We start from the raw sequence: 72,089 nt of genomic DNA, 5'->3' as shown, positions 1-72,089 counted from the left end.
CTTTAGGCCCCCACTTTTTTAGGCCAGACAGAAATTTATCAAGGATGAGAGAACCATGGATGTTCTCCCGGGGCTCCCACGTTCTCTCCTCAGGACCAAACCCCTTCCAATCTACCTGAAAAAAAGGTTTTTCCTCTTACCCTTTTGGTGGCCAGAATTTTCTCTACCTCAAACTCGTTTTCAGCGGAAACCGGAGCAGGAGGCGTACCTGTAGACTTGGAAAAAGAGTTAAGTACCACGGGTTTGAGGAGAGATACATGGAGTTAGGGATCCGCAAGTTGGCAGGGAGTTTCAATTTATAGGCCACCGGGTTGATTTGTTTGATAACTTCTAGTGGGCCGATGAACCGAGGCCCTAACTTGTAGGAAGGAATCTTGAGCCGGACATACTTGGACGAGAGCCAGACTTTATCTCCAGGACGGAATTGTAGAGGATCCAGGCGTTTTTTGTCAGCGTGTTTTTTCATCCGCTCGGACGACTGAAGGAGTGCGGATCGGGTACTCTCCCAAATGGAGGAAAATTTGCTAATGAGAGATTCCGCAGCCGGATTGTCCACCGAGGTGAAGACGGGAAAAGGGATCCGAGGATGCTGACCGAAGACTACAAAAAACGGGGATTGGGAGGAAGATTCGCTCTCGTGATTATTGTAAGAGAATTCGGCCCATGGCAGGAGATCCACCCAGTCTGAATGGTGGGCATTAACGAAGTGCCGGAGGTAACTGGTCAGGATCTGATTGATCCGCTCCACTTGACCATTGGACTGTGGGTGGTATGCGGAGGAGAAGTCCAGGGTGACGTCTAGCAGCTTACATGTGGCTCTCCAGAAGCGTGAGGTGAACTGAACCCCACGATCCGACACGATATGGAGGGGCAGGCCATGGAGACGGAAGATGTGGCGGATAAAGTCTTTAGCCAGCTCGGGTGCAGACGGGAGGCCTGGCAGGGGAATGAAATGAGCCATTTTGGAAAAGCGGTCAGCGAGCACCCAAATGACCGTACAACCGGCAGAGACAGGGAGATCTGTTATGAAGTCCATAGCTATATGCTGCCAGGGGGCAGCAGGTACTGGAAGAGGAAGGAGGCGACCGGCTGGCAGTAGTCTCGGAACCTTGTTGCGGGCGCAGGACACACAGGCAGAAACAAAGTCTATTACGTTCTTGTGCAGGGTAGGCCACCAGTAGTGCCGGGTGATAAGCTGGAGGGTCTTTTTCTGACCGGCATGGCCAGCAAGCTTAGACGAGTGACCCCAGTGTAGGATCTTCTCCCGATCAGGTACCGTTACGAACGTCTTTCCGGGAGGGAGACGATTTAGACTCACGGGGGCCACCTGCATTACTCTGGCGGGATCGATGATGTGTTTAGGTTCCTCCTCAAGATCAGACACCAGGAAGGATCAGACAAGGCGTCAGCTTTGATGTTTTTGTCAGCCGGGCGAAAATGAAGAACAAAATCAAAGCGAGCAAAAAACAAGGACCACCGGGCTTGGCGCGGGTTAAGTCTCTGGGCACTCTCGAGGTAAGCCAAGTTCTTGTGGTCCGTGTAAATTATTACCGGGTGAAGAGCCCCCTTAAGCAGGTAACGCCACTCCTCCAATGCCAGCTTAATGGCCAGTAACTCTCGGTCTCCTATAGAATAGTTGTGCTCGGAAGAGGAGAAGAGTTTGGAGAAGAAGCCGCAAGTTACCATTCTCCCGGAAGATGATTTTTGGGTAAGTACCGCTCCGGCTCCAGAGGAGGAGGTGTCAACTTCCAGGAAGAATTGTTTGTTGCCGTCCGGGCGATGTAGCACCGGGGCGGAAGAGAAAGCCTGTTTTAAGTAAAGAAAGGCTTCCTCAGCTTCGGGCGGCCATTCTCTGGGATTAGTGCCCTAACGGGTGAGCGCCGAGATTGGGGCAGTCCGGGAAGAGAAGTGCGGTATGAAGAGGCGGTAGTAGTTGGCGAAGCCCAGGAACCGCTGAAAAGCCTTCAACCCCTCTGGTCGAGGCCACTTCTCGATGGCAGACAGTTTTTCAGGATCCATTCGTAGGCCGGTCTGAGAAATTATGTAGCCCAAAAACGGAAGCGAGGTCTGCTCAAAGAGGCACTTCTCATATTTAGCGTAGAGGTGGTTCTGCCTGAGCCTGAGCAGAACCTGACGAACATCCCTCCGGTGTGTGGGGAGATCCGGAGGGAAGACCAAGATGTCGTCCAGGTACACCACTACGCAGGAGTAGAGAAGGTCCCGGAAGATGTCATTGACCAACTCTTGAAAGACGGCGGGAGCGTTACAGAGACCGAAGGGCATTACCAGGTATTCATAGTGGCCGTCCGGGTGTTGAATGCCATCTTCCATTCATCCCCCTGACGGATACGGACCAGAATATACGCCCCACGGAGGTCCAGCTTGGTGAAGATTCTAGCCCCCCTCAGACGGTCAAATAATTCCGGAATAAGCGGAAGGGGGTATTTATTCTTCACCATGATCTGGTTAAGGCCTCTATAGTCTATACAAGGACGGAGTGAGCCGTCCTTCTTTTTGACGAAGAAGAAACCTGCTCCCGCCGGGGAAGTAGATTTCCGGATGAATCCCCGGGCCAGATTCTCCTCAATATATTCTGACATGGATCGGGTCTCAGCAGCGGACAAAGGGTAAATGCGCCCACGGGGAGGAGTAGCGCCGGGCATCAGGTCGATTGGGCAGTCGTATGGTCTATGAGGGGGTAATGTCTCTGCCTCCTTTTTATTAAAGACGTCCGCATACGACCAATAAGGAGCCAGAAGACCAGGTAGATTGGCTGGAGTAGGAGAATGACGAACAGGATGGACGGGAACTAAACAAGTCTTATGGCAGGCCTGTCCCCAGCGAAGGACTTCTCCGGTCTGCCAATCAAGCACGGGTGCATGTCTCTGAAGCCAAGGTAGGCCTAGTAAGAGGGCATGAGAGAGTCCAGGCAGAACATGAAAGAAGATGCTCTCAGAATGCAGCATTCCCACCTGCAGGGTTATGGATTCGGTGATGAGTTGAATGGGATGTGGTAAGAGGCCCCCATCCACGGCAGCGACAGATAAGGGTACAGCTAGAGGTTTGGTGGGAATGCGGTATTTCTCTACCAGAGACTGAGAAATGAGATTTCCGGCAGCTCCAGAGTCAAGTTGGGCTAGTTCAAAATAACGGTTCTCCCCGCAGATGATAGAGACCGACAGCAACAGGGATGGAGAGGGTTTACTCTTGTCTAGGACGACCTCTCTGAGCGATCCTAGACACAGGCGTTTCCCGACCTCTCCGGGCAGGAACGGATCCGGTGCTCCTTACTGCCACAGTAGAAGCAGCTCCCCTCAGCACGGCGTAACTCTTGACGAGTTTTGACCATCTTGGTCTGGTCGACCTGCATAGGCTCGGGTGAGTGCGCCTGGGGAGTAGCGGGAGAAGTGACAGGTTTCTGAAAGGTAGAGGCTAGACGTGGAAACCTCCTCTCACGGGTGACCTCTTTGGCGCGTTCGTGGAACCGGATGTCAATCCGGGTGGCAAGAGTTATTAAGTCGTCGAGAGTGGTATGTATGTCCCGACCGGCGAGTTCATCTTTAATACGGCCGGACAGACCCTCCCAAAAGACAGACACCAGGGCGTCATTATCCCAGGCCAGCTCCGAAGCAAGGGTACGGAACCGTACGGCATATTGGCCCACGGTGAGATTTCCTTGATGGAGGCGTTGCAGAGATGATGCGGATGAGGTCTTCCATCCGGGTTCGTCGAAGACTTTCCGGAAAGCCGTGAGAAAGGCTGGCAGGTTGGACACCAGGGGTCTCCTCTCTCCCAAAGAGGATTTAGCCAAGCCAGTGCCTCCCCCGTGAGATGGGACATGATGAAGGCTACTTTGGCCCGGTCGGAGATAAACTGGTGGGACAGGAGTTCAAAGTGCAGGGTGTACTGGTTTATGAAGCCCCGAGCTTGAGCGGGGTCGCCTCCGATGCGTGGAGGTGCAGAAAGCCGGGGTCCAGGGCAGGATGACATGGTATTGGTGGGCAGCGGCGCTGCCGGGCTGCGAGTCATGACACTAGCGGTGGTTGCTGGTGGAGCAGTAAGAGTGTCCAGGCGAGAGTTGACATTCCGCAGATGACTCAGGATGGACTCCTGTTGGGACCTCTGACGGGACAGTTCATGACATAGGTCCGAGAGCTAGGGAGCTTGGGTGCCACCGGGTTCCATGGCCCGAGCAAACTGTAACGGGTCTGGGAGACGAAACCTCTGAGCAACTATACAAGGGGGCGGTCCTTGTAAGGAAGTGGGTGGCTCCCAGGGAAGATGGGCAGGTAGTCACGGCAAGTGACAGGGACAGTCTCTGGGTAGAAGGGCAGGTAGTCACGGCAAGTGACAGGGACAGTGTCTGGGTAGAAGGGCAGGTAGTCACAGCAAGTGACAGGGACAGTCTCTGGGTAGACTAGCAGACAGGTAGCAGGTGGACACTCCCATGTGAGCGAGCAAGAGTCTCTGGACGGGCTGGTGGTCACAGCAAGTGACGGCTGAGCCTCCAGGTAGGCTAGCAGGCAGGTAGCAGGTGAGCGCTCCCAGGTGAGCGGGCAAGAGTCTCAGGACAGGCAGGTGGTCACGGCAAGTGACGGCAGAGCCTCCAGGTAGGCTAGCAGGCAGGTAGCAGGTGAGCGCTCCCAGGTGAGCGGGCAAGAGTCTCTGGACTGGCAGGTGGTCACGGCAAGTGACGGCAGAGCCTCCAGGTAGGCTAGCAGGCAGGTAGCAGGTGAGCGCTCCCAGGTGAGCGGGCAAGAGTCTCTGGATTGGCAGGTGGTCACGGCAAGTGACGGCAGAGCCTCCAGGTAGGCTAGCAGGCAGGTAGCAGGTGAGCGCTCCCAGGTGAGCGGGCAGGCTGGTCCATAGACAGACTGACAGGTGTCGGAAGGCAGACCGTCGGACCGCAGGCTTGCAAGCAGGTAAGCGGATATCAGGCAGGTATCAAGCAGGAATCTGGCAGGTGACTGGCAGGTAACTGGTAACGGGACCTGAGGGTTGAAGCAGAGTGAAGGCTTTGCAACAACATTGCTTGGGCACCTCCATTTTGGAGGAGGTGCCTTATATATGGTGAGGTCCTCCGGCCATTGGCCGGGGACTCCTTAGGACGGCGCGCGCTGCCCCTTTAAGAGAGGGGGAGCGCGCGCGCCCTAAACACAGTGGCCGGGAAGCAGCGCGCGCTGCCAGCAGAGCGGGAGGAGGACGCCGGGCATGGAGCGGAGAGGTGAGGGGAACAGCGTCCCTGCCTAGCAGGAGGCAGGGACGCCGACGCTACAGCAAGATAAAGTAGTACAACGTTAATATGGCATTTACCGGTGAATATATTTTTCACCATTGAAAGCAATGCAAAAGTGCAAAAACACATAAAAAACGCCACCTGTGAACATAGCCCATGGTGTGGTGGAACCATTTTTGTTTTTGGTTATTTATTTTGCCTTAAATACAAGTCATTACCCTGAAAAGGATGTTCCTTGACATATTTCCCAGGAAAATCCATTTTGGTTTCATTTTTGTATGTTTTATTGTGAGTCCGTAAAAGTGGAGTAATACCTCAGACAACATTGTTGACAGCAGTGACCTGGGAGTCAGAGATGCTTCCAGGGGTCCTCCCCATTCTGTTTCCATGTCATTTGAGCAATTTTTAGGCCCTCTGCAGACCGCCAGGGGGGGGGGCCACTGGAAAAATGTTTCCCATAGACTTACATTGGGATCGTTACTCGGACCGAGCACTCGAGCATTCCAATTTGCTCGACTCGAGCAACGAGTACCCGAACATTTTAGTGCTCGCTCATCACTACTAGCTACGCCTTGGATGTACCCAACTTATTTTCCAACAGCACAGCCTGCACTCTGCAGTCTTCTAGTCCCCCAGCAACATGGAAAAAAATATCCCACAAATGAGATACAGATAGGCTTCCCTGCCACCACGATCACCACACAGCTTTCAGGTTCTATTGATCCTCCAACTGCAACAATAACATTATTGCCTGCTCCTCAGCTGACAGCAGGAAAAGCATATTTTGCCCTATACAATGTTTTAGCCACACATCTAAAATGCTGTGTATTTCTGAGGCCAACAACCTCTTCCCAGTTACTTCTTTGTGGGAAATGGCCTGAGTTCCTTGTCACACCCCTTCCATCCCCATGCAGCCTGATTCTCACATCAAGATTTACCCTGGCTCAGAGGGTCACAGGGACTTATGACCACAAGGAAGCCATGAAGCTCATTGCACATTCTCTGGGGCTAGGTAGATCACACATGGCGCAAAAAATTCTAATGCAACAACTGTGCACACTTGATATTGGTGGAGCATGCACAAATCTCAAAATTGACTACTTAAACAGGTGTTGCAAAGCGATCCTTCATAGTTAAATGTGTAGTAAAGATCAGCGAACCAGGCAAAATTCAAACTCACCTGTAAGTGTTGATTTTACCTAGAAATTTGATGTACAGAGAAGGTAATCTCTGCAAATTTAATGTCCCTTATTCAGACACAAGAGGATACATAAACACAAGATGTAAACTATATAAAAAACGCGTATACTCATCTTACTGCTCACCTCTCCGTCCACTCCGGCTTCCTCTCTGCCGTTTGTCCTCTGCACCTCTATCACGTGTCATATCCGGCCATCTGTTCACTTTAGACTGGAACTTTCGGATGTGAGTAGGCTGCAGAGCATGCCCAGTGAACTTCAAGGCCCCATTGTAGCCAGAAGCCCCAGCCGGAAAGGTGAGCAGCAGGGTGAGTAGCTTTTGTTTTTCTCTTTAACCTTTAGCATCGATCTATTGTTCTGCAATATATTGGCCACAGATTGCTCCCATGTTGCTAAACTCATGCAAAGCAAATTACAAAATAATCTGTATTTTCTAGAATGCAGATTTTTTTAAAAAAATTCAAGTAGAATTCAAATCAACATGAATAATTTTGCCCAGCTCTAATTTGTAGATATCATTTTTATTTTTGGTTATAAACCAAATTAGATCGTCCTGTCCAAAAAAGACACAAGTAAAAATACCATCTAAGTACATGCCAAGGAAGAAAAATGAGGCAAGGCAACAGCGATATGCAAAAAGTATTATGTGTATTTTTAAATTTTTTTCCAATTTTTAACCCCTTCACTCCCAGGCTATTTTCGGTTATTTATTTATTTTTTTTTTTTCCCTCACCCTTTTTCCAAAAGACATAACTTTTTTATTTTTACATCAATAAAGTCATATGAGGGCTTGTTTTTTGCTGTACAAGTTGTACTTTTGAATAACATCATTCATTTTATCATGAGATGCACTGAAAAGCGGGAAAAAAATCCTAGTGCATTGAAATTGCAAAAAAGTTTTTTTTTTTTTTTTTTTTTAATTTACCATGCTTACTATACAGTACAACTAAACAGGCAATATGAAAAAATTGGTAATTTGTAAAAAAAAAAGAATGTTTTGATTGTGTCACCATTTCTGAAGCCTGTATCTCGTTTAATTTTTAGGATATGGGGTTGCGTGAGGGCTTATTTTTTGTGCCCTGAGCTGACATTTTTACTGATAACATTTTGGGGTAGATATGATATTTTAATTGCCTCTTATTGCATTTTATTGGCCACAAAAACTATATTTTGGACTTTCAATTTTTTTTGTCATTATGACATTTATTGATTGAACTAGTTCATGTGATATTTTGATAGATCGGGCTTTTACGAGCACAACGATGTCAAATATGTTTATTTATTTTTTTTTTAATTGATTTATTTTTAATGGGGCAAAAGGGGATGGTTCGAACTTTTGTGTTTTTTTCATATTTTTAAATACATTTTTTATTACTTTTTACTGTATTTAATAGTCCCCTTAGGCGATTTGAAGTTACCATCGTCAGATCACTAGTAGTATACATAAAGTGCATCAGCACTGCTATGTATAGCTAAAATCATGGTCTCCTATGAACACCAGCTAAACGCTGGCTTTTACAGGATTGTAATGACAGGCACAAGAGTCTTCAGTGGACCCCAGGCTGTCATATCAATCGACTCCCCATGTTCACATCACGGGTGCTCCGATGGGCACATGGAAAGAAGCTAACCCCTGCCGACGAGTGTCAAGTGCCGCTGTCAGAGATTGACAGCAGGATTTAACAGGTTAACAGCCGCGGACAGAGCTCTGATTCACCTGCAGCTGTTAGAGATATATGATGGCTGATTGAATCAGTCATCATGTGCTGGGAAAAGATGCATGCTCATCATGCGAGCCCGCATCAAAGCCAGGTAACCAGCATATGAGCATATAACGTAAACATCATATGGTGGTAGGGGGTTAAACAATATCCTTTTTTGTCCCTAGCACAATCCTCTTTTATTCCGCTTTTTTGGGGCTTAATCAAAAATGCTATATTGGCAGATAGGTACACACATGGAAAGCAAAATGTGGCAACAGGCTACAGGATTGTCGTGGGGAGGACAGTTACAAAATTAGATTAGTAAAACAGGTATGCAAAAAGTGCATTCAGCATGGCAGATCATTTCTCAGTCATCCATTAATAGCCTAATTGATGGCATGTAAGCACATGTTTCTACATGTGGTGCTCATCCTCTATAGTGTATTATTCAAGATATTTCACATTTTTTTCATCATTTGCATATTATTAACATGTCTATCTATTCTGAAGTTACCATAATTCTACAACTTGTTACAATTTCAATGTTGGGAATGTTTAAGCAATTATATATATATATATATATATATATATATATATATATATATATATATACAGTGCCTACAAGTAGTATTCAACCCCCTGCAGATTTAGCTGGTTTGATAAGATGCAAATAAGTTAGAGCCTTCAAACTGCAAACGAGAGTAGGTTTTATGAACAGAAGCATAAATCTTACAAACCAAAAAGTTATGTTGCTCAGTTGAATTTTATTAAATTTTAAACATAAAAGTGTGGGTCAATTATTATACAACCCCTATGTTTAATATTTTGTGGAATAACCCTTGTTTGCAATTACAGCTAATAATCGTCTTTTATAAGACCTGATCAGGCCGGCACAGGTCTGTGGAGTTATCTTGGCCCACTCCTCCATGCAGATCTTCTCCAAGTTATCTAGGTTCTTTGGGTGTCTCATGTGGACTTTATTCTTGAGCTCCTTCCACAAGTTTTCAATTGGGTTAAGGTTAGGAGACTGACTAGGCCACTCAAACACCTTGACTTTTTCCCTCTTGAACCAGGCCTTGGTTTTCTTGGCTGTGTGCTTTGGGTCGTTGTCTTGTTGGAAGATGAAATTACGACCCATCTTAAGATCCTTAATGGAGGAGCGGAGGTTCTTGGCCAAAATCTCCAGGTAGGCCGTGCTATCCATCTTCCCATGGATGCGGACCAGATGGCCAGGCCCCTTGGCAGAGAAACAGCCCCACAGCATGATGCTGCCACCACCATGCTTGACTGTAGGGATGGTATTCTTGGGGTCGTATGCAGTGCCATCCAGTCTCCAAACGTCACGTGTGTGGTTGACACCAAAGATCTCGATCTTGGTCTCATCAGACCATAGAACCTTGAACCAGTCTGTCTCAGAGTCCTCCAAGTGATCATGAGCAAACTGAAGACGAACCTTGACATGACGCTTTGAAAGTAAAGGTACCTTACGGGCTCGGCTGGAACGGAGACCATTGCTGTGGAGTACGTTACTTATGGTATTGACTGAAACCAATGTACCCACTGCCATGAGATCTTCCCGGAGCTCCTTCCTTGTTGTCCTTGGGTTAGCCTTGACTCTTCGGACAAGCCTGGCCTCAGCACGGGAGGACACTTTCAAAGGCTGTCCTGGCCGTGGAAGGCTAACAGTAGTTCCATAAGCCTTCCACTTACGGATGATGCTCCCAACAGTGGAGACAGGTAGGCCCAACTCCTTGGAAAGGGTTTTGTACCCCTTGCCAGCCTTGTGACCCTCCACGATCTTGTCTTTGATGGCCTTGGAGTGCTCCTTTGTCTTTCCATGTTGACCATGTCTGAGTGCTGTTCACAAGTTTGGGGAGGGTCTTAAATAGTCAGAAAAGGCTGGCAAAAGAGATCTTTAATCCACACATGTGAAGCTCATTATTCTTGGTGCCTGAACTACTTCTTAATACTTTAGGGGGACCAAGCAGAATTCTTGTGGTTTGAGGGGTTGAATAATAAATGACACTCTGAATTAACTTTTAACATTTAAAAAAAAAAAAAAAAAAAAAAAAATTTGCTGCAGTGCATTTCCCACTTCCAGGCAGATCTACAGTACAAATGTCACAATGCCAAGTTAATTCCGCATGTGTCAACCAGCTAAATCTGCAGGTGGTTGAATTCTACTTGTAGGCACTGCACACATATATATATATATATATATATATATATATATATATATATATATATATATTATACACACAGTGGGGAAAATAAGTATTTGATACACTGCCGATTTTGCAAGTTTTCCCACCTACAAAGAATGGAGAAAGAATGGAGACATCTGTATTTTTTATCGCAGGTACACATCACCTGTGAGAGACAGGAAAATCACATTGTATGATTTTTAAATAATTAAATTGCATTTTATTGCATGAAATAAGTATTTGATCGCCTACCAACCTGCAAGAAGTCTGGCTCTCACACACCTGTTAGTTTTTCTTTAAGAAGCCCTCCTATTCTGCACTCATTACCTGTATTAACTGTACTTGTTTGAACTCGTTACCTGTATAAAAGACATCTGTCCACACAATCAATTAAAATCCAACCACTCCATCATGGCCAAGACCAAAGAGCTGTCTAAGGACACCAGTGAAAAAATTGTAGATCTGAAAAAGGCTGGGGTGGGCTGCAGGACAATAGGCAAGCAGCTTGGTGAGAAAGCAACAACTGTTGGCACAATTATTAGAAAATGGAAGAAACACAAGATGACAATCTTCCTAGGTCTGGGGTTCCATGACAGATCTTGCTTCATGGGTTAAGGATGATTCTGAGAAAGGTTATGAATCAGCCCAAAACTACATGGGAGGACCGGGTCAATGACCTGAAGAGAGCTGGGACCACAGTCTCAAACATTACCATTTGTAACACACTACTCTGTCATGGATTAAAATCCTACAGGGCACGCAGGATCCCCCTGCTCATGCCAACACATGTCCAGGCCCATTTGAAGTTCGCCAATGACAATATGAATGATCCAGAGAGGCATAGGAGAAGGTCATGTAGTCAGATGAAACCAAAATAGAACTTTTAGGTAGCCACTCGACTCACCGTGTTTGGAGGAAAAAGAAGGATGAGTACAACCCCAAAAACACCATCCCTACCGTGAAGCATGGTGAGGGAAACAACAAACTTTGCTGGTGCTTTTCTGCAAAGGGGACAGGGTGACTGCACCGCATTGCAGGGAGAATTGATGAAGTCATATATCGCGACATTTTGCCCAACAACCTCCTTCCCTCAGTGGGAGCACTGAAGATGGGTCATGGCTGAGTCTTACAGCATGACAATGACCCAAACACACAGCCAGGGCAAATAAGAGGTGCTCCATAAGAAGCATTTCAAGGTCCTGGAGTGGCCTAGCCAGTCCCCAGACCTGAACCCAATAGAAAATCTTTGGAGGGAGCTGAAACTCATTATTGGCCAGCGACAGCCCCAAAACCTGAAAGATCTGGAAAAGATCTGTATGGAGAAGTGGCCCAAAATCCCTGCTACAGTGTGTGCAAACTTGGTCAAGAACTACAGGAAACGTCTGACCTCTGTAATTGCAAACAAAGATATCTGTACCAAATATTAAGTTCTATTTTTCTATTGTATCAAATACTTATTTCATGCAATAAAATGCAAATTAATTATGTAAAAACATACAATTTGATTTTCTATATTTCTTTTAAGATTCTGTCTCTCACAATTGAAGTGTCCCTACAATAAAAATTACATTCTTTGCTGGTGGGAAAACTAGCAAAATCAGCAGTGCATCAAATACTTATTTTCCCCACTGTATTTATAGATTGTAAAATGAATAAAATTTCCGCATCACAAAATTGTGATTTTATTGTATACAAATAACAACAAAACACAGCATTATTAAGCATTCACATGAATGTAATAACCTGAAGTTAATTCAACAGGTTACTATGTTGTACAACATGAACAGAAGAAAAGATCAACTAAAACAAAATAAGCAAAAAATTGCTGTTTTTCCATAATTATATAGCAAAAATAAAAAAAACTCTGTAAAATAAACAGTAATTTAAATATACGTAAAAATGTCAAAAATAGTGTTGCTTGTCCAGAATAAAAAGCTCATACAGCCAACTCAGTGAAAAAAATTAAAAAATAAAAAACATTTGGCTTCTAAAAAGTGAAGAAGCAATCCCACAGGTTATTAAAGTATTTCCAGGCCTTGTCATTAAGGAGTTAACTTTGTATATTTTTATTGAGATTTCAGAACACAACAGTACAAAGAAAACACTATAGCTAACTGGCATAAATATAGAGAAGGTTAATGGAATTATGGAAGGCTTGAGATGAGGTGCAGTGCTAACAGGTAAAGCAATACTAGTCCAGAAGATACCAAGTAAGTTCAGATGCATTTGTACAGATAAATTGTGTTTCATTGCTGGGTGAGGTTGGATAATATTATACTTTAACAATAAGAATTTTTAACTAAAGACATTTGCCTGTTTTATTATAAGTGAACACCGGAAGGAAAAACTGGACTCTCCAGATTCCTACATTGTAGGACATGTCAAATTTTAAAGTACATATTTTCTGAAGAACTAAGTAGGAATATGATAGTGATAAAACAAAGATTGAAATGAGAAAAGCATGGTTTAATTGAAACCATATATCCTAGTGATGGATGTTACTCTCTGTCAGTGAAATCAGTGTCAGTCAGAGACAGTGTCCTTGCTTGTCTTAAGTGACTGTACTGAGTTGCATTTCTTGCGCAATCCTTTTTGTAAATAAGGGAATTGTATTTTTTTAAAGAAAAAAGAAAATTCTCAAAAATTCAGATATTAATTTAACAATAACTACTGACATTTTTCTTTATTTTAATTTCATTTATCACTAACATTTCCCATATGTCTGCATTACTTCTGCATCTTTTTTTAGATGTCATTATATATTGTTAGGATGTTAGAAGGGTTAAAAGTTTAGCAGCAATGTCTAATTTTTTTAACAAATTTACAAAACCTTTTTCTTTAGGGACCTATTCAGATTTCAATTTACTTTGAGGGGCCTATATATTGGAAACTCCCTAAAAATGATACAATTTTAAAAACTGCACCCCTCAAATACTTCAAAACTGCGGTCAATACATTTTTAACTGCTCAGCTGCTTCACAGGTATTAATGCAAAGTGGAATGAAAAAAGCATACATGTAAATGAAAATTTGACCTCTAAATGTTGTTTTGGCCCCAATTTTTTCACTTTTGCACAAGGTAACACCAAAAAGTGGACCCCACAGTTTGTTACCCACTTTCTTACAAGCACGGTAATACCCAACATGTGGTCCAAAAGTTCTGTTTGGACAAACAGCAGGGCTCAGAATGGAAGGAGCAATATTTGAATTTTGGAACACAAATTTGGCTGAAAGAGATTGCAAGCACCAGGTCGCATTTTTTATAGAAGTTTGATAACATTAGGTTGTCATATTGAATATGTCATAATATTATCATCCTTTTTTTAATTATTGAAAAGACACTAGCCTTAAGCCTAACCCTAAGCATATCCCTAACCCTAAGTCTAACCCTAAGCCTAATGCCAAAGAGTGAAATATCTAAAAATTCTAAAATTAAAATTTTAACCTGACTAGGGGGATGACATGTGGGGGAGTGATCCAGGGGGTGCATAGCAAGGCACAGCTTAAGTGCTGTCCTGTTTAATAATTATTGAGCTTTTGATCACTGTGAGAATGTCTATCACAGTGATAAGAAGTCAGCAACCTATAGGAAAAAATCCTGTGGTTGATGGGTGCAGGTAGGCAGATCTCGGTGGACGCACTGCCATTTTGCTTCAGGAGAACAAGCAGGAGGGCCGGAGGATCGCGAATCCAGTACTAAGGTACTTTGGGTGTTTGGGGACATAATTTCTCTCTCCTCTGACATGTTACATCATGTCAGACGAGATAGAAATGATTTTTCCACCAGATCTCACTTTTTTTTTACGTGATCGCCATTATTCGTCAAATAAAGGCGAGCATGTGATTGGGGACCAGAAAAACCTGCCCACATCATGTTCTCCAGGGTCTCAGCTCCTCCTAGTAACTAAGACCCTGGAGGTTTGAAGACTGGGGGTGCTATTACCTTATTCCAGAATAAGGCCCCTTAGCTGCCACCATATTAATGCTCATCGGCGATCATTAAGGTGTGAAACTGCTGAAAAATATTGAAACCAAAGAGTATCTGTAATAAGTGTTGAGCCATAAGCAATGCCATTTTATGTAGTTCACATTTTTGTTTGAAAAAGCAGGTGAGTTTTCTTGTTTATTTTTGTTATTTGCTTAAAAGATAAAAGAAAAATCTTTAATGAAATGGAGTAAAGGCATTAGAATGACCTTTTTGCTGCAGGAGAGGAGGAATCCACACTGAAGGGTAGCTGAGAAGTGTTAGACTCACCATGTGAGGTGGACCTTCCAAGCCCAAGGTCTGGGTGGGCACACGGATCACAGGTATCAGTGTAGCAGAAAGGAGGGAAACAAGTGATATCGACAGCCAAGGAACAGGAGACCATAAGGCAGGTATTCATAGTGTGGGAGACCACAGACATGCGGAGGATATTAGGAAACCGCAGGCAGGTAGGCGGAGTGCCGGTAACCACAATGACGTGGAGGATGTCAGGAAACCACAGGCCGGCAGGCGAAGTGAACAAATCCGCAGGCAGGCAGGGGAACAGGGTCCAGTGCTTGCTCCTAGCTGTTGCTCTAGTCTAGTTTTCTGCTGCAGTGACGTCATGTTAACAGCATGTGTCACTGCTCTAGCCAGTCACTGCAACATATTGACACACATTAGTGCTATAGAGGTCCCATTGAAAACCACCTGAACCAGGTCAAGATCAGAGGAGCTAAATTTGACACTTCTAACCTCAGAACTCATATGTGAAATGTTCTTCTCTTAATCAGAAAACAGATAAGATATTTGGAACCAAAAGATATATGTACCAAAAAGGTAAATAACTGCAAAATAAACAGATCAAAATTCAGCCATTTATGATGACACTACACACGCAACAAACACCTTGTATGCCTGGAGCAACATCCTAAATCGTATTAGTGAAAGGGCTGAAAAAACTATTTTTGCAGCAAACATCAGTATAGTGATATCTATGTTGAACATGTCATTGTGACCAATGTTATTAGTGTTTCATAAATGTAACTTTTGAATGCAACATGGATTGATAACATTGAATAAAAAGATATACATTATATAAGACAGTCTAAAAAAGGAATAATTTGAAATCAAACTAATCTAGCTAGAGAATTTAGGATCATGAAAGAGCCATCAAATGCCATTTGCATTCTCTTTAGCCCATGAAAATTATGTAGAATGGCAGATTACCCTTTCTTAATATATTCATATATGACTGAGAAAAATACTTGGACATTTTAAATGCTGATATATTAACAGATTATTTCTGATTGTGTCAGTAAACAAGGGATATAAAGGTGAAATATTTTATTAAAACATTGGGAACCATTTAGTTATAAATACTATTAGAACAGTTGTAACACTGTGTAAAAAGAATGTAAAGTGGTAGGACAAATTAATATACTACATACAGTTATGTGCAAAATAATAGCAGTGTATTCAAAGCAACTGAGAAAAAGCTCAATCCCCATAATAGAATGTATTTCCATATACACAAAGGCACTGGGTGTTATGTTCTGCTACCAAAGCTAAGGAAAGAGAGGAGATCTGTCCCTACTATAGGACTCAGCTGAATCCCTACGATGTAACAGGGAACCTGATCCTGCGATCAGACCTGCTAAAGTCCTAATCTAGTCTGTACGAAGACCTATAGATGAGGGAAGGGAATCCCTACAAGTACTAAGGACTGGAAGGAATATGGGACACCTCCTAACAGAAATAGTAGCAGACAGACGAACAAACAAAATAGATAGAACATAGAGGTCCGTAGACCAAGCAAACTAACAGAGATAGATACAGAGCACAGGCTAGCTAGAAAGTAGATATACAATGAAGTCCAGCAAAGCCAGAAGGGCGGAGCAGGATTAAATAGGCCAACAAGGTCATGTGACCAGCAAAGGAAAAAAAAACTAACAGCAAGGTTCTAACAGTACCTCCCCTAGGACCAGGCTTATCAGGAAATCTCCTGTGAAACGCTCTGATAAGTCTGGACGCGGAAACATCATCTGACCTCACCCAAGAGTTATCCTCGGGTCCGAAACCTTTCCAGGCCACAAGATACTGCAAACTACCTCTATACCGTCTAGAGTCAAGGATGCGAGAAATTTCATATTCCCCGTCCTCCACCACCGGAGGAACAGAGGCAGAGGCGTCACCATCCGACACAACAGCTTTTTTTAACAGAGAGACATGAAAGACCGGATTAATTCTCCAGGAGGTAGGAACCTCCAGCCTAACAGCAGATTGGTTGACAACCTGAAGCACCTTAAAGGGCCCCACAAACTTGGGACCCAATTTCTTAGAAGGAATCCTCAACCGCAGATTCCTAGAGGACAACCAAACCATGTCACCAACAGCGAACAAAACCTCCTGTCGTTTCCTATCAAAGTAGTCTTTAGATTTTCTGTTGGCCTCCTGAAGATTACCACGCACATCCGTCCAAACTCTTTCCAAATCACCGGAAAAATTCTCCTCCTCAGGCATGGCAGATCCCAACTTGGAGAACGACCCAAACGACGTATGTCTCCCAGAACAACAAAAAAAAGGTGAACAACCAGCAGAAGAAGATGTATGATTGTTCAGAGCAAATTCGGCAAGTGGCAGAAACTCAGACCACCCCTCTTGATTGTCTGCCACAAAACAACGCAAGAACTGCTCAACATCCTGGTTTTTCCTTTCTGTCTGGCCATTAGATTCAGGATGATATCCGGACGAAAATGACAAATGAATTCCCAACCTGTCACAAAAGGCACGCCAAAAACGAGCCACGAACTGAGGACCCCTATCAGAAACAATGTCAGTAGGAACGCCATGAAGTCTGACAATTTCTTTGACAAAGGTCTTAGCGAGAGTTTTAGCGCAGGGCAGTTTGACGAAGGGAACCAAGTGACACATCTTGCTAAAACGGTCCACGACCACCCAGATGACAGTAAAACCCTCAGAGGGGGGAAGGTCAGTTATAAAGTCCATAGCCAAATGTGTCCAAGGAGCACTGGGGACCTCCAAAGGACAAAGCAACCCCGCAGCAGGAGTATGTGAGGACTTAGATCTAGCACATATAGTACATTGGCGCACCCACTTAATGACTTCCTTCTGCCATCCAGGCCACCAAAAACTGCGACCCACCAGTCTCTTGGTCTCAGAGATTCCGGGATGACCTGCCAACCGAGATTCGTGACACTCAACAAACAAATCTCTCCTAAAGGTCCCAGGCACAAACAACCTCCCATGAGGAGTGTTAGATGGGGCATTCTCCTGAGCTTTAAGAATCTCATCTTCCAAAACGGAGTCTAAAGCAGCTATCACAACACCTTCTTGTAAAATGTTTTCCTCTTTCTCAGCACCGACTATGGGAGAAAAACTGCGAGACAAGGCATCCGCCTTAACATTCTTAGTACCAGGGATGTAAGTAACGGAGAAATTAAACCGCGAGAAAAACAGTGCCCACCTAGCCTGACGGGCATTCAGGCGCTTGGCAGCATCAAGATATATCAGATTTTTATGATCCGTAAGAACCTGAACGGGAAATTCCGCACCTTCCAAGAAGTGGCGCCAGTGTTCAAATGCGAGTTTAATAGCCAATAATTCCCGATTACCAACATCGTAATTCAATTCAGTCTCCGAAAAATTTTTTGAAAAAAAGGCACAGGGATGTAATCCATCCCCGTTATCCTGAGACAATACTGCGCCAACCCCCACAGAGGAAGCATCAACCTCAACCAAAAACGGCCTAGTAACATCAGGCTGCATAAGGATGGGAGCAGAGGTGAACCTCTCCTTGAGATACACAAAAGCTTCAATGGCCTCAGAAGACCACTGAACCGCATCAGCACCTTTCCTGGTGAGATCAGTCAGAGGTTTGACAATACTAGAAAAATTTTTTATGAATTTTCTATAGTAATTGGCGAAACCCAAAAACCTCTGTATCGATTTCAAACCAATAGGCCTAGGCCATTCCTGCACAGCCTGAACCTTAACCGGATCCATCTCAAAACCTTTGCTGGAGATAATGTAGCCCAAAAAAATAATTCTCTGTACAGCGAACTCACATTTCTCCAGCTTAGCAAAAAGCGAATTGTCCATTAATAACTGTAATACCTCACGCACGCTCCGCCAATGAGACTCCAGATCTGGCGAATAAATCAAAATGTCATCCAAATACACAACCACATTTTTACCGATCAAAGGTCTAAGGATGTCATTAATCAGATTCTGAAAAAATGCAGGAGCATTAGTAAGACCAAAAGGCATAACCAGATTCTCAAAATGACCCACAGGAGTGTTAAAAGCAGTCTTCCATTCATCACCCTCCTTCATGCGCAACAGATTGTATGCCCCCTTAAGGTCAATTTTAGAGAACCACTTGGCCCCCAATAACTGGTTAAACAGATCAGGAATCAATGGCAGTGGGTAAGGATTGCGTACCGTAATTTTGTTAATCTCACGAAAATCTAGACAAGGACGTAAACCGCCGTCCTTTTTTTTTACAAAAAAAAATCCAACCGCCACAGGAGACTTAGAGGGCCTAATGTGACCGGCGGCCAAACTTGTCTGTATGTATTCCTCCAAAGCCTTCCTCTCAGGAATAGTAAGGTTAAATAAACGACTTTTAGGAAGAGTCGCTCCAGGGACAAATTCAATAGAACAATCATAGTCTCTATGGGGAGGCAAAACCTGCGATTCTTTCTCAGAAAAAACTCTCCAAAAATCCTGAATAGGAACAGGCAATTCTCCCCTATCCAAAGCTGCAATACGCCCGTTACAACACTTGTCATAACATTTATGGCTCCAGGATTTAATTTCACTGGTAGACCAATCCAGTACAGGATTGTGAAATTTTAACCAGGGCAAACCCAATATTACTGGAGAAGGCAAGTTATTCAACACTACCAAATCCAATTTCTCATGGTGAACACCATTAATAGTGAGAGGAAATTCACTGACCTTGAGAGTAATATTCTTCAAAGGGGAGCCATCCACAGAAACCACAGCAATGGGGGATGATAAAGGTTCAGGTTTTAAATTGAGTTTTTCCACGAATCCCCCATCAATTACATTTAGTGTAGACCCGCAATCAACAAACACCCGAAATTCCATTAATTTTTCCTGAGCAATCGTGGAAGCAGCTAAAAATATACCCTTGGAATTTAAACAGGCAATACGGGCGTGACTGACCATTTTTTTTTCTTTCTTCATACGAAGCTCACAGCCTTTAATCAAATGACCAGATTTTCCGCAATAGAAACACAAGCCTTCCGAAAAACGACGGTCTTTTTCTTGAGAGCGAGGTGCCACCGATCCAATCTCCATCGGTTCACCACTGTTAGTACACACATTATCATAACCAGAAACTGACATAGCAGAGGATTTGCTCTCATTAACCCTAGCACGCAGTCTTCTATCCACCCGTATAGCTAATTGCATAGCCTGTTGCAAATCCTCAGGTGTAGGATAAGCAATTAGCAGGTCTTTAACCCTTTCACTGAGCCCAGCAAGAAATAGACTTTTCAGAGCAGAATCGTTCCACCCTGTTTGAGTGGACCAACGACGAAAATGAGTACAATATTTTTCCACATTACCCGATCCTTGCTTTAAACGTCTCAACTCAGTCTCAGCTGATGCCACACGGTCAGGATCATCATATAATAGTCCTAAAGCAGAAAAAAAACTATCCACTGATCTGAAGCATGTATCACTAGGTTGCAAAGAAAAGGCCCACTCCTGAGGCTCTTTGCGCAAAAGTGACATTATGAACCCTACGCGCTGGGATTCATCCCCAGAGGACTTGGGTCTCAAACGAAAATACAATAAGCAAGCATTTTTAAATGAAAAAAATTCTCGATGTTCACCAAAAAATAAATCCGGCAAACATACCTTAGGCTCCAAGAAATATGCTCCAGGACAGTTACTCACGTGCTGACGGAGCTCGGCCACTTCCAGAGAGAGTCCCTGCAGGTGTTTGATGGAACAAAAAAAAATCTTTCCTTAGAGAATTTGCAGGCTGGACTTACTGTTATGTTCTGCTACCAAAGCTAAGGAAAGAGAGGAGATCTGTCCCTACTATAGGACTCAGCTGAATCCCTACGATGTAACAGGGAACCTGATCCTGCGATCAGACCTGCTAAAGTCCTAATCTAGTCTGTACGAAGACCTATAGATGAGGGAAGGGAATCCCTACAAGTACTAAGGACTGGAAGGAATATGGGACACCTCCTAACAGAAATAGTAGCAGACAGACGAACAAACAAAATAGATAGAACATAGAGGTCCGTAGACCAAGCAAACTAACAGAGATAGATACAGAGCACAGGCTAGCTAGAAAGTAGATATACAATGAAGTCCAGCAAAGCCAGAAGGGCGGAGCAGGATTAAATAGGCCAACAAGGTCATGTGACCAGCAAAGGAAAAAAAACCTAACAGCAAGGTTCTAACACTGGGAGCTGCACATTCAATTCCAAATTAAATCATAAACAAAATATTATTTTTTTAAATAGAGCGTGAGGAAAAAGGAATAATAGGCTACTTTAATAAATAGCAGTGTCTGCATTTTTAATTTCAAACTCAAATATTTCCAGTATAAACTGAAATTTGTTGCCAGACTTCGCTTTTCTGTTAATCACTGAACTAATATTTAGTTTTGTCACCTTTATTTCTGATAACTGCTTTACATCTGGGTGGCATGGAGTCACCTTACATCTAACATCTGTGAACAGATATTCCATCCCAAGCTGACTGGATTACATTCCACAGATCTTTTGCATTTTTAGATTTTGTTTCAAAAACAGCATTTTTGATGTCACTTCACAAATTCCTAATCGGATTGAGGTCTGCAGATTGGGCTGGCCACTTCATAACAACAGTCTTGTTGGTCTGGAATCAGGATGTTGCCCACTTGCTGGTGTCTTTTGGGTCATTGTCCTGCTGAAACACTTATTTAAAGGTATTTCTTCTTCAGCATAAGGCAACATGACCTCTTCCAGTATTTTGATATATTCAAACTAGTCCACGGTGCCTGGTATGAGATAAATGGACCCAACTCCATAGTATGAGAAACATCCCCAAACCATTATGCTTGCACCTCCATGTTTTACAGTCTTCTCAGTGTACTGTGACTTAAATTCAGTGTTTATGGGTATGTCTCACAAACTATCTGTGACCTTTAGACTCAATAAGAATAATCTTTCTCTCATCTGTCCATAGAATGTTGAGCCACTTCTCTTTAGGTCAATGTGTTTTTTGGCAAACTGTAACCTATTCATCATGTCTTCTTTTCAGCAATGGTACTTTATGAGGGTTTCTTGCAAATAGTTTGGTTTCACGTAGGAATCTTCTGATGGTTGCAGGATTCACAGGAAACTGAACATCTTCTTTGATCTCCCTACAGCTGATCATTTGATGCATATTTCCCGTTTTTGTGATTCTATGATCTATTGATCTAAGCGGATGGTAGTATTTATTTTCCTACCACATAATTCTGCTTTTGTTTGATATTTTAAAGCATTGGAAATCTTTTTAGCTGAGCAGCTAATTATTTTCTGGACTTCTTTATATGTTTTTCCCTCTCCAAACAACTTCTTGATCAAACTTCTTTCTCCTTCCGTACAATGTCTAAAATGGCCCATTTTACTCACTGAGCAAGAGCTAAAACCTCCTTCTTTAAACAAGCACTCCCATCAAAGTTTTTATCCTCTTAGTATATTGTAGTTATCATGATATATAGCACTATGTACTTACAATCGCTCATTTTGACTTTCTACCCAGATAATTCTTGTCTTTTCTCTGCTCTGTGTAGAAGCAGGAAGTCTCTTGTTCCTGCATTTTTCACTGCTTTAAAAGTCTCCTCACCATGACATGCTTAACTTGTCGCTCTCCGCAAGGAGAAATTTTACCCCTTAGATACCGGTCTGTTGCCTCTCATCCAGCCAAACCAGAACTCACACTTTGCACTGACGAGGGGCAGTACCCGAAACACAGTGTCTGCAATTTGAGTTTCTGGTTCTTGCTTATATGCTAAGTCATGTGATAAGGCTCATTAAAAGGTCAGTATTGACTTTTAGGATTGCTACTTCCTATAGGTGGCACTAGAGTTCTGGTCCTCTTCTTCTCTGAAGAGACAATTTTCATATTTCCCAGAGGAGCCTTGCAGCTTTAAAAGTCTCCTCATCATGACATGCTTAACTTATCGCTCTCCACAAGGAGAAATGTTACCCCTTAGATACGGTCTGACGCCTCTCATCCAGCCAAACCAGATCTCACACTTTGCACTGACGAAGGGCAGTATCCCATAACACAGTGTCTGCAAATTGAGTTTCTGGTCCTTATATCCTAAGTCATGTGATAAGGCTCGTTAAAGAGTCACTATTGACTTTTAGGATTGCTACTTCCCGTAGGTGGCACTAGCGTTCTGGTCCTCTTCATCAGTTCATTTGTGACTGCGGAAACAAAGGCTGCCCGAAAAGTAATTTGCACGAAAGATGGGTAATGTGCAGTGATTAATTTTTTTGTGGTCTGAGGGTGTGTCAGGTGCCAATATTTATCGTAGACTTTGTGTACAGTATGACGAAAGTGATTTATAGCGAAGAAGTTCAAGGTAGTTTGCACAAGTTTCATTCATGAAGAAAGAGACAGACACCCACCCACGATTTATGACAACATTGAGCGTGAAAGGATTTTGTTGGATAAATGAGTGACAGTGGATTATGTGGCAAAGAACAAAGATAAAGATTCAAATTTCTTGAAGAGATGAAAACAGTGGTGCATTTGTGGTACAGTCTAAAACGTTTTTTGATTCCATGTTGACAGATGGAAAATGTATGTTGAACAGTGGGGAAATTATTTTGACAAATGATGTATTTGTCTTTTTTAAAAGTTGAGTACATAAATAAATAATAAAATGTTTAATTTAGCTATTGTGCGAATCTTTTGAATCCAGTATACACCCCAAGGTTAAAAAGACATATGGTGGTGTGAAAAAGTGGTTGCAACCTTACTGATTTCTTATTCTTTTGCATGGGTTATGCAGCAGGACAATGATCCAAAACACACCAGCAAGTAGAGATGAGCGTTGTTCGACTCGAACTGTTCGCCAATCTCAAATTCGAGCTGTTTAGGGCGGTGTTCGAGCCGTTCGGCGAACACGAACGATTTGAGAAAAATTCGGCTGTTCGAGGTTATGTTCGATAACTGTTCGTGCACCAAAATCATAAATGGATTTTTTCTCAGTAATGATGAAAATTAATGTTAATACGCAGTTTGAGTGTACAGCGGAGTGGGGGGAGGGGCAAGGGATGGATCTCTGCAGGAATAATGAAGATCTCCATTTTTTTTTCTCTTTCCTGCATTTACAGTGGGGAGGTGCAATCTGTCAGCCTATCAGCAGCGCACACACGGAGCGAAGTGGTTTTTTTCACACAAGCAAGGGCATGTGTCATTGGCAGTGTATGTCACATGTCCTTGCCCTATAAGACCAAGCCATTTTCCCCGTCGCCACCATTTTCTCACTGCTGCAGCTGCGTGTTAGACGGCACCGCTGTTGCTGTGTGCGCTATACCTTGTTAATTTCAAGCCAATTTTCGCACAAATCTACAGATAGCTTGGGAGTAGGGAATAGTTGTGATTGCAGTCCTTTTAAGGACTAGGTTACAGCATTTGCTACGACTTTTATCAGGCAGGTCTGTGCTCTTAAATAGATAGATTGTGGGAGTAAAGACTAATTGTAATTGCAGTCCTTTTCAGGACTAGGTTACATCAGTTCCTATCAGTTTTTGCCAGGCAGGTCTGTGAGAGTGCTGTGCAAGTTTTTTTTCACAGCATTTGGCTGAATCTAGCAAAGCTAATCCTTTTTGGCCTATTGCAGAGTGTGTTAGTCAGTGGAGTAGCCTATCTGTGTTGCAAGATATACCACCTGTGTATAGAATACCAATTTTTTTACTGCACCTAGTGAAGTAAAATCTTTTGGGCATAGCATCAATCTATTAGTCCATCTATACTGACCTCCATCAGGTTGCAAATTGAATATAATTTTTTTCTGCATCTAGCTCTGAAAAAATATTTGGGCTTCTAGCAGTGTGTGGGACTTGTTCTATTAGTCCATCTATACTGACCTCCATCAGGTTGCAAACTGAATATAATTTTTTTCTGCATCTAGCTCTGAAAATATATTTGGCCTTCTAGCAGTGTGTGGGACTTGTTCTATTAGTCCATCTATACTGACCTCCATCACGCTGCAAATTCAAAATAATTTTTTGTCTGCATCTAGCTCTGAAAAAATGTTTGGCCTTCTAGCAGTGTGTGGGACTTTCTCTATTAGTCCATCTATACTGACCTCCATCAGGTTGCAAATTAAAAATAATTTTTATCTGCATCTATCTTTGAAAAAATATTTGGGCTTCTAGCTGTGTGTGGGACTTGTTCTATTAGTCCATCTATACTGACCTCCATCAGGTTGCAAACTGAATATAATTTTTTTCTGCATCTAGCTCTGAAAAAATATTTGGCCTTCTAGCAGTGTGTGGGACTTTCTCTATTAGTCCATCTATACTGACCTCCATCAGGTTGCAAATTAAAAATAATTTTTATCTCCATCTAGCTCTGAAAAAATATTTGGCCTTCTAGCAGTGTGTGGGACTTTCTCTATTGGTCCATCTATACTGACCTCCATCAGGTTGCAAATTAAAAATAATTTATATCTGCATCTAGCTCTGAAAAAATATTTGGCCTTCTAGCAGTGTGTGGGACTTTCTCTATTAGTCCATCTATACTGACCTCCATCAGGTTGCAAACTGAATATATTTTTTTTGTGCATCTACCTCTGAAAAAATATTGGGCTTGTAGCTGTGTGTGGGACTTGTTCTATTAATCCATCTATACAGACCTCCATCAGGTTGCAAACTGAATATAATTTTTTTCTGCATCTACCTCTGAAAAAATATTTGGGCTTCTAGCTGTGTGTGGGACTTGTTCTATTAGTCCATCTATACTGACCTCCATCAGGTTGCAAACTGAATATAATTTTTTTCTGCATCTAGCTCTGAAAAAATATTTGGCCTTCTAGCAGTGTGTGGGACTTTCTCTATTAGTCCATCTATACTGACCTCCATCAGGTTGCACATTAAAAATAATTTATATCTGCATCTAGCTCTGAAAAAATATTTGGGCTTCTAGCAGTGTGTGGGACTTGTTCTATTAGTCCATCTATACTGACCTTCATCAGGTTGCAAACTGAATATATTTTTTTTCTGCATCTACCTCTGAAAAAATATTGTGCTTCTAGCTGTGTGTGGGACTTGTTCTATTAATCCATCTATACAGACCTCCATCAGGTTGCAAACTGAATATAATTTTTTTCTGCATCTAGCTCTGAAAAAATATTTGGGCTTCTAGCTGTGTGTGGGACTTGTTCTATTAATCCATCTATACAGACCTCCATCAGGTTGCAAACTGAATATAATTTTTTTCTGCATCTACCTCTGAAAAAATATTTGGGCTTCTAGCTGTGTGTGGGACTTGTTCTATTAGTCCATCTATACTGACCTCCAACAGGTTGCAAACTGAATATAATTTTTTTCTGCATCTAGCTCTGAAAAAATATGTGGCCTTCTTGCAGTGTGTGGGACTTTCTCTATTAGTCCATCTATACTGACCTCCATCAGGTTGCAAATTAAAAATAATTTTTATCTGCATCTAGCTCTGAAAAAATATTTGGCCTTCTAGCAGTGTGTGGGACTTTCTCTATTAGTCCATCTATACTGACCTCTATCAGGTTGCAAATTAAAAATAATTTTTTGTCTGCATCTAGCTCTGAAAAAATATTTGGCCTTCTAGCAGTGTGTGGGACTTTCTCTATTAGTCCATCTATACTGACCTCCATCAGGCTGCAAATTAAAAATAATTTTTATCTGCATCTACCTCTGAAAAAATATTTGGCCTTCTAGCTGTGTGTAGGACTTGTTCTATTAGTCCATCTATACTGACCTCCATCAGGTTGCAAACTGAATATAATTTTTTTCTGCATCTAGCTCTGAAAAAATATTTGGCCTTCTAGCAGTGTGTGGGACTTTTTCTATTAGTCCATCTATACTGACCTCCATCAGGTTGCAAATTAAAAATATTTTTTATCTGCATCTACCTCTGAAAAAATATTTGGGCTTCTAGCTGTGTGTGGGACTTGTTCTATTAGTCCATCTATACTGACCTCCATCAGGTTGCAAACTGAATATAATTTTTTTCTGCATCTAGCTCTGAAAAAATATTTGGCCTTCTAGCAGTGTGTGGGACTTTCTCTATTAGTCCATCTATACTGACCTCCATCAGGTTGCAAATTCAAAATAATTTTTTGTCTGCATCTAGCTCTGAAAAAATATTTGGCCTTCTAGCAGTGTGTGGGACTTTCTCTATTAGTCCATCTATACTGACCTCCATCAGGTTGCAAACTGAATATATTTTTTTCCTGCATCTACTTCTGAAAAAATATTTGGGCTTCTAGCTGTGTGTAGGACTTGTTCTATTAGTCCATCTATACTGACCTCCATCAGGTTGCAAACTGAATATAATCATTTTCTGCATCTAACCCAGCCAATAGTTTTGGCCTAATACCACAGTTTGGCCACTCAGCTCTGCTCGGTTTCCATCCATTGTTTTTTTGTGCAAAAAACTCCAGAGTTGTGAATTAGTTAACCACCAAAATGAGTGGAAAAAGTCCTGCTGCTGGTGGAAAGGGGAATAGGCGTGTTGGGAAGGGGAAAAAAGGTTGTGTCCGTGGGGTAGGTGTTAAAGCAACAGTAACATCTGCAGAAGAAAGACCATCTTCCAGCCAAACTAAAATGTTTACTTCTTTTAGCGGACAATGTGATAAGATCCCTTTCTTACGGCCACGCCAATCGCTACAAATTCCAGATAGATAAGGCACAAAAACAGCAGGTGCTTCAAAGGATATCAAGTGCTCCTTTAAGTGGGCTCTCCTCCACATCAACTTCAACATCACAAATACTCCAGTCCTCAAAGGTGTCACCCCAATCGCACTTGCTTCCTCACAGCTCCCAAATCTCCAGCTGCCCATCTGAGTATGAGGTAGAACAGATGTTTGAATCTGCAGAGCTGTTTACTCATACTATAGCCTGGGAAACAGAGGTCGACTCCAGCGCTTCTGTGAATCCAGACGAGGAAATGATCTGCACTGATGGCCAGAATCTTTATGAGTCTTATCCAGGACCAGACGCAGAAGGTTCTGACCATAATGTCGTTCCCAAACTGTACCTCCTGTTGGTGGAGAAAATGAGGAAGATGATGATGAGACTCAAATACCTGATTGGAGCGACAACTTTAGTTTTTTTGTCAGGGCAGGAACAGGTTGGCTCTGAGGACGACGGGTGTGATAACGCACAGAGTGATGATGATGAGGTTGGAGATCCCACTTACTGTCAACCCACAGTCAGCCAAGAGATGAGGTCAGCAGAGGAGGTGGAGGAAGATACTAGTGACGACGAGGTCAGGTTGCGCCTTCCTGGACAGAGACGTAGTACTGGAAGCACGTCAACAACTGCATCCTCAAACACAACTCTGCCTCTCACCACAAGTCGTGGTGGCTCTTCAGGTCGCATGGGTGCTAAGCCTTGCATAGGCTGGGCATTTTTTCAGATCGATAAAAATGACCCAACTCGTGTTATCTGTAACATTTGTCAGCAAAAGCTAAGTAGAGGCCAAAAAATTCATAGTTTGAGTACTTCATGCATGAACCGGCACATGGACATGAAGCATAAGTTGCAGTGGGAAGCTCAGTGTGCTACAATGCGGCCTAGCCGACCGGGCCAACCACCGTCTGCCATATCTTGTGCATCCGCGGCCTCTTCATCCTCTGTGACTGGGGGGACAGCAGTCACACCTGTTTTGGGGCGCAGACCTGCCACCTCTTTACCCGCAACAGCCAGCGTGATTGGCAGGTCATCATTTTCTTTGGAGGTGGTAACACCAGCTGGTGTTGAGCGCTGTCCGACATCGATAGCACCACCTTTGGATCAAGGCAACCTAACATGTCCGCCTGCATCTTCCTCACAGACCGGCAGTTTGCCGGGGACACCCTTATCAACCGCGTCTAAGCACAATAGCCAGCCCTCGGTCCCTCAGATGTGGACAAGTAAAGGACCATTTCCTCCTAGCCATGAGAAAGCTAAGAGGTTGAATTTCACCATCTGCAAGCTCTTGGCTACAGAAATGCTGCCTTTCCGCCTGGTGGACACAGAGGATTTTCGAGACCTTATGTCCGTCGCAGTGCCCCAGTACCAGATGCCCAGTCGGCACTACTTCTCAAAGAAAGGTGTGCCTGCGCTCCACCAGCATCTCGCACACAACATCACCGCTTCTTTGAGAAACTCTGTGTGTGACAGGGTGCATTTCACCACAGACACTTGGACGAGTAGGCATGGACAGGGGCATTACATGTCGCTGACTGGGCACTGGGTAACTATGGTGACAGCAGGACAAGGGGCTGCTGTCCAAGTCTTGCCGTCCCCACGAGTTGTGCGTCAATCCTCTTTATGTCAAAGTTCCTCCACTGCTTCAGCCTCCTCAACCTCCTCTCGGTCTTCCACCTGCACCCAAAGCCTGTCTGGTCATGCCACAAGCTTTCTAACTGCGCAGAAGGGATCCTGCACACCTCCTTACTATGCTGGCAGTAGGGCTCAACGTCATCAGGCGGTTTTAACTTTGAAATGTCTGGGAAATGTGAGTCACACAGCTGAGGAGTTGTGGTCAGCTCTGGAGAACCAATTTCATGAATGGTTGTCTCCACTGGACCTGAAACCAGGGAAGGCCGTGTGCGACAATGCTGCAAACCTGGGTGCGGCCCTTCCCCGGGGCAATGTCACACACGTGCCTTGTATGGCTCACGTGTTGAACCTGGTTGTCCAGCAATTTTTAGCCCACTATCCCAGACTAGATGGCCTTCTGCAGAGGGCACGGTCGCTGTGTGCTCACTTCCGCCGTTCGCATCCCGCAGCTCAGTGACTTACATCTCTACAGAAGTCGTTGGGCCTGCCACTTCACCGGCTAAAATGCGATGTGCCTACCCGGTGGAATTCAACTCTGCACATGTTGCAGCGACTGTGGCAGCACCGACAAGTCCTGGTGCAATACGTTCTGACGTATAGCCTGGGCCAACGAGATCCAGAGGTGGGGCAAATCACGCTGGAGGAGTGGTCTCAGATCAGGGACCTATGCACCCTTCTGCACAGTTTTGAAATGGCGAGGAAGATGTTTAGTGCTGACGATGCCATTATCAGCATGACTATTCCGGTGATTTACATTCTGGAGCACATGTTAAACAGAATTCGGAATCAGGTGGTGGCACAAGAGGAGGTGGAGGAAGTAGAGGAGGAGGAGTTGTATGCGGAAGGGCTAACATCTGCAAGGTCCAGACGGTTGGCAGCACCAAGGCGGCAGGCATGTGAGGGTGGGGGAGATGGTTTTACCAGGGCGCATGATAGCAGCCAAACAAACTAGTGACGAAGGTGCAGGAGCCCAGGAAGAAGTGGAGGACGAACTGATGGAAGACTCATCAGATGAGGGAGACCTTGATCACATTTCTGTTGTGCGAGGTTGGAGGGAGAGGACAGAGGAAGGAATCATGATTGTTACCTCGCCACCAACACAACAGGGACTTGGTGCTCCTGGATGCGCAACACACATGAGTGCCTTCTTGCTGCACTACCTGCAACATGACCCTCGAATTGTGAGAATTAGAAATAATCCTGACTACTGGATTGCCACACTGTTAGATCTCCGGTACAAAAGTAAATTTGCAGAAATTATTCCTGCCATAGAAAGGGATGCACGCATGCAGGAGTATCAGCAGACTGTTGCAGAATCTTACATGTGCTTTTCCACAAAACACCAGTGGTGCACGTAGTGAATCTCACAGTTCCAACTTGCCAACCGTGGGACCGTCAAGTGTTCAGCACTCAAACTGTAACAGAACCACAGTATCTGCTGGTAACATCAATTTTGCGGAATCATTTCACCACTTTTTTAGCCCATCCTTTGCAAGGCCACAGGAGACAAGAAGTCTGACACATAGTCAACGCCTAGAGACGATGGTACAGGAGTATCTCCAATTAAACATTGAAGCCATGACTGTGTCACTGGACCCTTGCTCTTTTTGGGCTTCCAATCTGGATAAATGGCCGGAGCTAGCCACTTACGCCTTGGAGATCTTGTCATGCCCCGCAGCCAGCGTTCTGTCTGAACGTGTGTCTGAACGTGTGTTCAGCGCTGCTGGTGGTGTGCTGACAGATAAGCGCACGCGGCTCTCCACTGATAATGTAGACAGACTCACGTTCATAAAGATGAACAAATCATGGATCCGAAACGACTTTTCTACCCCTGTGTCATCCTGGGGAGAGTAAAAGCTTGATGATTGGTTAAAATGACCCTACCAACCGTTTTAAGCTTTCAAATTACTAATCATGTTTATCTGTATCTTGGCTGGAAAATATTTTGGGCTTTGTAGCAGTGTGCAGCACTGATTCTATTAGTCCATCTATAATAAGCTCCACCAGATTTAAAATTACTAATCATGTTTATCTGTATCTTAACTGGAAAATAACTTGGGCTTTGTAGCAGTGTGCAGCACTGATCCTATTAGGCCATCTATAGTAAGCTCCACCAGATTTAAAATAAATAATAATTTTTAGCTGCATCTAGCCCGGAAAATAATTTTGGGGCTCCGAGATGCGCAAGACACATAAGTGCCTTCTTGCTGCACTACCTGCAACATGACCCTCATATTGTCAGAATTCGAAGTAATCATGACTACTGGGTTGCCACACTCTTAGATCCCCCAAACTTTTCAATCAACCTTTTCATTTTAATAAAGACCAAAAAAATGGTCATTTTTGAAATTATAAGCATTAGCAGGTTATTAGAAACTGAGATCAAACAGTTTTCAACTCAAAACTTTATTCTAGGTGATGTTACATTTTCACATAGGACCCCTTGTTCGAAAGGAGCTTCTGAACTCTCTCGTCCATTGAATTTGTCAGGTTTTGGATGGTTTCTGCTTCAATTGTTTTGCATGAGGACAGAATACCCTCCCAGAGCTGTTGCTTAGATGTGAACTGCCTCCCGCCATCATAGACACTCCTTTTGATGATGCTCCAGAGGTTCTGAATGGGGTAGAGGTCAGGGGAGCATGGGGGTCACACCATAAGTTTGTCCCATTTTATGCCCATATCAGCCAGAGATGCAGATGTTTTATGTGCAGCATGAGATGGTGCATTATCATGCAAAAAAATGATCTTGCTGAAATACACGGTTCTTCTTCTTGAACCATGGCAGGAAGTGCTGTTTGAGAAAATCCACATACATTATGGAGTTCATCTTTAGCGCCTTCAGGGATCATAAAGGGGCCGACAATCTCTCTCCCCATGATTCCAGCCCAAAACATTACTCCACCTCCTCCTTGTTGGCGCTGTAGCCGTGTTTGCGCGGGGTGTCCATCAACCAGCCATCCTCCACTCCATCCATCTGGACCATCGAGCGCTGCACGGCACTCATCCGTGAACAAAACAGTTTTGAAATCAGTCTTCATGTAATGTTTGGCCCACTGGAGCCGTTTCTGCTTGTGTGAAGTGGATAGAGGAGGTCGACAGGATGGCGTATGCACAGCTGCAAACCTCTGAAGGACCCTGCATCTTGTTGTTCGGGGGACGTTGGAGGCACCAGCAGCTTCAAAAACTTGTCTGCTGCTATGACAAGGCTTTTTTGCCGCTGCTCTTTTAACCTGACGTAATTGCCTGTAGGAAAGAGTCCTCAATTTGCCCTTATCAGCAGGCACACGTGTGTACTGTGAATCAGCTACATACTTCTTGATTGCCAAGACACTTTATCCTGTTCATCGCACAATGTTGATTGTAGTCATGCATTGACCTAAACACTCCACAATTTGTTGCTTCTCAGCAGCCGACACATCCTTTTTCTTTCCCATTTTGGCAGAAAATGTAGGCTGCTTAATAATGTGAGACAGCCTTCTTAAGTAGTCTTGCCTTTCATTGGACACACCAGCCAAACTATCTAGCACAGGTGTCTGCAATTGCTTACAGTGAAATAAAGAGCCCTGACACACATCACCATCAATGAGTTTAACTGACAAACAAACAAATTCTTCCCTTATCACTCCTAAACACTTTTTGCATAATAATTTGGAACACAGTGTACATGTGCTTTTCCACAAAACACCAGTGGTTCACGTAGTGAATCTTACAGTTCTAACTTGCCAACCGTGGTCTGTATGGAGTTGTTCAATAAAGGGCTCAAAATTAAGATAACATAGATGGGAGAGGTCTCTGTGAATAGGAATTCCTAAGTATTTGATACCCTGTGAGGGCCAGGCAAAGGGAAAGTTGGACTGGATGGAATCCTATATGGATTTGGGGAGGGAGACATCGAGGGCCTCAGACTTCGCTGCATTGATTTTAAAATTTGACCATGTAACAAAGTGATCTATTTCAGCCATAACAGCAGGGATGGATATATGTGATTGAGTGATATATACTAGGACATCATCAGCAAATAGAGAGCACTTGTACTCGGTGCCTCCCACCTCAATCCACCTAATATTGGGGTTATGGCGAATTGATGAGAGCAGGTGCTCCGTCACTAGGATGTATAAGAGAGGGGACAGAGGACATCCCTGCCTTGTCCCATTGGTGATTGTGAAAGGTGATGAAAATGTTCTGATCCACCCCCTGGGCCTTGGGACACCCGGAGCCGGACCCTTTTTGGTGGATGCTGGTGGTTGTAGTCTTCGTGGCGGCGACCCGGTTCCGTGGCTCAGGGTGGTCAAACCAGTGGCGGAACTATTTTTGTGGTTATGATGTTTAAATGTCCGACTACGCCACCCGTGGATTGCGGTCAGAGTGAACCGCCGCTGCAGGGCAGACCGCTGAGGCTGGTGTTGTGGGTGCAGCAGAGCATTGTATAACTCCCCACGGGAGGAGTATAGCCTCAGGGCAGTGTATGCGGAGGATGGGGGTGATGGTGCAGGGCAGCAGCAGTAACGACACGGAGTCAGTGATGCAGTCCAGGGCCTTTTCTCACAGTTCTTATTATCCAGACCACGTCTGCAGGTAACGGCTGCCCACGTCGTACTGTGCTCACCAGGTGAGGGGCTCAGACAACTCCCAGATAACTTTGGAGCGCTTCACAGGACCCCCTTTGTGTGTCCTTTGTCTGGCCTTTCTTACCAACCCTTCTGTCCGGCTGCCTCGGGCCTCCTCTTGGTAAACTTGGCGCCAGTTTCCCTGACCCTATGTGGTGCCTTCCTAGCGGGTGTAGCGAGGGGCTGCGCCACATAAAATGTCACAGCCTCCGGTTTCTAGCTGAGGGTCGTTTCCTGCCTCCACTAGTTTCGGGGACCGGTCTCCCCCTTTGGCCTGACCCCTCCACGCAGGTGGATTCGGGCGTGTGGTGGCGACTCGCCCGTCCGCACCCCTGGGATCCCTTCATTCCTCGTTCCTGGAGCCTTCTCCGCTCCTCTTCCTTCCTTCTCCCTCTTCCAGGCCTAGGCCTCTGTTACTAGGCCCGCCTCCGGAGCAGAGCTCATGCAGAGCCCCTGCTCCCTGCCACTTCTGCTCAGACTTCTCTGCACTGAACTAAGATGGTGCCCACCTTTTATACTCCCTTCTCAATGCACCCAGGAACTGCTTCCTCCCTGCTCCTGCACTACAGGGTTCCCCTTCCTCAGTGTTCCCTCCCCCAACTCCAGCCAGGGACAGGGACTGTCGTGCCCATCTCAGAGGCATATTGGTCGCCCTGCCCCACGGCAATGTGTTGTAATGCATGCAGGTGTCGGGTCCTGATCCACACTCCATCCTTACCTGAGAGTGAGATATCACACCTCTGGGTGAGGTGCAATACCTCTGTAGCAACCGAGCCCTCAGGGTGCTACAGTTCCATTTATCTTCAGCCTAGGTGACGTATTGTGATACAGGGCCGTGATTTTGGCTATAAAAGGGTCCCCTAGACCCCTACCTCAAGATTTTTAAGAGAATCATATATGGCGTGCCAGGAGACTCTATGGAATGCTTTCTCAGCATCCAACGAGAATATCTAATTACAAATTTTTAACTGCATCTAGCCCAGGAAATACTTTGTGCCTAGTAGCAGTGTCTGCTAGTCAGTGGATTATCCCGGCTGTTAAGTAAGCTACACCACCTGTAGTTTGGACACTTAATTTTTTCAAAGGAAATGCTTCGGGACCACGGGATACTCAGTGAAGAGCATCAGGAGGCACCCCAAGGCATAGGGGCTGGGACTGGCAGTAGGATGCCTTGCGGTGGACAGCCGAGATCGATCCTTATAAAAGCTTTTTAACTGCAGCAGCTTTAGTGGACGCTATTGGAGCTGGAATTACGCGGCTGCTGGCATGAGACTTGCCCTCCAATAGATCCTTGTAAATGGATTTAAAGTGTATTCATTCAAATTAGAGAGACAATTTAAATTAAAAAGCTTAGAGCTGCCTCCACCACAGGGGGGCTCGCTCGACCCACCAGCGGACAGGCACCAGTATTGGGAGAGGGGGGCTGGCCGTCAGGGTTCACCGCGGCTCTGGCACAAACCCGGCGACACGGAGGTGGCACGGGCAGGAGCGGACTGAACGTGTCGGCTTCTCACTTTTTGGATTTTAGAAGGGCATGACATGCCTATATCTGTGTCTCCCCCTCCTTTTACTCCTCCACCTCTTTTCTTTTCGCATGACTATATGTACTTGTCACTTTTCCATGTGTTAGTTGTGTCTTCTGAGCAGTTTGTCAGCTTTTGGACACCTTTGAAGGTGTTTTCTATGTGTTTCTTGTTTTTGTTTGCCTGCCATTGGTTTTAACGGTGTTCGAAGGTGTTCAACGAACAGTTCGACGAACAGTTTGGCGAACACACGGGTGTTCGACGAACCGAACCGAACTCGAACACTACGGGGGTGGCTCAACACTACCAGCAAGTCCACCTCTGAATGGCTTAAGAAAAACAAAATTAAGACTTTGGAGCTGCCTAGTTAAAGTCCTGACCTTAATCCAATTGAGATGCTGTGACATGACCTTAAAAAAGATTGTTATGCTCATAAACCCTCCAATGTGGCTGAATTACAGCAATTTTGCAAAGGTAAGTGGGCCAAAATTCCTCCAGAGCGTTGTAAGACTCATTGCCAGTTGTTGCAAATGCTTGATTGCAGTTGTTGCTGCTATGGGTGGCCCAACCAGTTATTACGTTTAGGGGACAATCAATTTTTCACTCAGTGCCCTGCAGGTTTGGATTTCTTTTTCCCTTAATAATAAAGACCTTCATTTAAAAACTGTGTTTTGTGTTTACTTGTGTTGTCTTTGTCTAATATTTAAATTTGTTTTGTGATCTGAAACATTTAAGTGTGACAAATATGCAAAAGAGTAAGAAATCAGGAAGGGGGCAAACACTTTTTCACACCATTGTATACTAACAAGACTTAATAGTATATTAACCGGTTCCCGACCGCCCACTGTAGATAAACGTCGGCGCTTGCCGGGCTCTGTGCAGCGCCGACGTTTAAAAACGGTGGGTGGTCTCGCAGCGCTCAGGACCCCCAGGGTCCTGCAAGCGCTGCGATTCCGGTGCAGAGCGTTAGCTCTGACAGGGAACATCATCGGGACCTGATTAGATCAGGTCCCAGTGATGTTAACCCTTAGCTGTCTTCTATATGCTGTGATCTATAGTGATCGCGGCATATAGGAGACAGCAGGAGGAGAGGGGGTCGTCAACTTACCTCTCCGAAGACCTCCGAGTCCTTCCAGGACCTGGGGTTGCTATGGCAGCTGGAGGTCACATGACCGCCTCCAGCTCTGCCATATATGGTGTCCTGTCTGGCTCAGCTGCAGCTGTAGCCAGACAGGAGACTCTGACTGAAACAGTCAGGGAAGATCTCATGTAATGTAATATATGTCTATTACATTACATGAGATCAGAGATCAGAAAAATAAAAATTAATGTCCCATACAGGGACTAAGAAAAAATGTGAAAAAAAGTAAAAAAAAAGTTTTTAAACTATTAATAAAACAATCACAAAATAAATAAAAATAAATAAATAAAATATTAAACCAATAAATCCGTATATTTTTACAAAACCAAAAAAAGTACACATATTTGGTATCGCCACGTCCGAAACAACCCGAGCTATAAAACTGTCACACTAATTAACTCCTTCTGTGCACACCGTAATAAAAATAAATAAAAAACGGAGCAAAAAAATATGCTTTTTCATCATATTGCCAAACAAAAAGTGGAAAAAAATGCGATCAAAAAACAAAATAGAAATAAAAATGGTACCACTGAAAACGTCATCTTGTTACGCAAAAAAAAAGCCGCCATACAGCTCCATCAGCTGAAAAATAAAAAAGTTATAGAGCTCAGAATAAAGCAATGCAAAAAAAATATTTTTTTCTATAAAATAGTTTTATTGTGTAAAAGCGCCAAAACATAAAAAAAATACAGTAAGTGTAGTATCGCTGTAAACGTACTGACCCGAAGAATAACGCTGCCTGATCACTTTTACCACACGCAGAACGGCATAAAAAAAAAACTCAAAAAACAATTCCTGAATTGTTTGTTTTTGTTAATTTTACCTCCCAAAAAACGAAATAGAAAGCGATCAAAAAATGTCACGTCCCCAAAAATGGTACCAATAAAAATGTCAACTCGTCCCGCAAAAAACAAGCCATCAGATGACTCTGTCGGCCGAAATATGGAAAAATTATAGCTCTCAAAATATGGTGATGCAAAAACTAGATTTTGCAAAAAAAGCGTCTTTTAGTGTGTGACAGCTGTCAGTCATAAAAACCCGATATAAATCTGATATCTCTGTAATCGCACCGACCCGAAGAATAAAGTAATCTAATCAGTTATATCACACTAGGAACGGCGTAAAAAATAAATAAAACCAATTCTTCACCTGCTACTGATTTGTTTATTATGTCCCCAAAGATCCCAGTAAGGCTCTGCCCACATTTATCCTGTGCTCTGCGCTGAGCACTTACACCAGAGTTTCCGTGTAAATCTCTGAAATACATGATTCAGCCGGAACCCATGACGGAAGATTCCCTGTAATGAGACAGATATAGGCCACTGTGGACGCCGTCTAGCCTGGGATCCCACGGTGTCATTTGTTTTAGGCGTGCATAAAAGTGCGGTTGGCCACAGTTTTGTGCACTTCTGAAAAAAAGGACACCGCTACACAGAGGCCAGACGGTGTCCAGAGTAACTCTGCTGCCTCATTACAGTGAATGGATCCTGCAGGGGTTTCATCTGAATTACATCACTTGGAAATTTAGATGGAAACCCCGATGTAAGTGCTCAGCCTAGAGCGCCGGATAAATGTTACGTAAAATGTTCCCAATAAAAGCTTCAACTCAGTCCTCAAAAAAAGCTAGTCCCCACTCAGGTCCGTCATCTGTTAAAAATATAAGGGACTTCCAAGTTACTGGTAGCAGAAAGGCTCTGGAAAAGCAAAATGACCCTTGCCCCCCAAAAGAAATTCAGAAAATTTTGTGCTCCCAAATCCAAATGCCTATTCTACAATAATTTGTTCTCCAATTGTCAAATAGCACTCCGTCCCCCCCAGATCTCGCCGTATGGCTAAGCGGTACGATACAGCCACATATGGGGTATTGACACTTTTAGAAGAAATTGTGTGACACATTTCGGCACCATTTTTACCCATTGTCCTGTGTGAAAATGTAAAATCTGAGGGTAAAACATTTTTTTGTGGTAAAAATATAATTATGATTTTTTCACTGCCCAATGGTATAAATTTAAAAATTAAAAAATACTCACTACTTCCCTAGATGAATTCCTTGAGAGGTGTAGTTTACAAAATGGGGTCATTTGTGGAGGTTTCTGCTGTTTTGGCATGTCAGCGACTCTTCAAATGTGACATGGTGTCTGCTGCCTATCCCAGCCAACATAGCGCTCCTTTCTCTTCCGAACCCTGCCGTACACCAAAGCAGTGGTTTTCCCCCACATATGGGGTATCGGCGTACTCAGGAGAAATTGTACAACAAATTTCATGGTGCAATTTCTCCGGTTATCCTTATGATAATGCAAAATTAGGGTATGAAAAACATTTTTTATGGGAAAAATGTGAAAATTTTATTTTCACGGCTCAATATTATAAACTTCTGTGAAGCAGCTGGGGGTGCAAGGTGCTCACCACACATCTAGATAAGTTCCCTAAGGGGTCTAGTTTCCAAAATGGTGGCACTTGTGGGGGGTTTCCGCTGTTTAGACACATTAGGGGCTCCACAAATGTGACATGGCGTCCACTAATTATTCAAACAAATTTTACATTCAAAAAGTCAAATGGCGCTCCTTCCCTTTCAAACCCTGCCGTGCGCCCAAACAGTGGTTTTCCCTCACATATGGGGTATCGGCGTGTTCAGGAGAAATTGCACAACAAACTTCATGGTGCAATTTATCCTGTTACCCTTATGATAATACAAAATTAGAGAATGAAAAATATTTTTTGTGGGAAAAATGTGAAAATTTTATTTTCACGGCTCAATATTATAAACTTCTGTGAAGCAGCTGGGGGTGCGAGGTGCTCACCACACATCTAGATAAGTTCCCTAAGGGGTCTAGTTTCCAAAATGGTGGCACTTGTGGGGGGTTTCCACTGTTTAGTCACATTAGGGGCTCCCCAAATGCGACATGGCGTCTGCTAATTATTCAAACAAATTTTACATTCAAAAAGTCAAATGGCGCTCCTTCCCTTTCAAACCCTGCCATGCGCCCAAACAGTAATTTGCCTCCACATATGGGGTATCAGCGTGTTCAGGAGAAATTGCACAACAAATTTCATGGTGCCATTTATCCTATTACCCTTATGATAATGCAAAATTAAGGGATGAAAAACGGTTTTGTGGGAAAAATGTGAAAATTTTATTTTTACAGCTCAATATTATAAACTTCTGTGAAGCACCTTGGGGTTCAAGGTGCTCACCACACATCTAGATAAGTTCCCTAAGGGGTCTAGTTTCCAAAATGGTGTCACTTGTGGGGGGTTTCCACTGTTTAGGCACATCAGGAGCTCTCCAAACGCAACATGGCGTCTGCTAATTATTCAGACAAATTTTACATTCAAAAAGTCTAATGGCGCTCCTTCCCTTCCGAACCCTGCAGTGCGCCCAAACAGTGGTTTTCCCTCACATATGGGGTATCAGCACGCTCAAGAGAAATTGCACAAAAAAATTTGGGGTCCATTTTTTCCTGTTACCCCTGTGAAAATAAAAAAAATTGGGTCTAAAGTAACATTTTTGTGAAAAAAGTTAAATGTTAATTTTTTTTTTCCACATTCCAAAAATTCCTGTGAAGCACCTGAAGGGTTAATAAAGTTCTTGAATGTGGTTTTGAGCACCTTGAGGGGTGCAGTTTTTAGAATGGTGTCACTTTTGGGTATTTTCTGTCATAAAGACCCCTCAAAGTGACTTCAAATATGATGTGGTCCCTAAAAAAATGTTTTTGTAAATTTTGTTGGAAAAATGAGAAATCGCTGGTCAACTTTTAACCCTTATAGCTCCCTAACAAAAAAAAATTTTGGTTCCAAAGTTGTGCTGATGTAAAGTAGACATGTGGGAAATGTTATTTATTAACTATTTTGTGTGACATATCTCTATGATTTAAGGGCATGAAAATTCAAAGTTTGAAAATTGCAAAATTTTCTAAATTTTCGCCAAATTTCCGATTTTTTCACAAATAAACGCAAGTTATATGGAAGAAATTTTACCACTATCATGAAGTACAATATGTCATGAAAAAACAGTCTCAGAATCAGGGGAATACGTTGAAGCGTTCCAGAGTAATTACTTCATAAAGTGACAGTGGTCAGAATTGAAAAAATTGGCCCGGTCACGAAGGCAAAAACAGGCTCTGGCGCGAAGTGGTTAAGCAAAAATTCCCTCCAAAAATTTTTGTTTGGAAAATTTTCGTAGAATTTTTTTATAACTCAAATTGTAATCTTTAATATCTTAATCATTGACATCCAAACTCTTACCATCTACCTCCTAATATAGCCTGAAGGGAAAGTTAAAAATATAATGAAGCTGACAGCGGCAAACATTCTATAGCATTAACTTTTCAGTATTAACTACTACTGTCTTAGTGATTGGTTATAAGATTGGAGAACGTAATTTTCTTATTTTGTAAAACTAAATTGAGCTCCCATGTTTAAGTTCTTACTGGAAGTGATACATTAATGTCATATAAATCGCAATTAAGAGGAGCTGACTGTCCCAGCTCTCTTGTCATAGTTGATTAACTTGGCAGAGATGCCTGGATAATCCTATATGGGAATTTATGTGAAAAGATATTTTGGGATCAAAAATGTGGGCCCTAGTGGATTTGCATACCCTTGACAAGGATATTGTATCTAATATAATAACTAGAGATGAGCGTTGTTCTACTCGAACTGTTCGCCAATCTCAAATTTGAGCTGTTTTGGGCGGTGTTCGAGCCGTTCGGCGAACACGAACAATTTGAGAAAAATTCGGCTGTTCGAGGTTATGTTCGATAACTGTTCGTGCACCAAAATCATAACTGGATTTTTTCTCAGTAATGATGAAAATTAATGTTAATACGCAGTTTGAGTGTACAGCGGGGTGGGGGGAGGGGCAGGGGATGGATCTCTGCAGGAACAATGAAGATCTCCATTTTTTTTTCTCTTTCCCGCATTTGCAGTGGGGAGGTGCAATCTGTCAGCCTATCAGCAGCGCACACACGGAGCGAAGTGCTTTTTTTCACACAAGCAAGGGCATGTGTCATTGGCAGTGTATGTCACATGTCCTTGCCCTATAAGACCAAGCCATTTTCCCCGTCGCCACCATTTTCTCACTGCTGCAGCTGCGTGTTAGACGGCACCGCTGTTGCTGTGTGCGCTATACCTTGTTAATTTCAAGCCAATTTTCGCACAAATATACAGATAGCTTGGGAGTAGGGAATAGTTGTGATTGCAGTCCTTTTAAGGACTAGGTTACAGCATTTCCTACGACTTTTATCAGGGAGGTCTGTGCTCTTAAAAAGATAGGTTGTGGGAGTAAAGACTAATTGTAATTGGAGTCCTTTTCAGGACTAGGTTACATCAGTTCCTATCAGTTTTTGCCAGGCAGGTCTGTGCCAGTGCTGTGCAAGTTTTTTTCACAGCATTTGGCTGAATCTAGCAAAGCTAATCCTTTTTGGCCTATTGCAGAGTGTGTTAGTCAGTGGAGTAGCCTATCTGTGTTGCAAGATATACCACCTGTGTATAGAATACCAATTTTTTTACTGCACCTAGTGAAGTAAAATCTTTTGGGCATAGCATCATTCTATTAGTCCATCTATACTGACCTCCATCAGGTTGCAAATTAAAACTAATTTTTATCTGCATCTACAGTACCTCTGAAAAAATATTTGGGCTTCTACCTGTGTGTGGGACTTGTTGTATTAGTCCGTCTATACTGACCTCCATCAGGTTGCAAACTGAATATATTTTTTTCTGCATCTACCTCTGAAAAAATATTGGGCTTCTAGCTGTGTGTGGGTCTTGTTCTATTAATCCATCTATACTGACCTCCATCAGGTTGCAAACTGAATATAATTTTTTTCTGCATCTAGCTCTGAAAAAATATTTGGCCTTCTAGTAGTGTGTCGGACTTTCTCTATTAGTCCATCTATACTGACCTCCATCAGGTTGCAAACTGAATATAATTTTTTTCTGCATCTAGCTCTGAAAAAATATTTGGCCTTCTAGTAGTGTGTCGGACTTTCTCTATTAGTCCATCTATACTGACCTCCATCAGGTTGCAAATTAAAACTAATTTTTATCTGCATCTACAGTACCTCTGAAAAAATATTTGGGCTTCTAGCTGTGTGTGGGACTTGTTGTATTAGTCCATCTATACTGACCTCCATCAGGTTGCAAACTGAATATATTTTTTTCTGCATCTACCTCTGAAAAAATATTGGGCTTCTAGCTGTGTGTGGGACTTGTTGCATTAGTCCATCTATACTGACCTCCATCAGGTTGCAAACTGAATATATTTTTTTCTGCATCTACCACTGAAAAAATATTGGGCTTCTAGCTGTGTGTGGGTCTTGTTCTATTAATCCATCTATACTGACCTCCATCAGGTTGCAAACTGAATATAATTTTTTTCTGCATCTAGCTCTGAAAAAATATTTGGCCTTCTAGTAGTGTGTCGGACTTTCTCTATTAGTCCATCTATACTGACCTCCATCAGGTTGCAAACTGAATATAATTTTTTTCTGCATCTAGCTCTGAAAAAATATTTGGCCTTCTAGTAGTGTGTCGGACTTTCTCTATTAGTCCATCTATACTGACCTCCATCAGGTTGCAAATTAAAACTAATTTTTATCTGCATCTACAGTACCTCTGAAAAAATATTTGGGCTTCTAGCTGTGTGTGGGACTTGTTGTATTAGTCCATCTATACTGACCTCCATCAGGTTGCAAACTGAATATATTTTTTTCTGCATCTACCTCTGAAAAAATATTGGGCTTCTAGCTGTGTGTGGGACTTGTTGTATTAGTCCATCTATACTGACCTCCATCAGGTTGCAAACTGAATATATTTTTTTCTGCATCTACCTCTGAAAAAATATTGGGCTTCTAGCTGTGTGTGGGTCTTGTTCTATTAATCCATCTATACTGACCTCCATCAGGTTGCAAACTGAATATAATTTTTTTCTGCATCTAGCTCTGAAAAAATATTTGGCCTTCTAGTAGTGTGTCGGACTTTCTCTATTAGTCCATCTATACTGACCTCCATCAGGTTGCAAACTGAATATATTTTTTTCTGCATCTACCTCTGAAAAAATATTTGGCCTTCTAGTAGTGTGTCGGACTTTCTCTATTAGTCCATCTATACTGACCTCCATCAGGTTGCAAATTAAAACTAATTTTTATCTGCATCTACAGTACCTCTGAAAAAATATTTGGGCTTCTAGCTGTGTGTGGGACTTGTTGTATTAGTCCATCTATACTGACCTCCATCAGGTTGCAAACTGAATATATTTTTTTCCTGCATCTACCTCTGAAAAAATATTGGGCTTCTAGCTGTGTGTGGGTCTTGTTCTATTAATCCATCTATACTGACCTCCATCAGGTTGCAAATTCAAAATAATTTTTTTCTGCATCTAACCCAGCCAATAGTTTTGGCCTAATACCACAGTTTGGCCACGCAGCTCTGCTCGGTTACCATCCATTGTTTTTTTGTGCAAACAACTCCAGAGTTGTGAATTAGTTAACCACCAAAATGAGTGGAAAAAGGCCTGCTGCTGGTGGAAAGGGGAATAGGCGTGTTGGGAAGGGGAAAAAAATTTGTGTCCGTGGGGTAGGTGTTAAAGCAACAGTAACATCTGCAGAAGAAAGACCATCTTCCAGCCAAACTAAAATGTCTACTTCTTTTAGCGGACAATGTGATAAGATCCCTTTCTTACGGCCACGCCAATCGCTACAAATTCCAGATGAGGCACAAAAACAGCAGGTGCTTCAACGGATATCAAGTGCTCCTTTAAGTGGGCTCTCCTCCACATCAACTTCAACATCACAAATACTCCAGTCCTCAAAGGTGTCACCCAAATCGCACTTGCTTCCTCACAGCTCCCAAATCTCCAGCTGCCCGTCTGAGTATGAGGTAGAACAGATGGTTGAGTCTGCAGAGCTGTTTACTCATACTATAGCCTGGGAATCAGAGGTCGACTCCAGCGCTTCTGTGAATCCAGACGAGGAAATGATCTGCACTGATGCCCAGAATCTTTATGAGTCGGATCCAGGACCAGACGCAGAAGGTTCTGACCATAATGTAGACCCTCATTCCCAAACTGTAACTCCTGTTGGTGGAGACAATGAGGAAGACGATGATAAGATTCAAATACCTGATTGGAGCGACAACTTTAGTTTTTTGTCAGGGCAGGAACAGGTTGGCTCTGAGGACGACGGGTGTGATAACACACAGGGTGATGATGATGAGGTCGGAGATCCCACTTACTGTCAACCCACAGTCAGCCAAGAGATGAGGTCAGCAGAGGAGGTGGAGGAAGATGCTAGTGACAACGAGGTCAGGTTGCGCCTTCCTGGACAGAGACGTAGTACTGGAAGCACGTCAACAACTGCATCCTCAAACACAACTCTGCCTCTCACCACAAGTCGTGGTGGCTCTTCAGGTCGCATGGGTGCTAAGCCTTGCATAGCCTGGGCATTTTTTCAGATCGATAAAGATGACCCAACTCGTGTTATCTGTAACATTTGTCAGCAAAAGCTAAGTAGAGGCCAAAAAATACATAGTTTGAGTACTTCATGCATGAACCGGCACATGGACATGAAGCATAAGTTGCAGTGGGAAGCTCAGTGTGCTACAATGCGGCTTAGCCGGCCGGGCCAACCACCGTCTGCCATATCTTGTGCATCCGCGGCCTCTTCATCCTCTGTGACTGGGGGGACAGCAGTCACACCTGTTTTGGGGCGCAGACCTGCCACCTCTTTACCCGCAACAGCCAGCGTGATTGGCAGGTCATCATTTTCTTTGGAGGTGGTAACACCAGCTGGTGTTGAGCGCTGTCCGACATCGATAGCACCACCTTTGGATCAAGGCAACCTAACATGTCCGCCTGCATCTTCCTCACAGACCGGCAGTTTGCCGGGGACACCCTTATCAACCCCGTCTAAGCACAATAGCCAGCCCTTGGTCCCTCAGATGTGGACAAGTAAAAGACCATTTCCTCCTAGCCATGAGAAAGCTAAGAGGTTGAATTTCACCATCTGCAAGCTCTTGGCTACAGAAATGCTGCCTTTCCGCCTGGTGGACACAGAGGATTTTCGAGACCTTATGTCCGTCGCAGTGCCCCAGTACCAGATGCCCAGTCGGCACTACTTCTCAAAGAAAGGTGTGCCTGCGCTCCACCAGCATGTCGCACATAACATCACCGCTTCTTTGAGAAACTCTGTGTGTGACAGGGTGCATTTCACCACAGACACTTGGACGAGTAGGCATGGACAGGGGCGTTACATGTCGCTGACTGGGCACTGGGTAACTATGGTGACAGCAGGACAAGGGGCTGCTGTCCAAGTCTTGCCGTCCCCACGAGTTGTGCGTCAATCCACTTTATGTCAAAGTTCCTCCACTGCTTCTGCCTCCTCAACCTCCTCTCGGTCTTCCACCTGCACCCAAAGCCTGTCTGGTCATGCCACAAGCTTTCTAACTGCGCAGAAGGGATCCTGCACACCTCCTTACTATGCTGGCAGTAGGGCTCAACGTCATCAGGCGGTTTTTACATTGAAATGTCTGGGAAATGTGAGTCACACAGCTGAGGAGTTGTGGTCAGCTCTGGAGAAAACCAATTTCATGAATGGTTGTCTCCACTGGACCTGAAACCAGGGAAGGCCGTGTGCGACAATGCTGCAAACCTGGGTGCGGCCCTTCGCCGGGGCAATGTCACACACGTGCCTTGTATGGCTCACGTGTTGAACCTGGTTGTCCAGCAATTTTTAGCCCACTATCCCAGACTACATGGCCTTCTGCAGAGGGCACGGTCCCTGTGTGCTCACTTCCGCCGTTCGCATCCCGCAGCTCAGCGACTTACATCTCTACAGAAGTCGTTGGGCCTGCCACTTCACCGGCTAAAATGCGATGTGCCTACCCGGTGGAATTCAACTCTGCACATGTTGCAGCGACTGTGGCAGCACCGACAAGCCCTGGTGCAATACGTTCTGACGTATAGCCTGGGCCAACGAGATTCAGAGGTGGGGCAAATCACGCTGGAGGAGTGGTCTCAGATCAGGGACCTATGCACCCTTCTGCACAGTTTTGAAATGGTGACGAAGATGTTTAGTGCTGACGATGCCATTATCAGCATGACTATTCCGGTGATTTACATGCTGGAGCACATGTTAAACAGAATTCGGAGTCAGGTGGTGGCACAAGAGGAGGTGGAGGAAGTAGAGGAGGAGGAGTTGTATGCGGAAGGGCTAACATCTGCAAGGTCCAGACGGTCGGCAGCACCAAGGCGGCAGGCATGTGAGGGTGGGGGAGATGGTTTTACCAGGGCGCATGGTAGCAGCCAAACTAGTGAGGAAGGTGCAGGAGCCCAGGAAGAAGTGGAGGACGAACTGATGGAAGACTCATCAGATGAGGGAGACCTTGATCACATTTCTGTTGTGCGAGGTTGGGGGGAGAGGACAGAGGAAGAAAGCATGATTGTTACCTCGCCACCAACACAACAGGGACTTGGTGCTCCTGGATGCGCAACACACATGAGTGCCTTCTTGCTGCACTACCTGCAACATGACCCTCGAATTGTGAGAATTAGAAATAATCCTGACTACTGGGTTGCCACACTGTTAGATCCCCGGTACAAAAGTAAATTTGCAGAAATTATTCCTGCCATAGAAAGGGATGCACGCATGCAGGAGTATCAGCAGAGACTGTTGCAGAATCTTACTTGTGCTTTTCCACAAAATACCAGTGGTGCACGTAGTGAATCTCACAGTTCCAACTTGCTAACCGTGGGACCGTCAAGTGTTCAGCACTCAAACCGTAACAGAACCACAGTATCTGCTGGTAACATCAATTTTGCGGAATCATTTCACCACTTTTTTAGCCCATCCTTTGCAAGGCCACAGGAGACAAGAAGTCTGACACATAGTCAACGCCTAGAGACGATGGTACAGGAGTATCTCCAAGTAAACATTGAAGCCACGACTGTGTCACTGGACCCTTGCTCTTTTTGGGCTTCCAATCTGGATAAATGGCCGGAGCTAGCCACTTACGCCTTGGAGATCTTGTCATGCCCCGCAGCCAGCGTTCTGTCTGAACGTGTGTTCAGCGCTGCTGGTGGTGTGCTGACAGATAAGCGCACGCGGCTCTCCACTGATAATGTAGACAGACTCACGTTCATAAAGATGAACAAATCATGGATCCGAAATGACTTTTCTACCCCTGTGTCATCCTGGGGAGAGTAAAAGCTTGATGACTGGTTAAAATCACCCTACCAACCGTTTTAAGCTTTCAAATTACTAATCATGTTTATCTGTATCTTGACTGGAAAATAATTTGGGCTTTGTAGCAGTGTGCAGCACTGATCCTATTAGGCCATCTATACTAAAGCTTCACCAGATTTAAAATTAAAAATAATTTTTAGCTGCATCTAGCCCGGAAAATAATTTTGGGGCTCCGAGATGCGCAAGGCACATAAGTGCCTTCTTGCTGCACTACCTGCAGCATGACCCTCATATTGTCAGAATTCGAAGTAATCATGACTACTGGGTTGCCACACTCTTAGATCCCCCAAACTTTTCGATCAACCTTTTCATTTTAATAAAGACCAAAAAAATGGTCATTTTTGAAATTATAAGCATTAGCAGGTTGTTAGAAACTGAAATCAAACAGTTTTCAACTCAAAACTTTATTCTAGGTGATGTTACATTTTCACATAGGACCCCTTGTTCGAAAGGAGCTTCTGAACTCTCTCGTCCATTGAATTTGTCAGGTTTTGGATGGTTTCTGCTTCAATTGTTTTGCATGAGGACAGAATACCCTCCCAGAGCTGTTGCTTAGATGTGAACTGCCTCCCGCCATCATAGACACTCCTTTTAATGATGCTCCGAAGGTTCTGAATGGGGTAGAGGTCAGGGGAGCATGGGGGTCACACCATAAGTTTGTCCCCTTTTATGCCCATATCAGCCAGAGATGCAGATGTTTTATGTGCAGCATGAGATGGTGCATTATCATGCAGAAAAATGATCTTGCTGTGAAATACACGGTTCTTCTTCTTGAACCATGGCAGGAAGTGCTGTTTGAGAAAATCCACATACATTATGGAGTTCATCTTTAGCGCCTTCAGGGATCCTAAAGGGGCCGACAATCTCTCTCCCCATGATTCCAGCCCAAAACATTACTCCACCTCCTCCTTGTTGGCCCTGTAGCCGTGTTTGCGTGGGGTGTCCATCAACCAGCCATCCTCCACTCCATCCATCTGGACCATCGAGCGCTGCACGGCACTCATCCGTGAACAAAACAGTTTTGAAATCAGTCTTCATGTAATGTTTGGCCCACTGGAGCCGTTTCTGCTTGTGTGAAGTGGATAGAGGAGGTCGACAGGATGGCGTATGCACAGCTGCAAACCTCTGAAGGACCCTGCATCTTGTTGTTCGGGGGACGTTGGAGGCACAAGCAGCTTCAAAAACTTGTCTGCTGCTATGACAAGGCTTTTTTGCCACTGCTCTTTCAACCTGACGTAATTGCCTGTAGGAAAGAGTCCTCAATTTGCCCTTATCAGCACGCACACGTGTGTACTGTGAATCAGCTACATACTTCTTGATTGCCAAGACACTTCATCCTGATCATCGCACAATGTTGATTGTAGTCATGCCTTGACCTAAACACTCCACAATTTGTTGCTTCTCAGCAGCCGACACATCCTTTTTCTTTCCCATTTTGGCAGAAAATGTAGGCTGCTTAATAATGTGAGAGAGCCTTCTTAAGTAGTCTTGCCTTTCATTGGACACACCTGCCAAACTAATTAGCACAGGTGTCTGCAATTGCTTACAGTGATAAAAAGAGCCCTGACACACATCACCATCAATGAGTTTAACTGACAAACAAACAAATTCTTCCCTTATCACTCCTAAACACTTTTTGCATAATAATTTGGAACGCAGTGTACAAGGGCAGCAGCAGTAACGACAAGGAGTCAGTGATGCAGTTCAGGGCCTTTACTCACAGTTCTTATTATCCAGACCACGTCTGCAGGTAACGGCTGCCCACGTCGTACTGTGCTCACCAGGTGAGGGGCTCAGACAACTCCCAGATAACTTTGGAGCACTTCACAGGACCCCCTTTGTGTGTCCTTTGTGTGTCCTTTGTCTGGCCTTTCTTACCAACACTTCTGTCCGGCTGCCTCGGGCCTCCTCTTGGTAAACTTGGCGCCAGTTTCCCTGACCCTATGTGGTGCCTTCCTAGCGGGTGTAGCGAGGGGCTGCGCCACATAAAATGTCAGAGCCTCCGGTTTCTAGCTGAGGGTCGTTTCCTGCCTCCACTAGTTCGGGGACCGGTCTCCCCCTTTGGCCTGACCCCTCCACGCAGGTGGATTCGGGCGTGTGGTGGCGACTCGCCCGTCCGCACCCCTGGGATCCCTTCATTCCTCGTTCCTGGAGCCTTCTCCGCTCCTCTTCCTTCCTTCTCCCTCTTCCAGGCCTGGGCCTCTGTTACTAGGCCCGCCTCCGGAGCAGAGCTCATGCAGAGCCCCTGCTCCCTGCCACTTCTGCTCAGACTTCTCTGCACTGAACTAAGATGGTGCCCACCTTTTATACTCCCTTCTCAATGCACCCAGGAACTGCTTCCTCCCTGCTCCTGCACTACAGGGTTCTCCTTCCTCAGTGTTCCCTCCCCCCACTCCAGCCAGGGACAGGGACTGTCGTGCCCATCTCAGAGGCATATTGGTCGCCCTGCCCCACGGCAATGTGGTGTAATGCATGCAGGTGTCGGGTCCTGATCCACACTCCATCCTTACCTGAGAGTGAGATATCACACCTCTGGGTGAGGTGCAATACGTCTGTAGCAACCGAGCCCTCAGGGTGCTACAGTTCCATTTATCTTCAGCCTAGGTGACGTATTGCGATACAGGGCCGTGATTTGGGCTATAAAAGGGTCCCCTAGACCCCTACCCCAAGCTTTTTAAGAGAATCATATATGGCGTGCCAGCAGACTCTATGGAATGCTTTCTCAGCATCCAACGAGAGTATCTAATTACAAATTTTTAACTGCATCTAGCCCAGGAAATACTTTGTGCCTAGTAGCAGTGTCTGCTAGTCAGCGGATTATCCCGGCTGTTAAGCAAGCTGCACCACCTGTAGTTTAGACACTTATTTTTTTCAAAGCAAATGCTTCGGGACCATGGGATACTTAGTGAAGAGCATCAGGAGGCACCCCAAGGCATAGGGGCTGGGACTGGCAGTAGGATGCCTTGCGGTGGACAGCCGAGCTCGATCCTTATAAAAGCTTTTTAACTGCAGCAGCTTTAGTGGATGCTACTGGAGCTGGAATTACGCGGCTGCTGGCATGAGACTTGCCCTCCAATAGATCCTTGTAAATGGATTTAAAGTGTATTCATTCAAATTAGAGAGACAATTTAAATTAAAAAGCTTAGAGCTGCCTCCACCACAGGGGGGCTCGCTCGACCCACCAGCGGACAGGCACCAGTATTGGGAGAGGGGGGCTGGCCGTCAGGGTTCACCGCGGCTCTGGCACAAACCCGGCGACACGGAGTTGGCACGGGCAGGAGCGGACTGGCCGTGTCGGCTTCTCACTTTTTGGATTTTAGAAGGGCATGACATGCCTATATCTGTGTCTCCCCCTCCTTTTACTCCTCCACCTCTTTTATTTTCGCATGACTATATGTACTTGTCACTTTTCCATGTGTTAGTTATGTCTTCTGAGCAGTTTGTCAGCTTTTGGACACCTTTGAAGGTGTTTTCTATGTGTTTCTATGTGTTTTTGTTTGCCTGCCATTGGTTTTAACGGTGTTCGAAGGTGTTCGACGAACAGTTCGACGAACAGTTCGGCGAACAGACGGGTGTTCGACGAACCGAACCGAACTCGAACACTACGGGGGTGGCTCAACACTAATAATAACATACATTGACATGTGCATACATATAAGAAACAATCTTGCCATTGATTTTGATCTTATTAATTTTAGAATGAAAATATTGGAAGCATTTCTCTTCTAAATACAGGGTGGGCCATTTATATGGATGCACCTAAATTAAATGGGAATGGTTGGTGATATCAACTTCCTGTTTGTGGCACATTAGTATATGGGAGGGGGAAAACTTTTCCCATGGGTGGTGACCATGGCGGCCACTTTGAAGACAGCCATTTTGGATCCAACTTTATTTTTTCAATGGGAAGAAGGTCAGGTGACACATCAAACTTATTGAAAATGTCATAAGAAAAACAATGGTGTGATTTGTTTTAATGTAACTTTATTCTTTCATAAGTTTTTTACAAGTTTATGACCATTTATAAAATGTGTTCAAAGTGCTGTCCATTGTGTTGGATTGTCACTGCAACCCTCTTCTCCCACTCTTGACACACTGATAGCAACACCGCAGAAGAAATGCTAGCACAGGCTTCCAGTATCCGTTGTTTCAGACGCTGCACATCTCGTATCTATATGGTATGGTGCGGTATATGCGGTACAAAGATAGTGGGGCCATTCTTCATCAATGGAAACCTCAATGCCACTGGATATCTGAAATTGCTACATGATGATATGTTGCCCTCTTTGTCCACTGAAGATGGCACGTTCCCTGAGCTTTTCCAACAAGATGGTGCACCACCACATTATGGGTGTCAGGTCCGAGCATTCCTACATGAACAGTTTCCTGGAAAGTGGATTGGTCATCGTGAGCCAGTTGAATGGCCACCAAGGTCTCCCAATCTTATCCCCTTAAACTTTTATGTTTGGGGTCATCTGAAGGCAATTGTCTATGCTGTGAAGATATGAGATGTGCAGCATCTGAAACAATGGATACTGGAAGCCTGTGCTAGTATTTATTCTGCGGTGTTGCTATCAGTTTGTCAAGAGTGGCAGAAGAGGGTTGCTTTGACAATCCAACACAATGGGCAGCACTTTGAACACATTTTATAAGTGATCATAAACTTGTAAAAAACTCACGAAAGAATAAAGTTATGTTAAAACCAAGCACACCATTGTTTTTCTTATGAAATTCTCAAAAAGTTTGATGTGTCACATGACCCTCTTCCCTTTGAAAAAAATAAAGTTGGATCCAAAATGGCTGACTTCAAAGTGGCCACCATGGTCACCACCCATCTGGAAAAGTTCCCCCCTCCCATATACTAATGTGCCACAAACAGGAAGTTGATATCACCAACCATTCCCATTTAATTTAGGTGTATCCATATAAATGGCCCACCCTGTACATTTCACAAAATCTTTTATCAAGGTGTTTGTGCCTTTATGGGGTACAATGGTCTGGAAAAGCTTATTATTTTTAAAAGATAGCAAAAAATCATCAACAAGGGGATACTAACTTCCTGCTTATACATTTTTCTGCCTTGACACAGCTCCAATATTTCATGAATCAATAAATACAAATGCACATATCAGAAAATGTTCAAGAACTTTGTTCCGTCCCTCATTTTTTTTGTTTTGGCTATCAGGACTGAAATTTGTGGTGATACATTAAAAGCTGGTGTTGTGAAAAGCAAATCACTAATTTTCACACACAAAGAAGACTAAAGGTATATTTAGATCAATATACTAATTAAAAAAGTCCTGAAAATTTTAACTCTTCAAAATCTACTTACCGTATTTTTCGGACTATAAGACTCACTTTTTTTCCTCCAAATTTTGGGGTAAAATTAGGGTGCGTCTTATAGACCAAATGTAACTTATCAGGGGGCTGGCGGCGGCAGGAGTCGGGCGATACTGCGAGCGATGCTGCGAGTCTTGCACTTGAAGGAAGGGGTGTTTGAAAGATATGACGACGCAGGGAGATGCTGCGAGTCCCAGGGTGGTAGGTGGGGGTGTTTGACGGTCTTCGGCAATACTCGGCGGTGCGGGGCTCCGCTGACATTTTGTGAAATCTGAAGCCCCCGCACTTCCATGTTTTCTATGCGGTGGACACTGGGAAAATGGCTGCGGAGGCGGCACCTATGCAGATTGAGATCTCGGGAGACACGTGAGGAGTTTGACAGAGAAAGAATGCTCCCTTTGTCAGCCAAACAGCACCAACACTTTGCAATCGTTGGCTACTTGTCACGCTAGGAATGGGGGAACCCCGCATATAATGACGAGGAAAGGGAAGGGAGCCCTAAAACTAGGGAAGGGGAGAGTGGAGACCCCTAAACAGAACTGTCGACAAACATTAACTCCCCTATCAATCCTAAATAGGTTCTGCTCCTATCGCTTAGCAGGAAACCTAGCCCTAGCTGATCCTAAGGCTAGGCCCTAGGAAGGGAGCGAGAGTGGTGAGCACTAAGTCAGCCCCACTAAAAACGAAAGAACACACAGGGGAAACAAACAGGGGAATGCACTTAGCTCCAAGATTACACTGGAGAAAGCAAAGCAACAATACACAAAGAAACTCCAAGGCAATTCTAGTCGACTACTAGAATCCCAGGCCTGAATAGGTATAACATGCTATCACCAGCAAACTCTTTGAGGATCTGAGTGTATTTAAGGACACAAAAAGGAAGTGCTGATTAACAGCAGGAGAGTGAGGATAACTCAGGGTTCTAAAGGGAAAGGTATAATCCCCAAGCATTACTTGCAGACACTTGTAGGTACACTGCCAGGACATATCAGAGACTCCAAAATGATGGTGTCCACCCTCCTCCAATGACCTTGGCACTCTACCTATAAGTGGCCGTCCTGTGACGTGGTAAATTTATATTCCTCCATTCCACATAATATTGCAATTTCCAGTTTACAATATTTTTTAAATAAATTCAGTACATACACAGTGGAAATCCAACGCTTTATCCTTTTGGCAGTGTCTTTTTCATTAACACACAATTATTTTCTTTTTGATAAACAATGCTACCTTTAGAAATGGGGAGTCAGTATGGGGAGGGGGTTTCCCCCTCTTTAGCTATTATTGTTGTAGCAGTATGGGAAGAAAAGTATTGTTTCAATAATACCAATCCTCTTTTCCTATAAAATAGAGTATTTGGACGCTATATTGACGATTTAATTATGATTTGGAATGTTCACAGAAAAAGAACAGAACATTTCATCACATATATCAATAATATTTAATTTAACCTAATGTTTACAAATGTGCTTGATCCACAAAAAATTAACTATTTAGATGTCTTACTAAGAGGGGACAGTTATACAAAAATAATCAATATTTTTTCATATAGGAAACCAACGGATAATATTGCCATTTTGGAGGCACATTCCTGTCATTCCCCAAAGGTTATTAACAACAATAGTGTTGGAGAATTGAATCATAGAATCATAGAATGGTAGAGTTGGAAGGGACCTCCTGGGTCATCTGGTCCAACCCCCTGCTCAAAGCAGGATTCACTAGATCATCTCAGACAGATGTCTGTCCAGCCTCTGTTTGAAGACGTCCATTGAAGGGGAACTCACCACCTCTCGTGGCAGCCTGTTCCACTCATTAATCACCCTAACTGTCAAAAAGTTTTTTCTAATATCTAATCTGTGTCTCCTCCCATTTAGTTTCATCCCATTGCTTCTAGTCTTTCCTTGTGCAAATGAGAATAAAGATGATCCTTCTACAATGTGACAGCCCTTGACATATTTGTAGACAGCTATTAAGTCTCCTCTCAGTCTTCTTTTTTGCAAGCTAAACATTCCCAAATCCTGCAACCGTTCCTCATAGGACATGGTTTGCAGACCAGTCACCATTCTGGTCGCTCTTCTCTGAACTTGCTCCAGTTTGTCTATGTCTTTTTTAAAATGTGGTGCCCAAAACTGTACACAGTATTCCAGATGAGGTCTGACCAAAGAGGAGTAAAGACCGATAATGACTTCACGTGATCTAGACTGTATGCTTCTGTTAATACATCCCAGAATTGTATTTGCCTTTTTTGCTGCTGCATCACACTGTTGACTCATGTTCAGTCTATGATCTATTAGTATACCTAAGTCTTTTTCACATGTACTGTTGCTTAGCTCTATTCCTCCCATTCTGTATATGCTTTTTTCATTTTTATTGCCCAGATGTAGTACTTTGCATTTTTCCCTGTTAAAAACCATTCTGTTGGTTGCTGCCCACTGCTCCAGTTTATTTAGGTCTTTTTGAATCCTCTCTCTCTCTTCTCTAGTATTAGCTATCCCTCCTAGCTTTGTGTCATCAGCAAATTTAATCAGTTTACCCTCAATTCCTTCATCTAAATCATTGATAAAGATGTTGAACAATACAGGTCCCAGGACGGAGCCCTGTGGTACCCCACTTGAGACATTCATCCAGCTGGATGTGAAGCCATTTACAACCACCCTTTGAGTCCGATCACTAAGCCAGTTATGAATCCACCTAACAGTTGCCTGGTCCATTGCATACTTGGTCATTTTTTCAATAAGGATGGTGTGAGATACTTTGTCAAATGCTTTGCTGAAGTCAAGATATACTATATCTACAGCATTTCCCTGATCCACCCAGTCAGTGATTCTGTCATAGAAGGAAATTAAGTTAGTCTGACATGACTTGTTAGTTACAAACCCATGCTGACTCTGGTTAATCACTTCATTCTTATCCATGTTCTTACATACATGTTGTTTAATAATTTGTTCAAAGATCTTTCCTGGTATAGAAGTCAGACTCACCGGCCTATAGTTCCCTGGGTCCACCTTCTTCCCCTTTTTGAAGATAGGAACAACATTTGCTCTTCTCCAGTCTTCTGGGACTTCTCCTGTTCTCCAAGAATTTTCAAAGATTATGGAGAGTGGTTCTAAAATTTCTTCTACGATCTCCTTCAGTACTCTGGGGTGTAATTCATCTGGACCTGGAGACTTGAACTCATTTATGTTAGCTAAATATTCCCTCACAATCTTTCTGTTTACAGATAACTTTGATTCCTCTATTCCTTTAAAAGGACAGTGAAGATCAGTTGATGTTACATTTTCTTTCTGAGAGAAAACAGATGCAAAATAGGAATTAAAAAGTTCGGCCTTCTCAACATCCTCTCTTACCATTTCTCCATTTTCATCCTGTAAAAATCCTATAGCATCTTTGACTTTTCTTTTACTTTTGACATACCCCCAAAATCCTTTTTTATTGCTTTTGACATCTCTTGCAAGCCTTAATTCATTGTCAGCTTTAGCTAACCTGATACGTGCCCTGCAGGATCTGCAGACTGCATTATAATCTTCTTTAGATATGCCTCCCTCTTTCCATTTAATAAACATTTCTTTCTTTCTTTTTAGCATGTGTTTAAGTTCTGTGTTCATCCATCCTGGTTTCCTTAAATGCTTCCCATTCTTCCTACTTTTCGGGATTGTTAACGATTGTGCTTTGAGAATCTCATTTTTAAAAATTTCCCATCCTTCCTGGACATTTTTGTCCTTAAGGACATCCAGTCATTGGATCCCTCCTATTCTCTTTCTGAGTCTCTTAAAATCTGCCTTTCTAAAATCTAACCTTGAAGTTTGAGTCTTCACATGTCTTCCTCCTCTAGTTATCCAAAATTCTATAATAGCATGATCGCTGCCTCCTAGGGTCCCAGCCACCTTTACCTCCTCAACCATTTCCTCCCTGTTTATAAGGATTAGATCCAAAGTAGCAGATGCCCTTGTTTTCTCCCCTACCTTTTGGAAGATAAAGTTGTCAGCAAGAGAGGATAAGAATTTGGTTGACCTGTTAGTTTTACTTGAGAGAGATTCCCAACAAATGTCTGGATAGTTGAAATCTCCCATGACCACTACGTCATATTTTTTGGAGAACTTGGTCATTTGATACATAAAGAGTTCATCCATATCTTCAGCTTGCCCAGGTGGCCTGTAGTAAATGCCTACAATGGTGTCCTTTCCGTTGTTCTCTCCTTGTATTCTTACCCAAACAGTTTCCACAGAACTCCCAGTCTCTGAAGCTTCAATCTCTGTGCAGATATACGCTTTTCTAACATACAATGCAACACCTCCTCCTCGTTTATCAAGTCTGTTTCTTGCAAATAAGTTGTATCCTTTTAGCCTTTTATTCCAATCATGTGTATCGTCCCACCAAGTTTCAGTGATTCCAATGACATCATATTCCTTTTCCTGCATTAGTAGTTCCAATTCTCCTTGTTTGTTGCCCATGCTTTGTGCATTTGTATAAAAACATTTTAGTTTGTGATTGGTTTCTCTTCCTCCCATATTTTTATTATTTAAATTGTTTTGTCTTTGTTCTTCCTTTCCACTTCCAGAGATCTCAATAGTATTTGTCAGCTGTATGGCTTTTTCTGGCCTTTTGCTTCCCTTCCCACATTGTTCTAGTTTAAAGCTCTCCTGATGAGTGTAGCAAGGCGACTTCCAAATACATGTTTTCCAGTCTTCGTAAGGTGCACCCCATCTCTAGCAAGTAGTCCATCGTATAGGTAATTCATTCCGTGATCCAGAAATCCAAATCCTTGTTGACGGCACCATCGACGTAGCCAGTTGTTCACCTGTAGAATCTTATTCCACCTCATTGTTCCATGGTCATCCACTGGGAGGATGGATGAGAAGACCACCTGCGCTCCCAATTCTTTCACTTTCTTGCCTAAGTCTTCAAAGTCACTGCAGATGGTTTCCAGGTCCTTTCTTGCGGTGTCATTTGTCCCCACATGTATTAGCAGGAATGGGTAGTGATCTGTAGGTCTGAAGAGTCTTGATATCCTGTCAGACACATCTTTAATTTTTGCTCCTGGAAGACAGCACATTTCTCTTGAGGTTATGTCCGGTCTGCAGATAGCGGCCTCTGTTCCTCTTAACAGGGAATCCCCCATGACGACCACTCTCCGTTTTTTCTTCACAACATTCTTCTTTCTCCATCCAGGAGGATTCTGAGGGCTTACAAGGTTATTCATTGCTGGAAAAGTGTTATCTTGCTGTATTTCTTCATGGTGCTCCTGTGAGAGAGCCTGGTACTGGTTCCTGAGCAGTATGGGTGCTGACTGCCTCTCGATCCTCCTGCTTCTGTGGGTCACATGCTTCCATTCCTCTGTTTCGTCAGGTGCAGTTCGAATTTCTTCTCTTTCTGAATCATGAAGAGATAATTCTGCTCTGTCTAAGAACTCTTCACCTTCCTTAATGATTTTCAAGGTAGTTAACCTCTCTTCTAGATTTCGCAACTTTTCCTCCAACAGGGACACAAGCTTGCATTTCTGGCATGTGAAGTTTGGCTTTTCCACTGGCAAGTCTGTGAACATGTAGCAGGATATGCAGCTCACCAAATGGCTCCTGGACTCTTCCATGTTCTTATTGTTAATGTTCTGAAAACAGTGAAAAAAGCTTAAAAAAAAAGCTTCAAAATGCGCGTGCCGGTAGGCGCGCGGTTTACCGATGTCCTCTTTTCAGCTCCAACAGCCAAAATCCAGTGTTCTTTGAGCTCGCGGAGACTCTTCACTTACCCCAAAATGCAGTGGGAATATGCAAATTATCTCCTCAGGGCTCCTCCCCTGGTTTACCGATGTCCTCTTTTCAGCTCCAACAGCCAAAATCCAGTGTTCTTTGAGCTCGCGGAGACTCTTCACTTACCCCAAAATGCAGTGGGAATATGCAAATTATCTCCTCAGGACTCCTCCCCTGGTTTACCGATGTCCTCTTTTCAGCTCCAACAGCCAAAATCCAGTGTTCTTTGAGCTCGCGGAGACTCTTCACTTACCCCAAAATGCAGTGGGAATATGCAAATTATCTCCTCAGGACTCCTCCCCTGGTTGATTAGAATCAAAAGAAATTGTTCATCTCAGGACACTTATCTAGAATTGTGCTTAATAGACTCAAGCACAGGGACTATTCATATTGGTCTTTAAAAAGAACGCAATCCATTGTGCAAAAAATGACTGTGAGGACCCCCAACCAAACCCCGACGCTCAGCCCCCCTAAAGCTCTCCCCCCTTTAACAATACAATAATGTAACTCTTACAACTGGATGGGTGAGGATCGGTCACAGCTTTATTAACTCTTTACACTCATTCCATTAGAAAGGCATTTTATTCCACAATAATTCCTCTTGTTGCAGCATGCCCTGTGTCTCCACACCGGCAAGTTGGCCAACAAGTGTAACTGTTCAACATGTCCTTTCTATTTCCAGGCCGCTGTGACTTGAAAAGTCTATGATTCTCCTTTTTGAAGTCTTCACACCAGGGAGGGTGGGTGGGACGTTCAGCTCCGGGACCAACAACGAAAGGGAGGAAGGTGGAATGTCCCGGTGTTTATGTATCCATGGGACAGCTTGTAGCAGCCGTCCCTTTCACTCTATTGGACCCTTCCGGGGACTTCAGGATCACTGGTCAGTAAGGGGCAGCGAAGGGGGGTCACCAATCGCCACGGCCCGGGGAGGCGCCACCACAGTCAGTGACTTCTTCCTTATTTAGTATGGAGTCTACCAAGACAGAGAAAAACTATTATTGGATAGGGGAAACAATAATAAAAAACAGGATGGTGGCTGCCATAAAATCCTCATAACCTTCTCAACACAATACAGCCCATACAGGGGTGGATTAAGAATAGCCAGTTTAGAAGGCGTGGCCCCCCAGGTATCCGATGTATCACGTGACATGTCACATGATCCCCTTTGAAAGATCATGTGAGTAACACACAGATGCTTTGGTCACATCTGTAGACGGAAAATAACGGAATTTTTTTTCCAACATATACGGCCCTATACATAACATAGCGCTATATATAATAGAGCAGGGGTGGAAGATTCATTTTCTCGAGGGGCCACATGAGAGACCGTGACTGTTGTGGAAGCCGCACCAATAGGCTGAAATTATTTCTGATTAATATTGATAATATTAACAAAATAATAAAAAAAATGATATTAATTGTATGACTTAATATTGAGCAGAATTAAGTATGCTGACATCTCCCTACACACAGTATGAGCCCCCGCACAGCCCCCTACACACAGTATGAGCCCCCGCACAGTCCCCTACACACAGTATGAGCCCACTTACAGCCCCCCAACACACAGTATGAGCCCACACACAGCCCCCCAACACATAGGATGAGCCCACACACAGCCCACTAGACACAGTATGAGCCCACACACAGCCCTCTAGTATGAGCCTGTGGCACCCCTGTGGGTTCAGTTGCCACAGAGGTACTGCATCTCACCCAGAGGTGTGGTACCCCACTCTCTGGTAAGGAGGGAGTACTACCCGGGACCTACCCACCTACATCCAACACTACACCATTCCAGAACAGCAGGAGGGGCAAGATGCACTGATCGGCTGCTGAGCCCTGTCCCTGGTTGGAAGGGGGGGAACCAAGAGAGGGGGAACCATGTAGTGGGTGTGGGAGGAGGAAGTATATCAGGGGAGCACCGTAAGAAAGAGTATAAGAAGAATGGGAACCATCTAGAAACAGTCAGTCCTGCTCAGAAGAGCAGTGTAGGAGGTCAAGGCTCCTGGCTAGAGATGAGCGCTGTTCAACTCGAACTGTTCGCCAATCTCAAATTCAAGCTGTTTTGGGCAGTGTTCGAGCCGTTCGACGAACCCGAACGATTTGCAAAAAATCCGGCTGTTCGAGGTTATGTTCAATAACTGTTCGTGCACCAAAATCGTAACTGGATTTTTTCACAGTAATACTGTTAATCAATGTTAATAGACAGTTTCAGTGTAGAGTGGTTGGGGGGAGGGGCAGGGGATGGATCTCTGCAGAAATAATGCCGATCTCCTTTTTTTTTTTCTCTTTCCCGCATTTACAGTGGGGAGGTACAGTCTGTCAGCCTATCAGCAGCATACACACGCAGCGAATTGCTTTTTTTTCACACAAGCAAGGGCATGTGTCATTGGCTGTGTATGTCACATGTCCATGCCCTATAAGACCCAGCCATTTTCCCCGTCTTCACCATTTTCTCACTGCTGCAGCTGAGTGTTAGACGGCACCGCTGCTGCTGTGGGCGCTATACTTTGTAACTGTGTGAATTGCAAGCGAATTTGCTCTTAAATAGACAGATAGGTTTAGGGAGTAGGGACTAGTTGTAATTGCAGCCCTTTTGAGGGCTAGGTTACAGCAGTTCCTAGCACTTTTTGCCAGGCAGGTCTGTGCCAGTGCTGTGCAAGTGTTTTTCGCAGCATTTGGCAAAATCTAGCTAAGCCAATCCTTTTGGGCCTCTAGCAGTGTGTGTTAGTCATTGGAGTAGCCTATCTGTGTTGCAAGCTACACCACCTCGTATCTAATACCATTTTTTTACTGCACCTAGCCAAGTAAAACCTTTTGGGCATAGGAGCAGTATCTGTTACTCATTTGAGTAACCCATCTGTACCAAGCTACACTACCTTTGTATTTAATAACAATTTTTTACTGCATCTAGCCCAGTAAATACTTTTGAGCCTGTAGCAGTGTCTGTTACTCATTGTAGTAGCCCATCTGCACAAAGCTACACCACCTTTGTATTTAATAACAATTTTTACTGCATCTAGCCCAGTAAATACTTTTGGGCCTGTAGCAGTGTCTGTTAATCATTGTAGTAGGCCATCTGTACCAAGCTACACCACCTTTGCATTTAATAACAATTTTTTACTGCATCTAGCCAAGTAAAACCTTTTGGGCATAGTAGCAGTGTCTGTTACTCATTGTAGTAGCCCATCTGTACCAAGCTACACCACCTTTGTATTTAATAACAATTTTTTACTGCATCTAGCCCAGTAAATACTTTTGGGCCTGTTGCAGTGTCTGTTACTCATTGTAGTAGCCCATCTGTACCAAGCTACACCACCTTTGTATTTAACAACAATTTTTTACTGCATCTAGCCCAGTAAATACTTTTGGGCCTGTAGCAGTGTCTGTTACTCAATGTAGTAGCCCATCTTTACCAAGCTACACCACCTTTGTATTTAATAACAATTTTTTATTGCATCTAGCCCACTAAATACTTTTGGGCCTGTAGCAGTGTCTGTTTCTCATTGGAGTAGCCCATCTGTACTAAGCTACACCACCTTTGTATTTAATAACAATTTTTTACTGCATCTAGCCAAGTAAATACTTTTGGGCCTGTAGCAGTGTCTGTTACTCATTGTAGTAGCCCATCTGTACCAAGCTACCCAATTTTTGCATTTAATAACAATGTTTTACTGCATCTAGTCCAGTAAATACTTTTGGGCCTGTAGCAGTGTCTGTTACTCAATGTAGTAGCCCATCTGTACCAAGCTACACCACCTGTGTATCTAATAAAATTGTTTTACTGCATCTAACCCAGCCAATCCTTTTGGGCTAGTACCACAGTTTGGCCAATCAGCTCTGCTCAGTTTCCATCCATTCTTTTTTGTGCAAACAACTACAGAGTTGTCAATTAGTCAACCACCAAAATGAGGTGCAAAATGCCTGCTGCTGGTGGAAAGGGGAATAGGCGTGTTTGAAAGGGAAAAAAAGGTTGTGTCCGTGGGGTAGGTGTTAAAGCAACAGTAACATCTGCAGAAGAAAGATCATCTTCCAGCCAAATTAAGATGTCTACTTTTCATGGACAATGTGATACGATCCCTTTCTTACGGACACGCCCATCGCTACAAATTCCAGATGAGGAACAAAAACAGCAGGTGCTTCAACGGATATCAAGTGCTCCTTCAAGTGGGCTCTCCTCCACCTCAACTACAACATCACAAATACTCCAGTCCTCAGAGGTGTCACAGCAATCGCACTTGCTTCCTCACAGATCCCAAGTCTCCAACTGCCGGTCTGGGTATGGGGTAGAACAGATGGTTGAGTCTGCAGAGCTGTTTACTCATACTATAGCCTGGGAAATGGAGGTCTGCTCCAGAGCTTCTGGTAATCCAGACGTGGAAATGATCTGCACTGATGCCCAGAATCTTTATGAGTGGGATCCAGGACCAGATGAAGAAGGTTCTGAGCATAATGTAGACCCTCGTTCCCAAACTGTAACTCCTGTTCATGGAGACAATGATGAAGATGATGATGAGACTCAGATACCTGATTGGAACGACAACTTGACTTTTCGGTCAGGGCAGGAAGAGGTTGGCTCTGAGGACGACGGGTGTGAGAACACACAGGGTGATGATGACGAGGTTGGAGATCCCACTTACTGTGAACCCACAGTCAGCCAGTCGATGAGGTCAGCAGAGGAGGTGGAGGAGGATGCTATTGACGACGAGGTTAGGTTGCGCCTTCTTGGACAGAGACGGAGTACTGGAAGCACATCAACAACTGAATCCTCAACCACAACTCTGCCTCTGACCACAAGTCGTGGTGGCTCTTCAGGTCGCATGGGCTCTAATCCTTGCATAGCCTGGGCATTTTTTCAGATCGATAAGGATGACCCAACTCGTGTTATCTGTAATATTTGTTACCAAAAGCTAAGTAGAGGCCAAAAAATCCATAGTTTGAGTACTTCATGCTTGAAACGTCACATGGATATAAAGCATAAGTTGCAGTGGGAAGTAGAGATGAGCGTTGTTCTACTCGACTGTTCGCCAATCTCAAATTCGAGCTGTTTTGGGCGGTGTTCGAGCCGTTCGGCGAACACGAACGATTTGAGAAAAATTCGGCTGTTCGAGGTTATGTTCGATAACTGTTCATGCACCAAAATCATAACTGGATTTTTTCTCAGTAATGATGAAAATTAATGTTAATATGCAGTTTGAGTGTACAGCGGGGTGGGGGGAGGGGCAGGGGATGGATCTCTGCAGGAATAATGAAGAACTCCATTTTTTTTTCTCTTTCCCGCATTTACAGTGGGGAGGTGCAATCTGTCAGCCTATCAGCAGTGCACACACGGAGCGAAGTGCTTTTTTTCACACAAGCAAGGGCATGTGTCATTGGCATGGTATGTCACATGTCCTTGCCCTATAAGACCCAGCCATTTTCCCTGTCGTCACCATTTTCTCACTGCTGCAGCTGCGTGTTAGACGGCACCGCTGTTGCTGTGTGCGCTATACCTTGTTAATTTCAAGCCAATTTTCGCACAAATCTACAGATAGCTTTGGAGTAGGGAATAGTTGTGATTGCAGTCCTTTTAAGGACTAGGTTACAGCATTTCCTACGACTTTTATCAGGCAGGTCTGTGCTCTTAAATAGATAGATTGTGGGAGTAAAGACTAATTGTAATTGCAGTCCTTTTCAGGACTAGGTTACATCAGTTCCTATCAGTTTTTGCCAGGCAGGTCTGTGCCAGTGCTGTGCAAGTTTTTTTCACAGTATTTGGCTGAATCTAGCAAAGCTAATCCTTTTTGGCCTATTGCAGAGTGTGTTAGTCAGTGGAGTAGCCTATCTGTGTTGCAAGACATACCACCTGTGTATAGAATAACAATTTTTTTACTGCACCTAGTGAAGTAAAATCTTTTGGGCATAGCATCATTCTATTAGTCCATCTATACTGACCTCCATCAGGTTGCAAATTGAATATAATTTTTTTCTGCATCTAGCTCTGAAAAAATATTTGGGCTTCTAGCAGTGTGTGGGACTTGTTCTATTAGTCCATAAATACTGACCTCCATCACGTTGCAAATTCAAAATAATTTTTTGTCTGCATCTAGCTCTGAAAAAATATTTGGCCTTCTAGCAGTGTGTGGGACTTTCTCTACTAGTCCATCTATACTGACCTCCATCAGGCTGCAAATTAAAAATAATTTTTATCTGCATCTACCTCTGAAAAAATATTTGGCCTTCTAGCTGTGTGTGGGACTTGTTCTATTAATCCATCTATACTGACCTCCATCAGGTTGCAAACTGAATATAATTTTTTTCTGCATCTAGCTCTGAAAAAATATTTGGCCTTCTAGCAGTGTGTGGGACTTTCTCTATTAGTCCATCTATACTGACCTCCATCAGGTTGCAAATTAAAAATAATTTATATCTGCATCTAGCTCTGAAAAAATATTTGGCCTTCTAGCAGTGTGTGGGACTTGGTCTATTAGTCCATCTATACTGACCTCCATCAGGTTACAAATTAAAAATAATTTTTTGTCTGCATCTAGCTCTGAAAAAATATTTGGCCTTCTAGCAGTGTGTGGGACTTTCTCTATTAGTCCATCTATACTGACCTCCATCAGGCTGCAAATTAAAAATAATTTTTATCTGCATCTACCTCTGAAAAAATATTTGGCCTTCTAGCAGTGTGTGGGACTTGTTCTATTAGTCCATCTATACTGACCTCCATCAGGTTGCAAATTGAATTTCATTTTTTTCTGCATCTACTTCTGAAAAAATGTTTGGGCTTCTAGCAGTGTGTGGGACTTGGTCTATTAGTCCGTCTATACTGATCTCCATCAGGTTGCAAATTAAAAATAATATTCATCTGCATCTAGCTCTGAAAAAATATTTGGGCTTCTAGCTGTGTGTGGGACTTGTTCTATTAGTCCATATATACTGACCTCCATCACGTTGCAAATTCAAAATAATTTTTTGTCTGTATCTAGCTCTGAAAAAATATTTGGCCTTCTAGCAGTGTGTGGGACTTTCTCTATTAGTCCATCTATACTGACCTCCATCAGGCTGCAAATTAAAAATAATTTTTATCTGCATCTACCTCTGAAAAAATATTTGGCCTTCTAGCTGTGTGTGGGACTTGTTCTATTAATCCATCTATACTGACCTCCATCAGGTTGCAAACTGAATATAATTTTTTTCTGCATCAAGCTCTGAAAAAATATTTGGCCTTCTAGCAGTGTGTGGGACTTTCTCTATTAGTCCATCTATACTGACCTCCATCAGGTTGCAAATTAAAAATAATTTATATCTGCATCTAGCTCTGAAAAAATATTTGGCCTTCTAGCAGTGTGTTGGATTTGGTCTATTAGTCCATCTATACTGACCTCCATCAGGTTACAAATTAAAAATAATTTTTTGTCTGCATCTAGCTCTGAAAAAATATTTGGCCTTCTAGCAGTGTGTGGGACCTTCTCTATTAGTCCATCTATACTGACCTCCATCAGGCTGCAAATTAAAAATAATTTTTATCTGCATTTACCTCTGAAAAAATATTTGGCCTTCTAGCAGTGTGTGGGACTTGTTCTATGAGTCCATCTATACTGACCTCCATCAGGTTGCAAATTGAATTTCATTTTTTTCTGCATCTACTTCTGAAAAAATGTTTGGGCTTCTAGCAGTGTGTGGGACTTGGTCTATTAGTCCATCTATACTGATCTCCATCAGGTTGCAAATTAAAAATAATTTTTATCTGCATCTAGCTCTGAAAAAATATTTGGGCTTTTAGCTGTGTGTGGGACTTGTTCTATTAGTCCATATATACTGACCTCCATCACGTTGCAAATTCAAAATAATTTTTTGTCTGCATCTAGCTCTGAAAAAATATTTGGCCTTCTAGCAGTGTGTGGGACTTTCTCTATTAGTCCATCTATACTGACCTCCATCAGGCTGCAAATTAAAAATAATTTTTATCTGCATCTACCTTTGAAAAAATATTTGGCCTTCTAGCTGTGTGTGGGACTTGTTCTATTAATCCATCTATACTGACCTCCATCAGGTTGCAAACTGAATATAATTTTTTTCTGCATCTAGCTCTGAAAAAATATTTGGCCTTCTAGCAGTGTGTGGGACTTTCTCTATTAGTCCATCTATACTGACCTCCATCAGGTTGCAAATTAAAAATAATTTATATCTGCATCTAGCTCTGAAAACATATTTGGCCTTCTAGCAGTGTGTGGGACTTGGTTTATTAGTCCATCTATACTGACCTCCATCAGGTTACAAATTAAAAATAATTTTTTGTCTGCATCTAGCTCTGAAAAAATATTTGGCCTTCTAGCAGTGTGTGGGAATTTCTCTATTAGTCCATCTATACTGACCTCCATCAGGCTGCAAATTAAAAATAATTTTTATCTGCATCTACCTCTGAAAAAATATTTGGCCTTCTAGCAGTGTGTGGGACTTGTTCTATTAGTCCATCTATACTGACCTCCATCAGGTTGCAAATTGAATTTCATTTTTTTCTGCACCTACTTCTGAAAAAATGTTTGGGCTTCTAGCAGTGTGTGGGACTTGGTCTATTAGTCCATCTATACTGATCTCCATCAGGTTGCAAATTAAAAATAATTTTTATCTGCATCTAGCTCTGAAAAAATATTTGGGCTTCTAGCTGTGTGTGGGACTTGTTCTATTAGTCCATCTATACTGACGTCCATCAGGTTGCAAACTGAATATAATTTTTTTCTGCATCTAGCTCTGAAAAAATATTTGGCCTTCTAGCAGTGTGTGGGACTTTCTCTATTAGTCCATCTATACTGACCTCCATCAGGTTGCAAATTAAAAATAATTTATATCTGCATCTAGCTCTGAAAAAATATTTGGCCTTCTAGCAGTGTGTGGGACTTTCTCAATTAGTCCATCTATACTGACCTCCATCAGGTTGCAAATTAAAAATAATTTTTTGTCTGCATCTAGCTCTGAAAAAATATTTGGCCTTCTAGCAGTGTGTGGGACTTGGTCGATTAGTCCATCTATACTGATCTCCATCAGGTTGCAAATTAAAAATAATTTTTATCTGCATCTAGCTCTGAAAAAATATTTGGCCTTCTAGCAGTGTGTGGGACTTGTTCTATTAGTCCATCTATACTGACCTCCATCAGGTTGCAAATTGAATATCATTTTTTTCTGCATCTACTTCTGAAAAAATGTTTGGGCTTCTAGCAGTGTGTGGGACTTGGTCTATTAGTCCATCTATACTGATCTCCATCAGGTTGCAATTTAAAAATAATTTTTATCTGCATCTAGCTCTGAAAAAATATTTGGGCTTCTAGCTGTGTGTGGGACTTGTTCTATTAGTCCATCTATACTGACCTCCATCCGGTTGCAAACTGAATATCATTTTTTTCTACATCTACCTCAGAAAAAAAATTTGGGCTTCTAGCAGTGTGTGGGACTTGTTCTATTAGTCCATCTATACTGACCTCCATCAGGTTGCAAATTGAATATAATTTTTTTCTGCATCTACTTCTGAAAAAATATTTGGGCTTCTAGCAGTGTGTGGGACTTGGTCTATTAGTCCATCTACACTGACCTCCATCAGGTTGCAAATTAAAAATAATTTTTATTTGCATCTAGCTCTGAAAAAACATTTGGGCTTCTAGCAGTGTGTGGGACTTGGTCTATTAGTCCATCTATACTGATCTCCATCAGGTTGCAAATTAAAAATAATTTTTATCTGCATCTAGCTCTGAAAAAGTATTTGGGCTTCTAGCAGTGTGTGGGACTTGGTCTATTAGTCCATCTATACTGACCTCCATCAGGTTGCAAATTGAATATCATTTTTTTCTGCATCTAGCTCTGAAAAAATATTTGGGCTTCTAGCAGTGTGTGGGACTTGTTCTATTAGTCCATCTACACTAACCTACACCAGGTTGCAAATTCAATATAATTTTATTCTGCATCTAGCTCTGAAAAAATATTTGGGCTTCTAGCAGTGTGTGGGACTTGTTCTATTAGTCCATCTATACTGACCTCCATCAGGTTGCAAATTGAATATCATTTTTTTCTGCATCTACTTCTGAAAAAATATTTGGGCTTCTAGCAGTGTGCGGGACTTGGTCTATTAGTCCATCTATACTGATCTCCATCAGGTTGCAAATTAAAAATAATTTTTATCTGCATCTAGCTCTGAAAAAATATTTGGTCTTCTAGCTGTGTGTGGGACTTGTTCTATTAGTCCATCTATACTGACCTCCATCAGGTTGCAAATTGAATATAATTTTTTTCTGCATCTACTTCTGAAAAAATATTTGGGCTTCTAGCAGTGTGTGGGACTTGGTCTATTAGTCCATCTACACTGACCTCCATCAGGTTGCAAATTAAAAATAATTTTTATCTGCATCTAGCTCTGAAAAAATATTTGGGCTTCTAGCAGTGTGTGGGACTTGTTCTATTAGTCCATCTATACTAACCTACACCAGGTTGCAAATTCAATATAATTTTATTCTGCATCTTGCTATGAAAAAATATTTGGGCTTCTAGCAGTGTGTGGGACTTGTTCTATTAGTCCATCTATACTGACCTCCATCAGGTTGCAAATTGAATATCATTTTTTTCTGCATCTACTTCTGAAAAAATGTTTGGGCTTCTAGCAGTGTGTTGGACTTGGTCTATTAGTCCAGGGTTCCCCAACTCCAGTCCTCAAGGCCCACCAACAGGTCATGTTTTCAGGATTTCCTTAATATTGCACAGGTGATGGAATTATTGCCTGTGCAGGTGATGGAATTATCACCTGTGTAATACTAAGGAAATCCTGAAAACATGACCTGTTGGTGGGCCTTGAGGACTGGAGTTGGGGAACCCTGTATTAGTCCATCTATACTGATCTCCATCAGGTAGCAAACTAAAAATAATTTTTATCTGAATCTAGCTCTGAAAAAATATTTGGGCTTCTAGCTGTGTGTGGGACTTGTTCTATTAGTCCATCTATACTGATCTCCATCAGGTTGCAAACTGAATATCATTTTTTTCTGCATCTACCTCAGAAAAAAAATTTGGGCTTCAAGCAGTGTGTGGGACTTGTTCTATTAGTCCATCTATACTGACCTCCATCAGGTTGCAAATTAAATATAATTTTTTTCTGCATCTACTTCTGAAAAAATATTTGGGCTTCTAGCAGTGTGTGTGACTTGGTCTATTAGTCCATCTACACTGACCTCCATCAGGTTGCAAATTAAAAATAATTTTTATCTGCATCTAGCTCTGAAAAAATATTTGGGCTTCTAGCAGTGTGTGGGACTTGGTCTATTAGTCCATCTATACTGATCTCCATCAGGTTGCAAATTAAAAATAATTTTTATCTGCATCTAGCTCTGAAAAAGTATTTGGGCTTCTAGCAGTGTGTGGGACTTGGTCTATTAGTCCATCTATACTGACCTCCATCAGGTTACAAATTGAATATCATTTTTTTCTGCATCTAGCTCTGAAAAAATATTTGGGCTTCTAGCAGTGATTAGGACTTGTTCTATTAGTCCATCTATACTGACCTCCATCAGGCTACAAATTGAATACAATTTTTTTCTGCATCTAGCTCTGAAAAAATATTTGGGCTTCTAGCAGTGTGAGGGACTGGGTCTATTAGTTCATCTATACTGACCTCCATCAGGTTGCAAACTAAAAATAATTTTTATCTGCATCTAGCTCTGAAAAAATATTTGGGCTTCTAGCAGTGTGTGGGACTCATTGTATTAGGCCATCTATACCAAGCTCCACCAGCTTTGAAATTAATAATAATTTTTAGCTGCATCTAGCCCTGAAAATAATTTTTCCCAATAGTGGTAGCAATAGAAATATGGGACGCGCGCCTGGCTAACAAAAATATACGCTTCATAACACAAAACACCAGCCTAGCGCACTGCATTAATAAGATGGCATCATCGTCTCTTCCAGTGCTAGGCCTACTACGCAGGCTAGCATTCCTGTGCCTAAAACACAATGTATGGGTCCGCGCTAGCCACTATGCTGAGGGGTATAAAGCTGCTGCTAACGCTTTATAACAATTCAATTGGCAGATTTTCACAGAGCTCTTCCACAACGCCCACCCATCGGGCAACAGTTGCCCACCCTCCCTATGGGATCTAGTGGCGAATAGTTGATGCCATTAATCAGAGCGTCAGTTGCCCCGTCAACGTGGCAAGCATACGGTAAGGCATGGGAAGAGTGGACACGACTAGTAGCAGGCAGACGGGTTGACCAATGTGAACAAGCCAGATCACAAGTCACCATAGAATTTCTCCACCAGCTAATGATGAGGGCCATATCAGGAGCGTCAGCGCAGTGGTGTCTGACCGGAGTAGCATTTCACTTCCAACTACTGAATTGGGGAGATGTGACAAAGATTCATCATCAGACAATCCATAAAAGGGTGGAAAAGGGGTCAGCCAAGTCAGGAATGTAGACGTCCCGTCCCGTGTCACTAAAACTGATTTCTCACATCATATCCCTAACACCATTAACATGACACTCACAATTTGAAGCAACACTAATGTCTACTGCATTTGTGGTCGCCTTCTTCGGGGCGCTATGTATAAGCGAATTAGTCCCTCAATCCAAAATTACCACCAGTGGAGGCTTATTACACCAGGACGTAGTCATAGCCAATAATGCAATATGTCTACGCATACACCAATCGAAAACGGTTCCAGCGGGCAGGGGTACTTGGGTACTTCTACAACCCACAAATGGTACACTGAGTCGGGTAACAATAGTAAAAACATATCTAACCATCAGATCACAAAGTAATTTCTTCCTATCACACATTGATGGAACGCCATTATCAAGATACCTGTTCCAAGCTATATTTAATAAATGCATAACATCGGCAGGGAACCACCCCAAAGATTACGGGACACACTCATTCCGCATAGGTGCGGCCACGGAAGCAGCAAGAGCAGGACTGTCAGAAACGGAAGTTCAGAGGATAGGGAGATGGCGATCCACGTGTTTGGCGAGATACATAAGACCGGACTTGTTATCCTAACGTGGTTTGTTTCTTTTACAGGTGACGCTAAGCCAACAGTGTGAGTGATAGGCCACTCGTATATATATTGGGCACAAAAAAGGGCGAAAGTCCGCCCAGGCGGGAGGAAATTAGAGTTTCATAACACATATTTCAACTGGAGAGGTATTAGAGGCCTGCTATGGCCACAGGTACTAATGGAGGTAATCAAGGTAGGGAGAGAGGCAAGAGGTCTGGTCATCTTAGTTATACAGGCCGGGGGAAACAACCTAGGTCATCACAAGAGCGCATAACTAATGGCAATAATGAAACTAGACACTGAGCGCTTCAGAGAATTTTTCACAAAATTAGCTATAGTATGGTCAGAGATTGTGCCGATAGCGGTATGGCAAGGTGCGCGAGACATCACGGCCATCGAATGGACAAGGCGGGTAATAAATATTCGGATGGCAAAATTTAGAAGAGACAGAGGCAGTGTAGTGATACGACACCGACAACTGGAAGGAGATAAAGCAGGCCTCATACGGCCCGACGGTGTTCACTTTATAGATATTGGACTGGACATATTCCTGTCAGGACTCCAGGACGGAGTGGAACAAGCGTTAAGAGT

The sequence above is a fragment of the Phyllobates terribilis genome, unplaced genomic scaffold (genome assembly GCF_046119375.1).
Source record: "Phyllobates terribilis strain yellow unplaced genomic scaffold, ASM4611937v1 Scaffold_9__5_contigs__length_417890890, whole genome shotgun sequence".
Classification (NCBI taxonomy): Eukaryota; Metazoa; Chordata; class Amphibia; order Anura; family Dendrobatidae; genus Phyllobates; species Phyllobates terribilis.
Note: the sequence above shows the minus strand (reverse complement) of the source record.